At 34.3% G+C, this 72,089-nt stretch overlaps 4 protein-coding genes and 1 long non-coding RNA gene across 13 annotated transcripts in view; 3 read left to right on the top strand and 2 right to left on the bottom strand.

The window, feature by feature from the left end:
• Positions 1–7,798, bottom strand: part of LOC110105948 (UDP-glucuronic acid decarboxylase 1-like) — a 16,970-nt gene extending 9,172 nt beyond the window's left edge. Inside the window, 5 exon segments of the mRNA XM_020835646.2 lie at positions 1,455–1,529; positions 1,634–1,717; positions 6,128–6,207; positions 6,380–6,527; positions 7,010–7,798. Coding sequence (XP_020691305.1) covers positions 1,455–1,529; positions 1,634–1,717; positions 6,128–6,207; positions 6,380–6,527; positions 7,010–7,630 — 1,008 coding nt within the window. The 5' untranslated portion in view covers positions 7,631–7,798.
• Positions 7,799–16,502: 8,704 nt separating this feature from the next.
• Positions 16,503–54,579, top strand: LOC110105942 (nudix hydrolase 9). 6 transcript variants are annotated; one of them, XR_002304188.2, is made up of 10 exons: positions 16,503–16,666; positions 21,309–21,383; positions 21,748–21,804; positions 23,890–23,972; positions 25,030–25,088; positions 32,967–33,115; positions 42,700–42,843; positions 44,631–44,689; positions 52,197–52,278; positions 52,371–52,403. XR_002304188.2 is itself a non-coding variant. In XM_020835638.2 (10 exons), exons 1-9 carry the CDS (start codon positions 16,568–16,570, stop codon positions 52,467–52,469), a joined length of 924 nt encoding a protein of 307 aa, XP_020691297.1. In that variant the 5' UTR covers positions 16,503–16,567; the 3' UTR covers positions 52,470–52,505; positions 54,322–54,579. The 6 variants fall into 6 exon arrangements, 4 of the variants coding, with proteins under 4 accessions (XP_020691297.1, XP_020691298.1, XP_020691299.1 ...); XM_020835638.2 differs by lacking the exon at positions 44,631–44,689 and adding an exon at positions 54,322–54,579 and having other exon boundaries at positions 52,120–52,278; positions 52,371–52,505; XR_002304189.2 differs by lacking the exon at positions 44,631–44,689 and having other exon boundaries at positions 52,371–52,422.
• On the bottom strand, positions 34,236–38,819 carry LOC114580099. The gene is made up of 3 exons (XR_003701366.1): positions 38,616–38,819; positions 37,754–37,755; positions 34,236–34,254 (listed from the first exon to the last, which is right to left on the bottom strand). It is a non-coding gene; the product is annotated as an uncharacterized LOC114580099 (long non-coding RNA).
• A 5,064-nt stretch (positions 54,580–59,643) lies between the features above and the next one.
• Positions 59,644–68,199, top strand: LOC110105941 (ankyrin repeat-containing protein At5g02620). Of its 2 annotated transcripts, XM_020835635.2 has the most exons (5): positions 59,644–60,052; positions 60,569–61,003; positions 65,735–66,144; positions 66,985–67,240; positions 67,325–68,199. In XM_020835635.2, the coding sequence occupies exons 2-5, from the start codon at positions 60,670–60,672 to the stop codon at positions 67,840–67,842; spliced, it is 1,518 nt and encodes a 505-aa protein (XP_020691294.1). In that variant the 5' UTR covers positions 59,644–60,052; positions 60,569–60,669; the 3' UTR covers positions 67,843–68,199. The 2 variants fall into 2 exon arrangements, with proteins under 2 accessions (XP_020691294.1, XP_020691293.1); XM_020835634.2 differs by having other exon boundaries at positions 66,985–68,199.
• Positions 68,200–71,407: 3,208 nt separating this feature from the next.
• LOC110105950 (E3 UFM1-protein ligase 1 homolog) overlaps positions 71,408–72,089 on the top strand; it is a 55,556-nt gene continuing 54,874 nt past the window's right edge. The window contains exons 1-2 of one of the 3 annotated variants that reach the window (XM_020835651.2): positions 71,408–71,692; positions 71,773–72,084. In XM_020835651.2, coding sequence (XP_020691310.1) covers positions 71,519–71,692; positions 71,773–72,084 — 486 coding nt within the window. In that variant the 5' untranslated portion in view covers positions 71,408–71,518. The remainder of the gene's footprint in view (positions 71,693–71,772; positions 72,085–72,089) is intronic. The other 2 variants (XM_020835650.2, XM_028696505.1) reach the window with 2 other exon arrangements.

Genomic DNA, 72,089 nt, shown 5'->3' with positions numbered 1-72,089 from the left:
GAAGGACCAATATTTCTCAGAATTCCGGCAATAAACGGTTGTAATGGGAACCCGTATTCTCCAAAATTCAGACAATGAAGGCCAATGTAAGGACTAGTATTCCAATTAGTCAATGTTCAGAAAAAATTAATTTCTGACATTTTTGGGTCAAATGATAGTAATGAAGACTATTTGTTTGATTTTGGACAGCAATGAAGGCTCCAAAAAATAATATCCCTCCGATCTTTAGTTACAGCAATAAAGGCCGATTTTTTTTTCTTTTTTTTTTGAAATAACCTCTCGGTTTAGTAAACCGAACCAAACTGAACTGAGCTTTAAAGGACCGGACCGAGAGAAGCTAGGGCACGATGCCTTTCTTCCGCACGCGTGAGTCGGACATGCTTCAATTATTCGCAAGCTTCGTCTGCATCCGTCTATAGCTTCGTTGCTTCGTAGGAGGTGTAGGCACGCGTCGCTTCTTCGTCTCCTTCATGGTTGTTCGACTACGCTCCTTCGACGACTTTCCCTTCCTGTCGGATCGGAAGTTACGACATTTGGATCGGGTAAATAACCCCTTCCGATAGGCTAGGGTTCTTGAGTCTTCGGCAGCGCTACACTTCGACGTCGATCGGCAAGGTTCTGTCGGTAGGGGGCTCCGTCTGCAGCATCCATCCTTAGCAGTGCTTCGTCTGACGTTAGTCTACAGAGTTTCGTCCGAAGGGGCTCCTTCCGCAGCTTTGGCAAGGCTTCGATTTCTTCTTCTTTTTCTCCTCTGATGATCTACGATCGTTCTACAACGTCAATGAAGGCCGTTGGCTTTGATACCATGTTAGAATTCATAGAATTTGAGAAGGAAAAAAAATACCTTCTAATTATTATACAAAATTATCCTTATTTATAAATCTATACAATATGTCTTAATAAAGAAACAATAACTACATAATCATGCATAATTGCCTCAATATAATCCTTCCTAAATCAACCACCCAAATATAGAAGGAGATTGGCGTGATCCAGGTGAGCCTCCCACGGATTCCCATCCTAAATATGAGATCAAGTGCCAAGGGATGACTGAGATTTTGACACTATCAAAAACAAGATCAAAATTACAACAAGTCATTTATTACATGTGCATCCACTACTAGGATCAAACTATTCTTAGCTACATACTTAAGCTTGAAAATACTATCGTTATACTATAGAATTTCCAAGTTAATAGCTAATAAGGGGAGAAAGTGATCAGAGATCACAGCTTTTTGTCATAAAATTATGCACATAATCCACTGGATTGTGACTGAATAGCTTAAGTAATTCATGGCCTAACTCAGGAAATTAAATAGGCTTAAAACAAAAAGATTTACAGAAGGCTATCAAAGAACCAATGAGCAATTTATGCAATAGTTGAACAATGGATACACAAAAAAAAGTACAAATTCAACTCTCAAGATGATAAACGTATAACAGATATTCATTACCAAGTCAGAAACAAATTGGAAACTTCGAGTTTGCTTTCCATCCCCATAAACAGTCATTGGTTGTCGCCGTAAGGCCTGTGCATTATTCATGTTAAGAAAAGCACATTCTTATTTTCTAAACACTAATAGAATTTGTAAATTTCAGAGGACAAAGATGACACTCAAAAGAGGGAAAGCACCTGTGCAACAAAGTTGCTAACAACACGCCCATCATCTATACACATTCGAGGCCCATAAGTATTGAAAATGCGAGCAATACGAACCTGAATATGAATAATATTTATCAAATACTTGCAACTATAAATAACATAAAAAATACAAATTAAATCGAGAAATTCTCATCATATTAAAAAAACTATGTGAAGCCCCCCATTTTAGAGCTTTGCAGAATTATAGGTCAGAAAAATCAGCATGGATAGAAGATGAGCATCAAATAAAAAACAAAATTCCACCTAAACAAACTTCGACTATGCAAGAGAGTTTATGATTATAGGATATGCTTCCAATTCATCAATTCCTTACTCTATATCTAAAAGGGAAAGAAATAAAAAATTCAAACCAATACTACAAAAGAAACCATATATATATATATATATATATATATGTAACCTGTTCATTATTGATAGCATAAAATATAAACCAATTGATTTATATTTATTTCATAAGTTAAACTACATTCTAACAGCTGAATCAAGTTGTGATACAAGCTTTCTTAAAATCGCCCGCTCTAAACTATAACCTTCATGCAAAAGGTATTGTTAGACGCTGTCTGGTACCAAAACACTGACAAACTTTCCACCAAAGTCGTCCACAGTTGAAGTATTGAATATCTTATTCAGCAATGGATAGCATATTTATGACCGTGTCCATTCTCCCTAAAGAAATAACCATTGTGACTATACAGATAAATAATGAGCTGAAGCTTATAGCTGTGATTCTGCTATTTGATGCTTTAAATGCATTTGGATCTCATAGGTATAAGGTTTGTTTCAAATAGGTCCATGTTTAGTGAAATCTTCAGCCAAGAATTCAAGTCCTAGCCAAATCAAGACTTCACCTGTTGCTCACCTTACTTTTCAGTCATTGCATCATTTACATCTCTATTTCTACTATTTTATGCATTCCAGCTCAAATTGTACCCAAGTCCTCATAAAAAAGCACTGCATCAGTAATGAATACAAACCTCATATAGATGTAGTTAATGAACACTTGAACCTATGAAGTGTCGTAAATTGTTGAATAAATGAAAATATTAGAAGTGTCGAAATACATGGGAGGCTCCATTCACTTTCTTTATATGAAGCCGTATACTAGATTATTAAGAAAGCTGAGCTACTTTCTAATATTATATTCAAATAGCAATGCATTAAAGATTTTATCAAAAGTCTTCTATATATCAAAGGTAACAAATAATATAAACACATTATAAATCCATGGATTCATCAACAACAACACAGCAGTGGTACACAAAAATTTTATGTTTCAAACAAGTACGTTAAACTTTGTTGCTATCAAAGTGAACTAATTTGTCTATCACATAATAAAATATGGAATAAGTATACAATTGATGGAATCTGCATCAATAAATTGATTATAGTGAAATTAGAGAGATAGAAGCCATACAATATGCGGATCTCACTAATTGATTTGAGGATACCAAATTTATATGATGTAGTCTATTAAGTGCCATCTATAGATAAATGAATCTACAGCAACCATGGAGATGATCTAGATGATGATGAAAACTCCCTATGGACACTTGGAGTGTTTGATACTTGTAGGAGGACTTAAAAGTGTGAACAACAAGCTCAATAAAGAAGGCTCCACATCAAGTACTAAAGATTTTTTGTCCAAAGCATTGTGGATGATGAACACAAACCTAAACATTGATTTAAAAAGTCTTTTAAGATCATAGAGATCATAAAAAAAAAAATTCACATTTTAGCTCTTAGCTCACAATAATCAAAATAATTTTTAAAACATCTAAATATAACAAAAATCATTTGCATAACCCAAAATATATTTAAACTTTGATGGCACAAATTTCAAGCAAATTTTTTTCATCAAAATCCATATCACATATCTTACAAACTAATTATAAGCTTAAATATTTGATAATTACATAATCATTTTAAATACTTGAAATTACATCTCAAAATATCACCATCGTATCTGGAACGTCGTTTAGACCTGAAATCATATATTTGTCAAATGATTTTGATTATAGTTTCCAAAATCGCATTTTTGTTCATTTCCAAAATCATTTTCAGCAATGAGCAAAAATACTTTTCTTATGGTTATTTTAGGATTTACTATTCATATCGGATTATCAGTTATTTAGAATAATCACTTCATTGCACACATTATCCATTTCCCTTTGCCAATCCATAATTGCACGCACAGACATACCAGTTAGCCTATGCGCGCACATCTAAGCACCCACACATTGTTTACTCTATTTTCCTCCCACAGACATGAACTTGCTTATCGTGATACAGTGCTTGCCTCTACATGCCATGATTATTGCCTTGAAGATATTTATAGTAACAATGGATCATGTTATTGGTAAATGGACCCGTTAGCGAAATTTGATCATAATAGCTTTTTTAAATTTTGGTGAGTTTCCAGAAATGCAAAAAATAAAATATTTTTTAAACTTTTCCAATAGCTAGAAATTGTCCCAAAATGATTCCCAAGCATTTCTAATTTTCTATAAATAACCAAGAATTTCCATGGGAAAAATCTAATTTCTAAATGAAAAAACTTCTCCAAACCTTAAATCTCTTTTTTCTTCCTCTTTGTCAAGCTTTCATGTAAAAATATTTTTTTATGACCGTAAGAGGAGAGAAAGTTGAGATCAGCTCATTAACTTATAATATTCATTGAGGATAAATTATTTTGGAAAAATCTCTCTTAATTCTTATGTGTATTGTGTGCGTTATTTATTTTACATTTAGTTGTCATAACTTTCATTGTCTATTTATAATCAATTTTTTTGGAGATTGTGTTTAAGATAATAGAATACAAATGTGTTCAATTCATATCCATCATTTTTTAAAATTTTGAATGGAATATTTTCCTGTAAAAGAAAGGGGTTGTACTCGCCCAATGAAGGGGAGTATGTTGGGTTGCGCTTGCCAAGAAGGAAAGAATGTCAGTGCTGACATTCTCCATTGTTAAGAAGGAAGCTTGCGAGATAAGCTCCAATTAGTTCGAATCTTAGTCCAGGCCAAATATGGACGTAAGCTTTACAGTAGGTCCAACTATGTAAATATATTGTTTATTTTCTTGATCATTTATTTACTTACACGTATATGTTCACATTCATTATTTATAACTTGCAAGCTTAGGTTTCAAGTTCAAGTATTCAATCAAGTTTTCAACTTTCATTTGCTATGGGAAATAATCATGATTGTGTAGAGTTAATTAACTTATTTGGAGTGACAGAAGCCAAGAGATTTTTTAGTGGAGACACATATTGATGGTTTTAAAAAGATCTTAACTATTTTCATTTGGGTTTGGGATCAGCAATTAGAGCATTTAAATTTTTTCTCTGATTTTCAATATAAAAAGTTAAAAAATATGATGATGAAAATTTTACAATTGAGAGCATCTATTTTTGAGGCTTCGGTTTTAATAAATCTTTTTTCTTTTGATTTCTTCCATATTTTGTTAATAGTTTAAAAGAGCGATCAAGTCTAATTGAATTTTGATACAAAGTATTATTTATCACCAAGTGCATGAATTTCAGAGTGCTTTCGTAGCTTTTTTAATCGTCAATTTATAATTATTATTTCTATTAGAAGGCCATCGAAATAGTGTGATTTAATTTGTCTTGTGATTTCTATTTTCATCAAATGCAATGAATAATTGTTAAAAATTAAAAGCTTGTGACAAACTTTTTTTGAGTTTTTTGCACAATTTTTAATATCTACTCACAATTTTTTGTATGTAATATATATATATAATCTCTTAATGGGTCCATTATTATTATGGCAGATCAAAATACTTTAGCAGTCATTTGAGAGGATGATACCAATGCTGAGAAAAAAATCAAATGCACATGAAGCCATTGCCTATGTGAAGTGCATGCTCAACAAATCGTGCGGTGGCAAAGCGAGAAGTCTTGCATGGACGTAATAGAAATATAGCAATGCATTTTTCATTTAGGATTATCACAAATACAACTAATAATTTCATTTCCCATACAAGTTTATTAAGAGGCTCAACTCTCAACACCAACCCACCAAAATAAGTGGAACATCTAAATTTAATGAGGCGTTTGAATAATAGCTTTCATTTAGCATCTAATACTTTGTTAGATAAGCTTCCCTCGTTTGAATAGATTCATGGACTTTTAATGAAGGAAGAATGAAAGACTTTGTTTATGGACTACAGACCTATGTTAGAGTTTATATTAGTAATTTTGGAGCAAGAAGAAAGAACAACTCAAAACAGTAAAACAAGTTAATATTTATTTACGTAAGAAAGAAGAAAAATATAATGCAAAATGAAGACATGTAGTAATGCAGAACTTCAACTGAGATGTCATCAAACAAAACTTTGCATATTTTGAAGATCCACTTTTTGGTTAGGAGATGAAACAGAACACTACATAAGTTAAAACATCTATACTTTATAGTAACACATGCATAATATAAAATGGAAATCACCTCAACTTCTGCACCTCGATGGTAATCCATGGTTAAAGTTTCAGCTGTTCTTTTCCCTTCATCATAGCAACTTCTAACACCTAAGCAAGACTCGAATTTAACATATTAATTAGGTAAGGCAACTATAATCATGGATAAGGAAATATTCACTTTAATTATGCTTTTCCTACCAAAAAAAAAATTTAAAGGACAACATGGAACTGAATTATCTTTTACAGTTTACTTAAGATGAAGAAATGTTATGTAGCTTACCAATAGGGTTGACATGTCCCCAATAAGTCTCCTTCTGAGGGTGCTCAAGTGGATCTCCATAAACCTCGCTAGTACTCGTTAAGAGGAACCTAGCTCCAATCCTCTTTGCTAAGCCAAGCATGTTCAGTGTTCCCATGACATTTGTCTTGTAAACATAGTTAAGAATGCAAACCATATTTCAACAAACAAACTATCATCTATGACAAAGAAGATACCTAAAAAACAAGGGCACATCTTCAATGAACAGAGTTCAATTAAATTGTCAAAGTTAAATTGCCTTACTTCATGCTTATGAACAAAGCGAAATATCAGAAAAACGATATAATATATTGAATCAACTTAGAGAGTGGAGCCTGAAACAAAGAATGCTAGAGATCAAAGAACGTAATTTTAAGGCGTCTAAGGTTTAGCTTTCCAATCCAAGAAAGAAATATTCAAATTATCTTCCAAGAGAATCTGATTGATTACAAAGCTGAAGTCTAGCTCTACTAAAATCCCCAGGATTCAAACCAAAAAAGACGTCACCCATCTCCCAACCTGAATACCACAATCACTGACAAATTCCGCAAAATATCAATACTGAACAGAAACGTCTGATACGATATATATATATATATATAAAAAGGATATAATAGTCTTAATAGGATTGTACTTGTAGTGCACCGGCGAAGCCGGACACGCCAGGTGATAGATCTGATCCACCTCCAGCAATATCGGCTCTATAACATCGTGTCGTATCAGCTCAAACCTCGGATTCCCAAACAGATGCACCAGATTCTCCTTCCTTCCAGTAAAGAAATTATCGATAACAATCACGCTATCCCCCCTCGCAATTAATTTATCCACGAGGTGACTCCCAACAAATCCCGCCCCGCCTGTGACCACAATCCGCTTCGGCGGTTTCCTGAGGCCAACTGGAACCCTCCTCCCTCCGCCAGGATTGGTTCGACCGATGACGGTGGAGGTGGAAATCGCTGTCGAATCCCCGGCAACAGCGGAGCGGCGAAAGAAAGGAAGGGTTGCGGCAGGGGTGGGAGGATGGTAGTAGGGGTGGAGGAGGAAAAAGGAGGAGGCGATGACGGCCCCAACGAGGACGAAGAGGAGACGCTGCTCGCGGAGAAGATAGGAGGCTGCGGAACGGGGAAGGGAGGAGCGAGTGCTGTGCTGCTTTGCGTTTTTTACGGGGTAGGTGGGGCTGTGGGTTGGGATCTGGTGCTGGTTGGCGCTTGACTGCTTGTGGATTTGCTTCATGACGTAAAGGGAGAGCAGAGAATAATCTCTCGTTGTTCAGTGAGAGAGAGACGGACAAGGGAAGAAGATGGGTGAAGATGTAGTTTTGATCGAGAGAAGTGACGTTGTTCTAGCAAGCAGGGAGTAAAAGCCGCCAACTCGGAGGGTCCAGGATCCATTGCTCCCATGTTATTTTTTGAGGGTTTACATGCATATCGCTCATCTTCATTTAACATCTCATATCTAAATTCTTCTATTTATTTGCATGTCTAAATTAAAACTATTTTAACTTTTAAGATAATTTATCTATATAACACTTAAAATTATATCATTTATACATAATGCCACTCCCTTGATCCTGTCTTAGGGGTGTCAATTCGGGTCAACGGATCGGGTTCGGGTCGAACCCGGAACTGATTCGGCACTGTTTAGGTCAACCCTAACCCAACCTGTTTTTAAAAACGGGCCGGGTTACCGGACCCGAACCCGACCCGATTTGGGCCCGGGTCAACCCGAACCGACACGAATAACCCGAAGTTGACCTAAAATTGCTAGTTTTATGGTCAAAATTCAGGTCAATCTTTGATTTTCGGGTCAATCTCGGGTTTTCCAAGTCAAATAGGAGTTTTCGTGTCAATTTCGGGTCATTTTAAGGTTGTTGGGTCAAGCCGAACCTGACCCAATTTTTAAAACAGGTTGATTTGTTGAACCCGAACCCGACCCGTTTCAGGTCCGGTTTGACCCTAACCCGGATTTTTCCTGGTCAAGTTCGGGTCATGTCAAAAATTGACGCCCTTATCATGTCTTATGCACACGCGGGAAAAGGATAGGATGTCACAGGGAAGAACATATATGGAGGGGAAGCCCAACCAAAATCCAATTAGGAGAAGACCAATAACGGGATCGACTACGGGCTTTTGAATATTGTCACTCGATTATAGTCCTTCAACTACATTGTCCAACTACGACCATCGTGATCCCTTGACTGTATTCCTTCAACTACTATCGTGAGACTACTATTCCGCCATCAATAGACTATGATCTCCCAACTACCCTCTTCTGATTAATAATACCTAATTAAGATCATTCAACTGCCATTGACCGACAACAACCATATGACCATTTTCACTCAATTATGATCTTTTGACCACTAATGTTCGACTGCAATCTCTCAACCACATTTATTTCATTAACATCCTTAGACCACAGTCACCTAACTATCATCATCCAACCTTCATTACCTAATATAACCTCTCAACCACCAATGTCCAACTATAATCCTCAAATCATTGTCCAACTATTATAATCATCTGATCATAATTGTCCAACTATGATCTCTCAACCATCATCATCTGAATACGGTTTTCCAACCACTAATGCTCAAATATAATTATCTATCCACTTTCACTGACTATGATCCTCTAACCAACATTACCAAACTACAATCCTCTAAACACCATCTCCCAACTATGATCCTCCATCTGCTGTTGGCAGAATATAATACTTCAAACATCAGGGTTCGATTATGATTTTCCAACAACCATCTTTTAAGTATGGTTCTTAGACAATTGTTGCCCAATTACACTCATTCATCGTCATCCAATTATAATTTTGTGACCAACTTTATCCAACTACAATCCTCCGACCACCATAGCTCCGCTATGTCCATCTGACCATTATCACTTAGCTACGGCCTTTCGACCTCACCTAAACCACTATCACCCCATTATAATCTTCTTATCATTATTGTCTGACTACTCTGACACTTGTTAAGTTCATTGTCTACCATCATCAATACCATCGATGCATGACATCTTCTATAAGGTAGTTGCACACTATCTACAACAAACTAGAACTATTGAAATTAAGACAAAGATTTATGTTAGACTTATTGGCCTTTAATCTCTTATCATCAAAGATGAATGGTTGAACATGTAATACATGATATATTGAAGATAATCACAAGCTGCAAGGCTCTTTCTATTTTCATCTTGAAATTTGTTTTAAATGAATAGCTAAGATATTAAATACTCTCTCTCTCTCTCTCTCTCTCTCTCTCTCTCTCTCTCTCTTTGTTTCTATATAGATTAACATCACCAAGTTATAATAACCCTGAATTTTATAAAATGATAATTACTTTGAAAGTATGAAAATTCTGCTTGAAGCACTGCAGCACTGTGCTTGTGAGCATAATGGTGCTAAGAAGCTTTGGGAAAGCACCACTGCAATAATGAGCTCTATGTTCTACAGTAACTCTGGGAGCATCATTCAACACAACGGCGGTGAATCTTGGGCATCGCAGCTCCAAGCACTAAAAAATATTTTGTTTACTATTTTTAATTAATATTCTTACCACCCCATCCCATATTTAGCATGTTAGGAAAGAAAATAAATGAGAAGAAGAAGGGAAGGGGGAGAGAAAGAGGAGAGAGAAAAGAGAGGAAGTTCTTCGGGCATTTTCTGTCTACTCATTCATGTTACAAAAGTTGTTCTACTTATAGTAAGTGATTATCCTCTTACTCTTATAATCTTATTTTTTCTTGTTTTTTATATGGCTTCTATTTCTCTTGAATCTATCAAAAAATGTATTATCTCTTAATTTATTTTACTTTTATCTCATAACTTTTAGTATATGATAGTATAATTGTGATGAACATTTTGGCTATAATATTATTAATTTTTACCATGTAAACTGATAATTATGATTTTTTAAAGTTAATGCATAAGGTACATATTTTCCTACATTTTATATATTAGTGCACTTCTTACATGATATTTACTTGTACAGAGGAAAATGATAAGACTAATATAAAAAGATGTGGTATTTACATGTAAGTAAGGAAGGCTAACTTTCAACGTTATAATTAATATGAGTTAACACTCAAAACGGTGATACCCTATACACGAGGGTGAGCTAATATGCTTTCTTTTAAATAAAGAAGTTTAGGTGTAATATTAAATGTTAGCCTATAATTGATTGATCAAATTACATCGATGGGTAGAGAGTCATGATTTTTAATGATTTATTGAAAGAAACTTGTGAGTTGAATTAAGATTCATGAATAATGATGATAATATAAAAATTTGATGGCCGACTAGTCGATAATTGGAGTTAAATTAAAGATTGGTGATAAAAAGTCAACATTTGGGGTTAAAAGATGTTTAAAACACCATATTAAAGCTGATTTTCTCCCTTATTATTTATAATTATATTAATGTTTGCATTTGTATGACATCATATGATTTGATTGAAGATATTGATAGATAAAACTGATGTTGAACCGAAAGAACCAATATTAAGATATATATAATATGACATAATGATATTGATAAACATATTGATATATTATACTGATAGATATATTGTTACAATATATTAATATAACATTAATAGAGAGCTATGCGTATCATAATGATCTATAGAAGCATAAGATAGAACGAGTGACATGAATATTATAATTGATAGATAATTGAGGCTAGCTTATTGTATAATGCATGTTATTGATATATAGTTTTTTTTATCAATTTTCTATAAATTGATATACTCCTTTTACTTATTGAAGTATTTTGGTTTTATTTTTCATATTAGTTTTTATCATTGCTTGATATTAATTTTATATATTGCTTATTATTCATACTGATAGCCTATTAATTGATATTAACTAGAACGGTGCATACATATTAATTATTTTACATTACATTAAATATAATGATAGTCTTTTGTTACTTGTTGGGCTATATGTTCATTATATAATTATGATTTTATGTTTGGATAAGAAGTCTACAAGGTGAGGCTAGTCAATGAGTGATAGTTTAGATTTTTGTTTTATTGAGGTTATATTAAAGATTGATGATAAAAAGTCAACAATTGGGGTTAAAAGATGTTTAAAACACCATATTAAAGATGAATTTTCTCCCTTATTTTTTGTAATTATATTAATGTTTGCATTTGCATGACATCATATGATTTGGTTGAAGATATTGATAGATAGAACTGATGTTGAATCGAAAGAACCAATATTAAGATATATATAATATGACATAAAGATATTTATAGACATATTGATATAGTATATTGATAGACATATTGATACAATATATTAATATAACATTAATAGACAATTATGCATATCATAATGATTGATGGAAGCATAAGATAGAACCATTGATATGAATATTATAATTGATAGATAATTGAGGCTAGCTTATTTTATAACACATGTTATTGATTGATAATTTTTTTTATCATATTTTTATAAATTGATATACTCCTTTTACTTATTGAAGTACTCTAATTTTATTGGTCATATTAGTTTTTATCATTGATTGATATTAATTCCATAGATTGCTTATTATTCATACTAATAGCCTATTGATTGGTATTAACTAGAATTGGTGCATACATATTAATTTTTTTACCATATATACATTAAATATAGTGATATATAGCCTTTGGTTACTTACTGGGCTATATGTTCATTATATAATTATGATTTTATGTTAGGATAAGAAGTCTACAAAATGAGGCTAGTCAATGATTGATAGTTTAGATTTTTGTTTTTTGCTATTTAGTTTTGTATGTTATTTTGTAGTATATTGTTGGATATTGTATATATTATTTTGGAAACTTGTCAGATATGTAAATATTAATAAAAAATAATGTAATTATATATTTTTTGCTTATATTGAATTATGTGAGCTCTAGTTGATGCTTAAAAGATAAAAAATGCGCCTTCTAATTTAGATTATGGGTCGTTACATGAGTAACACTAACAAACAACTATAAACAAGTCTTCTAATGACCTATTCCAAGTAGGTTAATATCATCGAGTAATGCTCAAGTAAATAACCTCATATAGGTAAAAATGTTTGATAATTTTCACTAAGTATATTTTGCACATGTTAATATCATCAAGTAATTTATAATTTAAAATTGAAGGCAATTACTGGTGTAACCATTTCAACCACGACAATCCACTTATTTTTTTGCTTTCTTGTTTTTTTATATAAAAAGTTTAGTGTATATTGTAACCCTCTTTTATTTGTATGCATGATTAGTCTACATAAAAAGCTAAGATATTAAACACATAGTAACAATCCAAACTTTTGAAAATAAATGAAAATGATCACATGCTCATATTCATTCATAATGCTTGATTAACAATATGCTTATATTAAAATAGAATTATCTTTATTCTTTGTAAATCACATAAAATATAATAACTTTCATTTTGCCTAGTGAAATCACATACGTCGGTAGTCCTTTTACGACGCGAACCAAACCGGCGGACGAAATGCCGCCGGAAAGTGCGCCGGAAACTCAGAATTCCGTCGGATTTCACATGTTACTGGCGGATATAATCCGCCGGTAATAGCGGGTTTTCCTGTAGTGACAATATGCTTATATTAAAATAAAAAAATCTTTATTTTTTGCGAATCACATAAAATATAATAACTTTCATTTTGCCTAGTGAAATCACATAATAAATCAGCCAAAATGATCAATATAATTAGTACTATAATATATAAAAGTTATATGGTCAAAGTTTACTAAATCTGAGAAAAAATGTAACAAATTCAATTTAGAAGAAATAGAACAATCGAAATCAAAATATTTGAAAACGGAGATAGAATAGTGGTCACCTACCATGATGTGAGCGATTTTCGTAAAAGCCACAAATTGGATCGGCAACTAAAATGTAACATTTCTCTTTCCTCTCTCTCTCTCTCTCTCTCTCTCTCTCTCTCTCTCTCTATCTCTCTCCCTTTCTTCCTTCTACGACAAGTCACAATGTTGGTGGCAATGAGGGGTGAGTGAGTGGAGAGAAATGAGAGAAAAATATGTATATAAATAAATTTTATTGCGTAGCACCATAATGATGGAGTGTTACATGTTGAATCCAAAATTACTATAGACACAAAACACTACAGGAAAGTCATCAACTTGCGTCACATTTATTTTCTCTGAAATTGTGATGGTTTTGGGACGGAATAGTCTGTCATATTTTTTGTGGCGTATTTGCGGTGAGTTTTCTACCGCAAATTTGTTGCAAATTCGTCACAAATTTGCCGCAAATCCAACGTAAAAAACCCTATCTAAACTGGTTACCTAGCTATTTCTTTCATTTGCTCGACATTTTATTTTGACCATGCCTACGAGGTCCTTCAACAAAGTTTGCTTGGAATTGTCTCCATCGATGATGTTCCTTTCTCTGAAGTTTCACTTCCTTGTCATTCATTGTCTTCACAGCTGTCGTGTCCCCTCTTATCACATTCGACGATGTTCCTTTGTGTCACATCTAAAGTTCATTCTTCTTCACCATTCTACACTTCCTTCGATGTTCCTTCCATGAAGTTCCTCCTTCGACAACCAACTTGCCTGGCTCCTTCCGATCAAAGCTTATTCATTGAGAAGGTATCCATTTTCTTGCATAAAATTTTAGAGTATATTATTCATTGTGATGATGTAATAGATGGAGATATTATTAGTAGAATTCGTGTTGGATGGTTGAAATGGAGGAATGCATTGGGATTATTGTGTGATAGATAAACTCCTCTCAAACTTAAGGAAAATTTCTAAAAATATTGTTGGTGAGACCTTCAATGATTTATGGTATAGATTGTTGACAATTAAAATATAAGCATAATATTAAGTTAAGTGCTATAGAGATGAGGATTAGAGAGAGTCGCCTTAGATGGTTTGGTATTGTAAAACATATTCATGTAGCTGACCCCACATAGTGGGATAAAGGCTTGATGTTGATGTTGTTGTTGCACATATTAGAATACTTAGGTGGATGAGTGGCTTTACTCTTAGAGTATAATATTCATGGTAATGGTGTTATGGATGGATATATTATTAGTAGAATTTAACTTAGATGATTGAAGTGGAGGGATGCATCGGGCTTGTTGTGTGATAGAAAAATCCCTCTCAAACTTAAGAGAAACTTCCATAAGATGGTAGTGAGAGCTGCAATGCTTTATGGTGCAGAATGTTGGCCATTAAAAGAGAAGCATAATATTAAGTTAAGTGTTGCAGAGATGAGGATTCTCAGGTGGATGAATGTCTTTACTCTTAGAGTTTACTATTCTCGGTGATGGTGCAATGAATAGAGATATTATTAGCAGAATTCATGTTGAATGATTGAAGTGGAGGAATGCATCAGACTTATTGTATGATAGAAAAGTCCCTCCAAACTTAAGGAAAAATCCTACAAAATTGTGGTGAGACTTGCAATGCTTTATTATGGTGTAGAATATTAGCCATTAGAAGAGAAAAAAACTCAAAAAGTTTACAATAGAACTAAAAAAAATGCAATGCTTTCTTTTTAATCAAACCAAACAACCCCTTATTCCCCCTTTTTTCTATAAATTTATGTGTCATAGCTCCTATGATTGCTCTCTACCATGTAACACTATTTTATCTTACACTTGCTCATCACATTTATATCAACCATAACCTTATTTGAACAATATTTGAACCTTATTTAAATGATGTTAAATCTACTTAAGCAGTATTTAATCCATATTCAACATATTTGTTCATGTTAGAAGCATCTTGAAATAATGATATATCGTGTCTGAATGATGATTAACACATAATCAAAGCTTTAGGGTTTAGTTTTTTAGTAGGTAGTCCAAATATAAAAAATGAATTGATTATTGTTTGAAGTATGGTTCAAAATATGAGTTAATGATGATTGGTCATAGTCAAATAATGTTTGAAACATGATCAAAACTTCAAAGTTCAATATTTATAATAGAAACTCTAAATATAAATGTCATTTGAAATATGGTTCAAAACACGATTTATATATGATTGATCATGTTCAAATAATGATCAAACCAGAATCTAACCTTCATGGTTTATAGCAGGTAATCAAAATATGAATACAAACCAATCATTGTTTGAAGCTTAGTTTAAAATTTCAAAGATTATGGATCATGTTTGAACAAATATCAAAGTTTCAAGATTTAAGGTATATATCAACTCCTATATAAATATGAAACGATCATTGTTTAAATCATGATTTGAAGCATGGTTCAAAAGTGATTAATCATGATTTTGAAGCACCTTGAAATAATGATCGATCATGTTCAAATAGTGATCTAAACATAATTGAAGCTTAAAGATTTATAGTTTATAGTAAGTAATCTAAATATTAATATGAATTGACCATTATTTGAATTATGGTTCTAAGATGATGTGTTATAAATTTTGTATGATATAAATGTCACCTAACTTCACTTAATTAGCTTTATGCATATTTATTCAAAAGCATGGACATTTTGATGCGAAAGAAATTTGTAGACATGAAAAAAATTAAAGAATGGATATATTATCTAATTAGTATTATTATGGGATATATACAATAATGTTTTTAATATCATTTAAATTTAAAATTTTATATAAATAAATATACAAATTAAAGAAGGCCAAGCGTGCCCGTGAACTATTCTTTTTGGGGCTGTTTGGTATGTGGATTTAGGTCGGATTTGGACGAAATCAAGCCAAACGGCCTAAAATGCAAATCCAAATCTCACGGCAAATGAAATCCGCGGTTGACGGAAAAAGACCACTTTTTGCGATAAATCCCGGATTTCGCAAATCTACCCATTCGGCGGATTTAACTTCTTATTCGCGCGAGAGGAGGAAGTACGAATATTTCCAGCTATTTTTCTTTTTAACTGCGTTAAATCCTGACTTGCATAGCCAAACAGTCACAGAGAATTTAACTGGATTTATCATGAATGTTATCAAACAGTTTTTAGGATTTAATCCAAATTTAAAAGATTTATAAAATCTTACTAAAATGAAATTCTAGGATCTACCAAACAGCCCTTTATAATGCCCGTTGTTATCTTATATTAGGTAATAATGCCCGTTGTTGTCTTATATTAGGTAATGGAAGGTCCTTTATTTCATCGTATCAAATCCCGCTACGCTCTGGCAAGAAGATGACAACAGCCGGAATGAGCGAAAGCACTATGGTGATGGATCCGGGGGCCGCCTTCACTCTTCTGCTATCATGCCCTGACGGCCTTCCAAGATCAAGAGTTAGTTCTTTTTTATACTTCCATTTCATAAGCAACCAATCCTTCTTCTTCGTGATTTTGATCGAAGGAATCACAGAACATGGATAAGCCTCCTATCGTTAGTTAGTTTTTTCCTTGGATTCTACTTTGAGGAATCCCTACAGTATTGTAAACACTCTGTGAGTGCTCTCTAGAAGATGAGAAAAAGAGGAAACAACTAGGGTTTTTTTCCCTGTAATTTTTTGTTTGTTTATTTAAAAAATTTAATCCCTGGGCACAGGATGCTTTCGGTCTGTTGCGATTCTAATGGGTCATCATAATCTTTTATAGAACTATAACCATCATTGTTAGAACATTATTCTAACTATTTTGGATTGGCTTTAAACTCTCTTTTATTCATTATTACAACTCCAATATTTGGAGGACCCCCCTTCTTCAAAATTTTAAGTATTAACTTACATACTTTGCTTACTTTTGTACTTTTTGCTCATTATCTTCATGCAAGGCACTTAAGTCTATTTTTTCACTACTTATATCTTCATTATATGTTACTCCTATTGTCATACCCTGGCTCCGGAAGGTGGTATACCCCGGCAATATTTGATGCGATGAAGGGGTAAAAGATCATGTTTTATACTCACAGAAGAAAGAGTGCTTAAACCAATAATATAAAATATAGCTGAGGAAGCAATGGAAATGAACTCAAATATTTATTTCATTAATAAGGATTTAATAATTGTACATTAAAGCAATATGACTACTACATGCAACATAACTTTGAAAGAAATAACAACATGAAAGAAACCTATCAAACCCACAAAATAAATATGTAAAAATCTACTAGAAAATAATAAAATACCAAAATAATCTATTGCTGATAAATTTGCTCCTGAAGGGAGCTCATTAAGTATATCGGCAGGACTTGCTATAAAAAGAAACAACTGGTGAGTTTGATAAATAATACTCAGCAAGTAACTCCTATCTATCAAAACATAAACGACAAAGAAATTGAGCATGCAGTATAAACAACCAAAAGGTGAAAGTATCAACCTATATTCACTATATCAAAGTAGCAATGACATATGTCATGTTTCTTAAAATATATTTTAGTATGCTAGTGCTATAAGCGTGTATATTAAACTACAATAAATGTCAAATTCTTTTAATGCTTATAAATACAATTACACTAGATATCATTGTACCTCAAAATGACTTATCAGTCATTTCTGTTATTTAACTCAAATCTATGTATATATATATAGATACATATCTATAAATATCTATAGTCGGTTGGTCAAGTACCCCTCACCGGCAAGGTAAATACCAACCCAAATAAATCCAATAATTTTTTATAGAGTGATCACTATGTGGGCTTGTCGACCCGACTAGCCAATATCTAATAGAGTTCTACCAACTTACATACCATTGCACACTTGTTTATAATTTCCAAATTTTCAAGAACGTTTTTCAACATACATTATATTTTTGATATGATGATTATCATTTCATAATATAATATGATTTATAAATTTGATATTTATTGCATTCAATGAGGATTACATAATTTAATGTACGGGAGGTTATGCAACAATACGTCAATAATGACCTATCTATCAAACTTGTTTGTTCATTATGAGCATATGCATAAAATAGAATAATTTGTAATAATAGGACTAGCATTTAAGCAATTATCAAAGCACCAAAATTCAAATAGCACGGATTACTTTCCTAATAAAGAAAGGCACGCTTTTATCCCAAACTAAATAATAGTTACTTACTACGATTGACACAATCCTAATTTGATTATGGTTTGCTCAACAACGCCAAATGACGATCCTATAAGAAACAAAAACCAATATAAATGATAAGACTAAAACAAAAATATCCACTACTAGAATATAGTTAAATATTATAAGAGAATGCATGATTATATAATTTGATAGATATGAAGATAAAAGGGGAGTCTGGAGAAGAGTGGAGAAGATGAAAGAGCTTACTATTGAAGGAGAAAAAAATTGAAGAATATGCTTTTTGTTATTGCCAAAGAACCAAATGGCAGCTATGAGGGAGAATAGAGGGAGGTTTGGTGGCTATGGAAAGGGGGGGGGGGGGGGAATATGATGCCCTAGGTTTCAATTTGCCTTAAATGTCGAGAGAGAGGCTCGCGGACAGGAGAATCACGAGAGGTGGGAGAATTGCGTGATTTTCGCAATTGGAGAGAGAGATGGAGCTAGCTGGAGGCCATTTCGTTTGCACACGGATGAAGGACGGGCGTTTGATTAGTGCGAGCGGCTTCGGTTCTCACTATAGGGAGGAAGAGGTCGGGCGGACTGTTCGTCGCAATAAATACCTTGACCGATTCGGTCCAGGATATAACAACTATCCTCTCTTCGGTGGAATCATTTATCATATTACAATTCTTATTTTACCACACATTTTGCTCTTCTTTATTTATTTTTTTTGGTCCGACTCAACTTGGTTGTCAATGCTTTCTCTCTCCACCCTAGTCCCAAATCCCCTTAGTATAGCTAGTTTAAATATAGTTTTGTAAAATTTATCTATTCTCTATGATATTCTATTTTCACATAGTTTTTTTTGTGTATATCTCCATTTTGATCATATTGCTTTAATGTTGAAGTTCCTTCATCACCTATATATGGACTAAGCCGTGATAATGAAACTTATAGGATCTTGATTTTATATAATTTCCCAGCGCAATCAATTCAATATTCAATATGCTAAAAATGTATATTCTCTCCTCAATCTTTGTTTAAATTATCACAAGTTATTTGTTTACTTAAATTACCATATTCTGATTAGTTTTAGATAGATCACAGCAGGTTTAAAGTATTAGAAGCATATTATTTTCAGATAATTTACACCAAAATATCTCATCTGGAATATATTTTATAACCATTTCTATAATCGATATGAAAATATATAAAGTAGTGCATATCCTTGATATAACCCCTAATAGGGTGAAAATTCATTGGTCACTCTCTACGATCACTTCTAATGTTACTCCATGCTCAATTATATACATCTTTAATAACTTTAATATACTTTTAGCCAAAAATTATTTCCTATATGATCACAAAAATAATTATCATGGCATGTGGTCATGCATTTTCTTGATCAACAAAAATAATATAGCGATCTTTTTATTTTATCTATTAATTTTCATAGCATAAAAGTTCATAGTAGATCTTGATATAATAATCCATTGATTCTTCTATGCTGACTTGATTTTTCTCATTCTTTGTTTCACCATTCTCTCCCATTCAATCTTGGTCATATCCATATAAACCTTATTCTCTACTATAGCTAGGTCATAATTATAAGATCAGAGGAGAAAGAAAATCTATACTTTGATTGTGATTTGCAATGAAAGACGTATTGGTTAGTGATATGGTGGGTAGTGCCATGAATATGTTTGCAGTTTGCAATTTATACATTTATTAGAGCCAATCTAAAATCTTAGTAGTCATAGGAAGTACAAAGATAAAGCTTGGTGTTTTGTGTTTCTAATGGATATATCCCACATCATGTTAGGTAGACCATGATTCTATGACATGAGTGTGGCACACTGAGAGAAAGTTCTTATGCATTTGAGCACAAAAAGAAAACAATTAAACTTCTCCTCATGCAACCATTAGAAAAACCTACAACAAGCACACCTCACAAGACGAATTCTGAAATCAAAACACGCCCAATCACAACAAGAATGTCAAAATCCAACTAATAGTGATTGTCAGTCCTAAACTCCAGTCATTTGTAATGATCCTATTATATAGCTTTTATAGAAATGATTTGTTAACTATGCCGCTAAGCTGCTCTAATATCTCCAATTGTTCCTCAATAATCAATAGCTATTTTGCATGGACCTAAAGATTTACCTATACAGAAGTCAAAGTTACGTCACGGCTATTTCAGGTTTGAAATATCTTAAATGGTAGTCCCCTTTTCCAACTTAATTGAGTCAGCTGTAGGTATTTAAGATGAATAGTTTATAATTGTACATTAATTCAAGATACGCAGCTATTCAATGCAATGTGGATTATGTTTCAACATAATACGTAGTGAGCCCGCTTTTTGATTTATTTTCTTCCACTTTTTGATGTTGGATTTGATTTTTTTCAAAGTACTTTTCGTTGTATTTAGGATTGAATTTCATCAACCTTTTTTGTTCCTTCTCTTCCTTTTGTTTTCTTCTTTATTATTTTATGCTTGCTTCACGAGATGCATGAAGGTCCCTTTTCCCATCCGTTCAACTTTTAGGTTTTCTGGCTCAGATAGGATCTTAAGGTGGCCTTGTCTTTCTTTGTTGGATGAAGTTTTATGTTGACACATTAATTAAAGAAGTGGAGAAATTCAACGCTATTTGGATTATTTATGAATTTAATATATGATGATCCTTTCTTGCTGATTCGTTTCATCTACTTATTGATGGATGCCTTGGATTTGATTTTGCTCAAATTACTTTTCATTGTCTTTAGGATTGAATGCCATCAAACTTTCTGTTACAATTTTTTTTTCTTTTGTTTTCTGTTTTATGATTTCATGCTTGCTTCATTAGATGCATGTAGGTCCCTTTTCCCAGTCTTTCAACATTTTGGTTCATGTATGATCTCAAAATGCCTTTGACTTTCTTTGTTGAATGAAGGTATATGTTGACTTCGGCATATCATATGACAGGATTCCTCATCCAGATACTAAATTGGAAGAATCTATAAATGAGGTATGGCTTTTTTTCGCTCAACTACTAAAATAATTGGTTCATTCATCACTTTAATTTATAGACCATAGTGATCTCATCAGAGTTGTGCTGTAGCATTTTTTTTCAACAAAAGATGAGTATCTATGCTTTATAGAAAGTAAAAGACAATCCATATCTAATATTATCATTCGTGACATAGCATAGTTTTGTTAACATGCAGTTAACACATTCTTTGTAGAAAACTAGTTCATCAACTGTTCTTTTTCTTGACACTTAGTGGAGACAGTGAAACATTTTCAAGCATGTCACATATTGATAAATTAAATGCTGCTTTGAACCTTTGCTGTTTAGTTTTACTTACTGCTTTTGATTTCATATTTTATAGATATGGACCCTTCAAACAGAAAAGAACCAATCACTCTATAATGGAAAGAAATTCAGAGTATGCATAATTCAACATTCCTTTGCTCTAGTTTCTTCATCTTAATGTCATATTGATGCTTGTGTTAACGCTCGACAGTTCGTAGAAAAAAAATTATCTAAAATGGATAAGGAGCCATATTGTCCTGCCTTTAGTCTCTGAACAAGTCATGGGTAAAGGTTCTCATACAAATCAAAATTTGAAAGAATGAGATTTTTTTTTTAATTCTTTTTACTTTATGACCTTAAACACAATTTTTTTTCTCCATGATGGTGAAAAGTTTTCAAATTACCCATGGAAATATTAGAGCAATTTAACATTTTGTTGCTGATGATGGGATTGCATCATTTCAATCATTGCCTGCAATGATATAGATGGTTTGTTGCCTATGCACACACGTAGTACTTTGAGGATTGATGTTTACATAGAACTTCTTTGACGGAGCCTTGATATCGTGGTTGCTTTTTTTTCTCCTTAAGAGGAATGTAGTATATTTAGGCATGGTACCACTTTTTCTAAAGACTATGTTTTAGATCAAACATTGAATTGTGGAAAACATTTATGTATTGAATTTTGAATAACCAGTTGCTAAAACAGTCAATAAATTACTGTAGAAGTTAAAGTTGCATTTTAGGATAACTCCAAGCTAAATTCTCTCAACTGCCTGTTAATATAACTTCAATCTAAATTGACTTGATAGCCCTATTAATTTGTTTAATCAAAATGTTGTTTCACTGGTTGGTTGTCAATGTCATCGTTATCTCTATTTAAACTATTGGCATGAGTTCTTAACTCTAGTTTATATAATTTTTTTTGCAGAATTTCTAGCCATGTCATCTTTAGTCTACCAATTTTATTTTTTAATTATTTCAAATTAATTTGATCTATTTTGTTATGTTGGTGCATTTACTATTCTCTATTATGCCCAAATAACATCTCTAATTTTCGGCATCTTATTCAATAGGCAGTTAGCACCACTCCTACCATTGTCTGATATAATTATTTCTTAGCTTATTCTTGCTAGTTCTATCACACATCTCTTTAGACATTGTCATTTATGCTACCCTTGATTTGCCTACCAATGGCTTATGTTTCACGCAATATTTTGAACCCTATAGAGCTGATCTAATTGCATATAGTTGATAAAATTGTCCGTTAATTCTCCATGATATTCTCTTATAGTATGATGCTCCTAAGCCAGTTGTCCATTTTAAACTTTTGAATATATTTTGTCGTCTATATTCTCATTCTCTCATATAATGGATCTGAGATGTTTGAATTGATTACACCTTGTTTTTAATTGATCTTTTAGTGATATGGATTGATAATTATCAATATCATACATACTAAATTACAAATTATAGATGCAGCCTTTGCTCTGCGTACTCTGAATTCTTTTGTCTTATTAAAAATTTCTCCAATTGTGGATAATGAATGTCAATACATAAGACATGTTCGCATGATATATAGCTTTTCACGAAGTTGGACTGAATTAAGAATAAAGAAGTTGGGTGTATACATGCTCTTAGAAGCCTGATTGAGTATATTCAAAATAATTTCGTGGTAATTGTTTTTAATCAACTAATTAACAGCACTACAATATGAAATAAATATCATGTGAAACTGTAACTGCAAGTTGAAATAACTCAAAGCTACATTGTCCAGTAACGAGGTGAATTGCTAATCCAAATAATTTTTTTGAGCTAAAATAATAGTGATTCTTGTTTGGTGTAACCCAGGTTTTTATTAGAAGCATTAGGAGGATCGAAACACTTGTGTATCAGCTTATTTTTATTATTAAGCAACACTGCTGAACCTATTTAAAAAACAGAACATTCATTTGTTCAAAAAGATGGATACTGTTTTGATGGGGGCCATCTATTGTATTTCTTACAGGTTTAGGATGCAAGAAATTTATTGAAGCTTTTTCTATTTTATCCTCATTCAAAAGAGGAGCTGACCCAATCGTTTATTACAAGCCTGCTTTAGTTTCAACTTTCAACTGCAAGTGCAGTTCTTTTAGGGTGCGATATTGATGCGCTCATGGTTTCCTTTTCTTTTTAGATTCTGTGATGCTTCTGACATCTCACTTGTTCTGATTTATAGTATGGGGGACACACACTTCATCATGCAGATGGTGCTGACAATAAATCCTCTGTATGCCTTCACTTGGGTCTAACGGATTACAGGTTCTTGGCTTATGCTTTCTTTATCCTCATTAACTGTTTTACCTTCTTAGGACAGTCATTTTTTTTAGCATTTATTATTCGCCTACTAGCGTGTAGAAAGCATCCGAGGAAAGCTTTTTGTAGAGTATTCCATTGTGTATCTTGTTTCCTTGTAAAGTTCATTTTTACTGATATCGAAATGAACGGTCATTACATTATTCTTTTTTAATAAATGATGGTTTTGGAAAGGTGGGGAACCACCTACTGAAAATTTTAAACAGTGAACAATGAAACTATGAAAGTGTATAAAAAGAAAAGAGTTCCAGTAATTTAATGATCCATTGGTTTTGTGTCAAGTATTCTGAGTAAGTCTCGTCATTTAATTTTTTTTCTGCTATGCAACGGCGTCAGTGGAAATGGCCTTCATTATATGCGGGTATGCCAAGTTCCTACAATTCAATGTTAATGTTTTTTATTCTAGCTTCATATTGTCCTGGCCAGGCAGTATAAGATATATAATGGAAAATTCATGGGTTCGATGTAGCAAACATGGAAAAAAGGCCAAATTGGTCAGATTATTTGTCTGGGCGATTTTAGTCCCAGCTATTTAATGCCTCCAATTTAATCCATTTCTTTCAAATATGATCTAAAACAATCTTTCTGTTGGATTAATTTTACTGATTTGAGGAGTCAAGAGATTATTTTGGATCATATTTGAGGAGTAAATGGATCATTAGATAGGTTATACCAGAACGACACCTCAGAAACAGTCCAGGGGCCCATTTTGACTTTTTTTTTCCTCAACAAATATGGAATGTTACAAAAATTCACTGATTTTTCATACTAGGTTTCTCAGTTCAAGGCTAGTGTATCATATCATTTATCCCTTGTTAATTCTGATTCTTAAATATCTCAGAAATGTCAGGTGAATTGGATGCTAACATTTTTTTATTGATTAGGATAAGTTTACATTCTTCTGTGTTTGTCAATCTACTTTGCATTTACAAAAATCATTAGAAATAATGCTCTAGTGTTGTTCTACATGAAAATGCTTTTCTAAACTTTATTTATCAATCAGGACATTTGTTGGCACAAACTTGAGCCCTCTCTGGGAGAATTTCCTTGTTCCCTCAAAAGGTAATATTTCCTTGTTAAAATGTGCATAGCTCTTCCGTTTATCAAACACAGTTAGGTCATATTGCCACATATTGGCGAGGTATCTTCACTCAAGCCAAATATTTAAATTAATTTTTGTTATTGCTTAGTGTTTAGTTGACATTATACTAAATCAAACACTTAGCAAATAGTAAGAGCTTCAGCATGTCAAAGATTACAGCCTGTTAATGGATGTCTAGTGAGGTATCAAAAGTGATGAATACGATAAATTTTGTTATCTTGATCATATAAAAAGAAATAATTGGTCTAGAAGAAGAATAGGAAGGTGAATGGAAGAATAAATGAATGAATGCTTCAAAGGGCGGGAGCAAATGGTAGTCAGGTTAGCACCTTTCATGATGGCATTTATGGCATGGCTAAGGGGGTCCTCGTCTAAGTGGGATCTTAGATTATGTTTTGGATTTTTATTTAGGGTAAGAAATCAGTTTAGGTTAGAATTTGGTTTAGGCAATTCAGCTCGGCTGTTGAGGGGTCAAGCATATGTGTTAAGCGTTCGGAAGAAGTCGATTGATCGAAAAGTAAAGATGAAGAGAACAATAAGAAAGTGATGCATGTTCATAATACTCTTCAATGTTGATCTCTTCATCAAGAACTTCTATTCATTAAGTTCAATTCTAATAACAATCAATGCTTAGCAGGGCAACATAAGTGATGAATTTAGCTGATTTAAATGCTTAATTTATTGAGAAGAGATGAATCTTGTGTAAAAGATGAATTGTGGTGGTAAAAGATGATTGAGATGAAATATGAATGAATACTTCTAGAGGGGATGGCAAGGGGTAAATAAAGAGAAAAAAACCTTATGGTTATGAGAAAGAGAGATGAATTAATCCATTGATGAAATGGAAGAACAATATAATCACCAGCAATATTTAGAATAGTTTTTCATAGTTAATTTTAAAAGACCGATAGCTTTGGAAAGATCTCTGAAAGATTGGAAATTGGACTAAAGTATTGGCATTTGGATGCTGATATTTTTATTTTTATTTTGCTTGGTCTTATGGTTTGGCTGTTTTGAGTTTGTTTGGGGAAACATGAGGTTTAATAAATAGATTTGATTGGATAAATTATATCTTTTATTAATTAAGGGGACTGGGTTGTCTGCATGGCTGAGGAGAGCTCAGATAGGGTGCAAAAGACATAGGAACATAGATTCACGACAGGAGGCCTGGAGGGATCCTCTTTTAGAAAAGGAGGAGAAAGAGCTAGTTAGAGTAGAGTCTGCATTCAGGTTTAAACTTAAATGTTGAATGGAGTTGAGATATTTTTATGAAGGGGATTTAAATTTAAATTTAACAGAAAATCAAAGAGGATTTGTGGAGGTGGTTTCAATTTGAATTTGTCGATGATGTCTCGTGGAGTTAGTTGAGTGGGATGAGGGGGCTGGGGGCTGTGAGGTGTATTTGAGATGAGGGGATTGAAAAGGGAAGATGGATGATGTCTTTAACGATGGCATTTCATTGGAGAGGGACTCTCAAATAAGCGGATTAAGAGGAGTTTTTTATTATGTTTTGCATTTATTTGGGTTTAGTTTGGGACATGAAATCAAATTTGGATGGAATTTGATTTCGGTAATTTAGTTTTTTGGTAGTGCAGTTGTGAATCTGTTAGATGTTGACTGATTGAAGAAATAAAGGCGAATTGAAAAAGATGATTTCATGTTCAGAACACATTTTAATGTAAATTTCTTCATTGAGAACTTCTTGTATTCGGGAACTTCAGTTCTGAAACCAATTTATGTTTAGTGGGGTAGCGGAATTAAAGCTTGATTGTTAAGAAGGAAGAATTCAGTGCAGAAGGTCATCAAGAAAGTTAAGAAGACATTTGGAATTAAAGATGAATGGATGCTTGATGGGGATGGTGACAATACCAAAGAAAGAGAAAGATATCATCATGGCGAGAAAGAGTAATGAATTTGTTCTACGAGAACATGTCGATAAAAGTTGTCTTTATTCTACCACTACCTTTTTCAATGACAATCTTAGTTAGACCTATTATTTATATTTGTAGCTATAGTTGGACAATCCAACTCCAAGAGCAATAAAACAATCTAACTCCAAAGCATTAAGATGATATCGAACATGTCCAAATGGCAATCAACCCTCTTTCCCGTACAAATATCAAAATGATGAATAAGGATGATGATCCATGACTAAACTAATATAACTATAGGCTATAGTTGGACAATAAATAATGAGAACTAAACTAATATAACTAAAGGCTCAAGATTTATGATTGGAAGCAGGCTTCTCGTATTGCAACATAAGTTCTTCATCGATAATGTATGCAACTGCCATCTATCAAAAGACAGTCCAATGGTCAGATTATTAAGTTTCAATATCCGTACTGTAACATTGGTTTTGGAAATTCTATAAATTTTCATAGAAATATTCAGATAAATGAAGATATATAATTTGTTTTCTTATTGTGGCTAATATTTTGGTGCCTTATATTTCACATTTGACACATTTATATAAGGAGATACCATATTATATATATATATATATATATAAGGAGATACCAAGTGCCCGAAAATTAGTAGCTCCAATCAAAGAGATTAGAGTTTGCAACTTATTATAAATGTGTATGGCCATTATTATCTATCATGAGCGGGCTGTTTCCTATTTGACTTTTGAAAAGACATTGCTTGGATGAATTCTGACGTGGCAACCATATAGTCCTCATTTTTATCAAGTTGTAGTGATTGGTTGATAAAAATAGGAGATAATTTATGGTGTTTCATTTTGTCATTTGTGCTAAATTTATACAAATTTAGGGGACCTCTCGTAGAATATATACACTATTTAGGGGCTGAAAAATAAATATATAAGTAATCACAATTAGAACTAACTACAACTTAGGGGTTAAAAATATAATTTGTTCTCTTATTTGACTAATATTTTGGTTTCCTATCTCTCACATTAATCGCATTTATATTAGGAGTTGAAAATTAATTGCTCCAATCAAAGAGATTAGAATTCTCAACTTATTAAAGCACATATTTTACCCTTATCTATTATGAGTGGGCTGTTTCCTATTGGACTTTTGCAAAACCATTGCTTGGATGAGTTGTGGTGGTCCTATGGTCCTCATTTTTATTATGCTGTAGTGGTTAGTGCTGGATTAGCTGAAAAGAATTGCATAGAGTTTATTGTGTTTCATTTCATAATTTGTGTTTTATTTATACAAGTCTAAGGGAATCTCTAATATGATATGTAAACATTTAGGGGCTGAAAATTAGCTTTATAATTGTGCATGAATTGACTCCTTACACCAATAATTTAGGCAATATCACTTCTAGCATGTGATAAATAAATCTTTCATTAAGTCTGGATTTTCTCCACATTTACCTGGCATGCTACTAAAACAATTTGTAAATAATCCCTCACTCTCTATATGAAAGAGACCCCTTTGACTGAGATTCAAAATAGTTTAAAAGCTTGAAAAATCCTGGAGCTCCACTCGAGCACCACCACTATCGAACCTTTGTTGTCCGATCGTTGCCGTCTGACCTTTCGCTGCCCAATCGTTGCCGTCTGATCTTTTATCGCCCAATTGTTGCCGTCAGACCTTTCGTCAGCCAATCGTTGTTATTGGCTGGCCACCACCATATCGCCACCGGTTGAATGCAGTCATTGGAGCTTTCATCGACCGACCATCTTTGTTCGGTCAACTGCTGTCGTCGGACCTTTCGCCACCCCACCCAACTGTAGCCATTAGACCTTTCGCAATTCGACCGCCGCTGTTGGTCCTTGCTCGTTGACCACCATGGCCAAACCTATTATGACTCGGCCTTAAACGCCCGAGTAGACTTTGTCACATTTTTTGTCAATTTCCAAGCTCATGTAATCTTGCCATATCCAAGCTAAGGGACGGGCAAAGCTTTGTAATTAACACTCACATAATGAAATCATTTCAATTGGCCAGGGACATGATTTTTCCTTTTTTTTTGGATTTTCCATATAAAAATTAGGTGTTATCTTTGTTCTTTCATTATTTTTTTGTGTTGGATTTTTGTGCAAACCTATGACACAAGACTCACACTTTATAAGTATGAATTATCTATCTTGCAACAATTCCAATTTTGAATTCACCTAATTTTGAAAAAAAGCATATGTTGGTTATGCAATTTGAATATAAACGATCGTATGATTCGATTTTCATCATACAATATGATTATTATTGAGATTTTAAATTTGAATTTTCTCATAATTAATTCGACTTAATCTTTCAAAATTATCAAATATGTCATCCACATTATACAACATGATTTTTCATAGATCAAGTTGTCATTATTAATCATTTTAAGCTACTTTTCAAAACATTCTTTATTTTAATTTTGCTCTCGTGTGTGTGCTTGATTTTTCTCATAAATATTTACCTGGTAAATACATAAAGACACATGGCTAAAAAATATAAAAGTACAAGTTCCTTCATTCTTCAACGGTCTTCTTTTTCCTTGATGACTTTAGTTTCTTCATAGATGTCTCCTACTCGAGCTTAGACTGACTGTACCATCTTCATATTGTGATTTCCATCAAAATTATATATTCAGACTTATATCGGCCTTCATTGACTATATACCTAAAATATTAGTATAAATAGAAAACCTACACAAAACTTATTTGCCAAAAAAATAACTACAACCAATAATGTTTTTAATTATCAAAACTTTAATATGCTTATAGGCTTATAGGATTTAACACATATGAATATTATCTACATTTTCATATATTCCTAATATAATTTAGACAACTCTATGTATAAATACCCCTTAATGCATAATTAACCAATCAAGTTACAATCTAAAATACTTTCTTTATTAGGAAGTAGCATGGTCAAATTATGATATCCTTATTTCCTAGACGATGTATATTCTTGATCATGCTTGGTTGTTGGCCCACAAAAACTTCAATTGACCCAATAAACTAAATGGGGATCATCATTAGCAGCAGGCCTCTAATGAAGGTATGGAACAACATCTTGTGGAAAAGCTCATCTACTTCTCATACCCGTTTTGATATTGAGTTTTTTGTTAATGTTGTAAGCCTGTAAATGAACAATCCTACTTAAGAGCACATGAAGGTTGTGAGCAGCATTCTAAGGTATTTTAGGATGACACCTAAAAGGCCCTGTTACATAAAAAGTAATCTAATAAGGAAATCAACATTTTTAATAGCTGTTGATTGAACTGGGGTATTAGACCGAAGATCCACTTCTATGTATGGGAAAATATGGCTATATGGAGGAATAAGAAATAATATGTGATGTCAAGAAGTAGTGATAAAGTTGAATATTGAATAGTAACGCTTGATATTTACTAAGGAATGTGGTTAAGTAGTGAAAAAATTAAAAATGAATTAGTCCATCCAAGTTATATTCCAGCAAAGTCTTAAACTATAGATGTCCTCACCAAAGCTTTACACGTAATGGATTTTGATTATCTAATCAACAAGTTAGGTGTGATCAATTTATGCAACCTAGCTTCATGGGAGTGTTCAAATAATCCTAAATTTATGGCCTACACGTCTTCATCTGCTTCAATCCATTAATCTGCCGGCAACATCTATTCACCCACAATAAGTTATGGACAATAATTTTCCATTTACAACAATCTATAAGCTTGCAAACAACAACATTCTTGTTGGGTCCTGAAATATTCACGACAGTAGATAAATATAAAGTTTAACGTCTTATCTTTGTATGAAGATCCAACACACAATCAAGTAAGAGAGAGCGTGTAGTATTCATAAGAGACACCAAGATTTTTCGTGGAAACCTCTGAAAAGGGGAAAAACCACTGGGCCTGACCCAATTTGAATGAATCCACTATTATTTGCAGTCGATTACAAATGAGGCCCTTCCTTCGGGGAGGCCGGCTTGATGTAATAAATGTATATCATATAAAATGCATTACATGATGGGACTTGAAAGAATAACTTTTGATATGTTTGTTTGGTCGGTAGAACCATAGTCGGTGGGCGACGAAGGTCGGAAAGACCATAGTCTAGTGACGGTAATTAGAGGGACCGTAGTCGGCGGTCAACAGTGGTTAGAAAAGACTGTTGTCTGGCGATGGAGTTCGGAAGGACCGCAATCTGTCTATGGAGATAGGAAAGGCTGTAGTTGGCGGACGACAGTGGTAAAAAAGACCATTAACTGGTGACAGATGTCGGAAGGACCATAGTCGACGGGCGATAGGAGCCAGAAAGATCATTTTCTGATGACGGAGGTTGGAAGGACTGTAATCGACAGGCGACAGTGGTCAGAAAAATTTTCTGGTAAAGGAGGTCAGATGGACCGTAGTCAGCTGGCGATGGAGGTCGGAAGTTCAGCGATGGGCGGAAGTCCAGCGTCAGGTAGAAGTTCAATGATGGATGGAAGTTCGACGTCAGATAGAAGTCCGACGGAAGTCTGGTGATGGGCAGAAGTCCGTTGTCTAGCATAAATCTGGTGACAGACAGAAGTCCGACGTCTGGTAGAAGTCCAACGACAGGCAAAAGTCTGGCGATGGGCGAAAGTCCGGTGTCGGGTAGAAGTTCGACGATGGACAGAAGTCTGACGACCGGCGGAAGTCCGGCGTCGGGTAGAAGTCCGACGAAAGTACGGTGACGGGCAGAAGTCCGGCATCTAGTAGAAGTATGACGAAAGTCCAACGATGGGCATAAGTTTGTTGTCGGGTAGAAGTCTGACGAAAGTCCAATGACGGGCATAAGTCCAATGACGAGCGGAAGTCTGGCGTCGGGTAGAAGTCCGACGAAAGTCTGGCGAATGGCAGAAGTTCAACGACAGGCGAAAGTCCGGCGTCGGGTAGAAGTCCGGCGTTGGGCAGAAGTTCGATGTCGGTTGTGTCCGGGAGGTGGTTGAGGAGGAGCTTGGTTGCAAGAGAAATATCTGATTTCTCTTCCTCTCCTCTCTTATTTCCCTCCTTACTTCGGAGCCTTTTCATGAGGAATGAGGGGTCTATTTATAGTTTTCTGTGGGTGGCATGACCAATAAATAGGAGGGAGATCAAGGGTAATTTGAGAGTGGTTTGAATGGACGACCAATGTTGATCCCCTTGATCGTGAGCCATTTAGTGAGCATTTGAATGTCTTAAGGATATTAGAATTTAAAGATCTTGGGCTCGTTTGATTCTTCTCATCGATCCGCTCAATTCGACTATAAGCATGTCACGTTTGGAAACCGTTTGGTAATTCAACTTATGGTTTGAACCTTCCAAATGTGCTTCAGGTCTTTGATTTGGACTCATTTAGGCTCGAATTGAGTCGAATTTGGTGTTGTTGGGTTTGTATTTCTAAGATGTTCAGTTCGACTATAAGTTTGCTGAAATCGGAGTTCAGATGGTCCCGAATTTAATTTTTGAAGCTTCCAATTTGATTTTGCTCCGAGATTCATGCCCGATCAAGATAATTTTTTGATGATATATCAATTCTATTTCTATTATGTACTGAATTCCAGATTCTAGAATTAGAAATTAGTTTTCATATTTATTTATTTTTCTAGATAGTCGTTTCTCCATATATTTATGTATATCTTTTTATCTTTTTATTTACACTGGTTAAGTGATTAAAATTTAGTTATAAAATCTATTATTTTTATTCTTCTCTATTCTCATTCTAATTTTCAAGAGTTTTTATGAAGAAATATTCTAGAAATGTTTTACTGTAATGTGTACTTCATTTATATTTTTTGTGATAGAAATTGATGCATAAGTTAAGCAAGCAGTTTTTCATGGCTTACAGCTTCTTTAGGTTATGAATTATTACTTAGTTTATGCGAATTCTTATAAGGTTAATGAATCATAGAATTACTGTTTACCTTCATAACCATCTGCAGATGATTCCATTTGTTGTCAACACTCAGCTAGCCCCCTGGGTAATGGAGCTATTGTTAAAACAGCTGATAAAAGGGTACTTGTCTTGCAAAGAAGCCTCAACGTGGGTGAGTTTCCAGGATACTTTGTTTTCCCAGGAGGCCATTCAGAGGTATCTATCTGTTCTTACAATATAGTTTCTTGTCAACATTAAAGCTTATAGCTGTTTCTAGTTTAGCTTTATGTTTATCTTAGCAATGGTTCTTAAAGGAAATATAGGCACTCACCTAGGTGATTAAGCAAGGTGTTGCTTAGGCGAGTGCTTTGCCTTTAGGTGTCTCACAGCGAGGCAACACGTTGCCTTGAAAATGAATGCTAACTTTTTAAAGTGTAGAAGATGTATACTGACATGGGTGATGCGGAAAGATCTTAATGTGTTGGAGAAATAAGGATGTAGATTAAGTAATAATTTAGATCAATTGTAGTTGCAAGATCATCAAGTTCTGGATTAGTAAATTTTGAGGAATAAGAGGATAAGTTTGTGAAAACGAAGAGATGGAGGGTCATTAACCTAGTGATAGAAAAGATGGCATAAATGATGTCGAAGATGGAAAAGATGATAATGAAGATTAAATTAACCTTGATGATACTTGCTATAAAATTTTAAGTATTTCAAATCTTTAAGTTATTTAAACATTTCTTTTGGGTACAATATTTAAGATTCTATTTAGCAAGATCCTGAAAATTGGAATGCAACAAACTTGAAAACTAGCTCATTAACCTAGTGATAGAAAAGAAGGCATAAATGATGTCAAAGATGAAAAAGATGATGATGTCAAAGATGAAAAAGATGATAGTGAAGATTAAATTAACCTTGATGATACTAGCTATAAAATTTTAAGTATTTCAAATCTTTAATTTATTCAAACATTTCTTTTGGGTACAATATTTAAGATTCTATTTAGCAAGATCCTGGAAATTGGAATGCAACAAACTTAAAAACTAGGTCATTAACCTAGTGATAGAAACGAGGGCATAAATGATGTCAAAGATGGTAGTGAAAATTAAATTAACCTTGATATGCTATAAAATTTTAAGTATTTTAAATCTTTAAGTTATTTAAACATTTCTTTTGGCTACAATATTTAAGATTCTATTTAGCAAGTCCTAGAAATTGGAACATAAGAAACATAAAAATTAGGGAAAACTTGTTTTTAATATGGAACTTGGCTTTAGTTCCACTGTTGTCTCTACAATTTTAATTTTTCGTTAAGTCCCTATAATTTCAAATTATTCTGTTAGACCGGTCCACTGGACCAGTCCAGCCGGTCCATATGGGACCGGCTTACGGACAACAAAGGCGAACAAGTTCCACCTCCTGCATATGATGATCAAACCGCCCAGTTCAAAAGAGCAGATTATGAAGGTTCTAGGAGAATTTTAAGAGGGAAATTTGAATATAGTGAATGTTTAGAGATTTCCTTTTGGATTTTATGCATTAATATATTTGTTTTCCTAGGTTAGAGCATCTTGAATTTGGCTGAAATTTGAGATCTCTCTTAGGTTTTGGGCTCTAACGACTTCTAGAGATTTGGGAGAGCCGGATGTTCCTCTCCAATTGAAGATCCACTTGTATCTTGTATTTTCTTTCATAAAACTTTCAATAAAAAAGTATTCTTGTGTGTTATATTCCTAGTTTTCTTGTTGGTTTTTTGAAAGGGTTGAAATCATATTTGAGCCAAGGCTTTTCCTAAGTTTCTACAATCACTTCCTATCAAATTGGTATCAGAGGTTTTAGACTGTTTTTGGGCTTTTTTTGAGAATTCCTGCAGCAGTTTTTTCTATTTCAGGCCGTGAATTTTGCTGTTTTTGTGGTGGAAATCCAAATTTTCTAGCCTAACAAAGGTCCGGGTACTTATGGAGGGAAGAAAGGTAGAAGTATTAGAAGGGAGATCATACAAATTAAATTTGAAATTTCAAATCTCCAAACTCAAGTTTTAGATTTAAAAAAGGATATTTCAATCATCCATGATAAGATCGATTCAAAATTTTCCATCATGGAGGAGAAGTTGAAGAAAGTGCTCCAGGGCCAAACCAAAATATTGCCGTCGGAGATGAGGGAAGGCACTGACAGCTAGGGAAGTGGGAAAAATCCTAACCCAATCAGATAAACATAAGATCAAGAGGTGGAGATTTTGGAGGGAACATAAAAAATGCCTCCCCGAGGGCCTATTCCTAAGGAGGAGTCGGGTAGAGGCTATGGGAGAGGCAGGAGAAGGTAGGGAAAGAACAAAGGGGTGTTGATTTGGAGAGGAGAGGGGTGGGATCTAAAAGGGAAAGGGATAATTATGACCAAAGAGAGGCTGTATTTGAAAGGGGAGGGGTTTGTTACGATCCAAGGGGTGCTGAATTTGAAAGGAGAATGTGAGAATTTGATGTAAGATGTGGATATGAACATAGAAGGGAAGATTGGGACACTTGGGGGGAACCATTCCCTTGTGGAATGGGAAATTATGAAGTAAACAGAGGGAACGAAGGCGATCTGAGGGTGAGGAAGCTAAAGATGCCTATTTTTGAGGGAGAGAATGCCATGGGTGGATCTACACAGGGTTGAGAGGTACGCTCATATACCTGTCACTAGAGTTTGACGGCGGGGGGAGGGAGGGAGGGAGAGGGAGAAAGTGTCAGGGATGCAAGCGGTTGGTGGGGAGATAGACGACAAAGTTCGGGCTTGGGAGGAGAGAAGGTCTTTAGACTTGGATAACTACCGTGTAGGGATAAACGAGGCGCTGATGCAAAGAATCTCGAGGGAGTTAAGGGAACTTGCTTATTTGGAGATGTTTTCAAAAAAACCAACATGGAGAGAACTTCTATAGAAGTCTTTCGCTTTGATTCAAAAGGGATACAATGTGGAGTAATGAGCAATTCGAGTCCCTCTCGCCAGTCAACTGGATTGGCTTCCAGAGACGCAGTATCTGAGAGGGCGGAGACTTTTTATGTAAGGGGGCTATAAACCAGAGATTCATTTGCGTGCGGTTAGAGTGATGGAGGCCTCGTGATCTGGGAGAGGCTATTGGAGCTAGCTCAGTTTGCCGGAGATGCAAAGGCCCTGAGGGACGAACAGAAGCGCAAAGTAACCTATTCGGCGAGGCACTTGTATAGGATAATGTTTAGACCGGTCAATGACGCGGTCAAGCCGGTCCACGATGGTAAACTCGCTGTAGGGATACGAGCGGCTGAGCAGATTCGAGGGATTAAGGACTTGCTTATTGGAATGTTTTTCAACCAGCATGGGAGAGAAACTTCTATGAAGAAGTTCTTCCGCTTTTGATTCAAAAGGGGACAATGGTGGAGTACCATGAGCAATTTGAGTAACTGCCAGTCAACCTGATTGGCACTTCCAGAGAACTGTACTGGAGGGTGAACTTTAATGAAGGGGCAAAACCAGAGATTCATGCAGCGGTTTCAGAGTGATGATGGCTCGTGATCTGGGAGAGGCTATGGACTAGCTAGTTGCGGAGGATCAAGGCACCTGGAGGGAGGAACGAGAGGAGTAGCTCGGAGCCCGTATAAGGATATGTAGAACCGGCTCAATGGACCGGATCCAGCCGGTCCAGCCGCGGGACCGGAGCCGCAGCGCTACCATGAGGGAGCCGGAAGTTCCCCCTCCCGCACCGCACGCCCGGGGATCAACAGGCGCGAATAGGAAGGTTTTTGAATGGATTTTAGGAGGGAAATTGATTGTAGGGACGTTTAGGGAATTCCTTTTGATTTGTATGCATTAAATAGTTGATTTTTCCTAAAGTTGAGTATCTGAATTTGGCTGAAATTGAGATCTTCTTAGATTTAGGTTTTTCTTTGGGCTCTAGCCGGCGTCTAGAGATTTGGGAGAGATGCGATCCTCTCGAATTGAGAGATCAATTTATCTTTGCTATTTTATTCATCGACGAGTGGAATACAAGCTTTTCTTTGAGTTTTCTCTCAGATTTCCTTGTGGAATTTGCTGTTTTTCTGCTGTAAACAGCAGATTTAATGCTGTTTTCTGCTGCGGACAGCATAGTTTGCTGTTGAATGTTCGCCGATTTTGGTTAGGTTACTTCGAACGCAGTATTTCCTATCAAATTGGTATCAAGCGTCGTTTTTGGGACATTAGGCGGCTGAAATCCTGATTTTTTCAGCGAGCTTTTTGGCTTCCGAAAGTGATTTTTCTTGAAGATCCATTGGGGAAGAAATGGCGGAAAAGAAGGTTGACGTCTTGGAATGCGAAGTCAGCCAATTGAAAAGCCGATTTGGAGGAAAGATTCTTCAACCTCACAAAATCAAATCACCTCCAACAATGAAAGGTTGGAGGGGAAGTTCACCGCAATGGAGGAAATGCTGAAGAAACTACTTGAGATGAAAATCATCCGCGACATCGGAAGTAAGAGAACCACCGACGCCATGGCATGAGAGGGAAATCCGAACCCCTTGTGGGGGAGGAGAAATTCGGAGGTGGAGATCCTAGAGGAAGAGAATGAACATGCCTCCTCTAGAGCCTCTTTCGAGGGAAGAGATGATAATTGGGATATATGACAGAAGGGGGGCTGATTTGTGGATGGAGGAGAAAGGGATCTCATCGCCGAGGTGCTGAATTCGAAAGAATTCAGTGTCGAGGGGGGGATTTTGAAGAAGAAAGGGAGGAACTTCAAATCGTAGAGTGCCTGAATTTGAAGGTATTCAGCGTCGAGGTGATGATGTTGAAAGGAGAAGGGAGAGTATTGAAGAGGGTTAGATATATTCGTCGAAGGGACGATCAGGACAATTGGGGAACGCCTCTCTGAGGGAATGGGGGCCATGAGGATACCGGGGAGATCCCAAGGTGAGGAAATTGAAGATGCCCATTTTCGAGGGGAAGACGGCCATGGCTGGATCTACAAGGTGGAGCGTTACTTTGCTGTCAATGGTTGATCAAGAGGATGAGAAGCTGACGGCGGCAGATTGTGTCTAGAGAGAAAGAAGACTTGTCATGGTATACAGTGGCGTGACAGGAGGGAGCTATCAGGAACCTGGAGGTAATCAAAAACTGTTCAAATCAGAGACGATTTCCAAACCGATCGGGGAGGGAGATTTCTATGAGCAATTCTTTGCTCTGGTGCAGGAGGGATCAGTAGCAGACTACGTGAGCAGTTCGAGCACCTGGCTAGTAGGGTGGAGCGATTATCAGATAGCGTATTGGAGGGGAACTTCATGAAGGGGTTGAAGGCAGAGATCCGAGCGGCAGTTAAAGTTCTGATGCCTAGTGATTTGGAGGAGGCAATGAAGTTGGCACAGCTGGTAGAAAATCAGAATAATATGGAGAAGGGAGCTAGGAGCAGTAGCTCAGGAGGCTCTTACAAGACTACGACCACTCTTTTAGCACCAAAGGGGCCTGCATCAGTCAACAATAATGAGATCACCAGGGAGAAGTCAGTAGGAGGGAGTGGGGATAACTTCAAGAAGCTCACTGAGACAGAATTACAGGAGAAGAGGGCAAAAGGGCTTTGTTTCAGATGTGACGAGAGGTATACGCCGGGGCACAGGTGTAAGGATCGAACCCTTCGAGTTCTTACTGTTTGTGATGAAGAAGGAATGGAGGGTGTCGTCTTTCCACCTTGCGGACAAGGTGGATCTTTGGGAGGGGAGTATTGTTAGACCGGTCCACGCGGGACCGGCCCAGCTACACGAGGCGGAAGTTCCGCCTCCCGCACGCCCGCCGGGATCAAACAGGGCCGAATAGGAAGGTTTTTGAATGGATTTTAGGAGGGAAATTGATTGTAGGGACTGTTTAGGGAATTCCTTTTGATTTGTATGCATTAAATAGTTGATTTTTCTAAGGTTTGAGTATCTTGAATTTGGCTGAAATTTGAGATCTCTTAGATTTAGGTTTTCTTTGGGCTCTAGCGGCGTCTAGAGATTTGGGAGAGATCGATCCTCCTCTCGAATTGAGGATCAATTGTATCTTTGCTATTTTATTCATCGACGAGTGGAATACAAGCTTTTCTTTGAGTTTTTTCTCAGATTTCTTGTGGAATTTGCTGTTTTTCTGTTGTAAACAGCATATTTATGCTGTTTTCTGCTGCGGACATCAGTTTTGCTGTTGAATGTTCGCCGATTTTGGTTAGGTTACTTGCGAACGCAAGTATTTCCTATCAGATAACCACCAACTTATTGGCATCTACGGAGCCAACACCATATACTCTTAGTGGGACTTCGAAGGAAAAGAATGCAGGAGGAATACCTGGGGACAACTTCAAGAAGTTCATAGAAACGAAATTACATGAGAAGAGGGCGAAGGGGCTCTGTTTCAAATGTAAAGAGAGGTATATGCCAGGGCAGAGATGTAAGAATCAAACTCTTCATATTCTTACCGTTTATGATGACGAGGGAATGGAGGAGGGTGTTGTCTTTCCACCTTGCGAATAAGGTGGGGTTTTGGGAGGTGAATATTGTTAGACCGGTCCACTGGACCAGTCCATCCAGTCCATACGGGACCGGCTTATAGACAACAGAGGCGGAGAAGTTCCGCCTCCTACATATGCTGATCAAATCGCCCAGTTCAAAAGAGTAGATTAGGAAATTTTTAAGAGAAGTTTAGGAGGGAAATTTGAATGTTGGGACTGTTTAGAGATTTCCTTTTGGATTGTATGCATTAAATAGTTAGTTTTCCTAGGGTTAGGGCATCTTGAATTTGGCCGAAATTTGAGACCTCTCTTAGGTTTTGGGCTCTAGTGGCGTCTAGAGATTTGAGAGAGCCGGATCTTCCTCTCCAATTGAAGATCCACTTGTATCTTGTATTTTCTTTTATAAAATTTTCAATAAAAAAGTATTTTTGTGTGTTCTATTCCTAGTTTTCTTATTGTTGGTTTTCTGAAATTGCTGAAATCATATTTCAACCGAGGCTTTTGCTAAATTTCTACTACACTTCCTATCATATTCCAGTCACATCCAAAACATAGATGATTTTAACTGAGGAAGCTAAATTCCATCCATATGAAATGGCAAAATGCTCATCACCTAACTTACGCTAGCCAAAAATCCATCATGACAAGTAAACATTCTGCTCTCATTTGGGCATAGTTTGGCTTCCATTATTTTATTTGAGTTTTGGATGCAATCATAACGATTTTAATTTCAAGGACTTAATAGGGACCACTCAAAATTACTGGAGCCAAATTGGAACCAACGACAAACTCTAAGGACAATAGTTTGATTTACCTAACAAATCCATATTATGATTATCATTTTATCTCATTCAAAAATCTTCTTCAAAATAGAAATAGGTTTATCTATTCTACATCCAGTGTGTCTTCACTTAGGCGAGCACCTATGGTGGCACCTGATGCCTTTGACATTGGGCAAACATGTCACATTGAGGTCACCCAGCATTTTTTATGACATGGGTCTCAACAGTAATCAAACTACTTTCTTTGATGCCAATGAAATTCCAGGAAGATTTATTTGAACTCAAATCATATCAAATCAGTTCTTATTTCTCTTTATGTGATCATCTTACTTTTATCTCTCCATTTCTTTTATGTGCCTACTTTTCCCGTCTCAACATATATATTTTTTTTGCATAATTTTTACACTTTATTCTTCTAATAAATTAATTTTTGTTTTCATTTTTAGAATTTCCATTCATTTCCATATTTTAGTATTCTCATATCATTTATTTATATAGCCTTTATTATTTAGCTTTATCATTCATAGAAATAGCTTCTTTTTTGTTGTTTCTATTTAACTATATATTTTCTTTGGAAAGTACTCCAGACATGTTTTCAATTGCCTAAATTTAACTCTTTTAGAAATGTCATGCCTAACCCCCCTCATGGTCGAGCATAAGACAAGATAGAGGCGGGTATGAATTAGCCAATTAAATCTACTATCAACACCCATTCTAGAATTCTACCAACTTCATTAAAGCGAGTGATAAACGTAATAATCTAAATGATCTAAACTATTTATTCAACACAACCCTAAACTCCTAGGGATCCAATAAAATTAAACTTTTATTGAGTGGAAGCATTTCAAAATTTTCTATTCATTCATTTAAAGAGCTAATAAATTTTTAAAGTTTATACACATAAAATAAACTTTCATCATATACATTATCTTAATATTCTTCACATCTTACATCAAACTTATAAATTTAAATTAAAAACCTGATCCTCATTCAAGATCAATCTTGTCCTCTCTACCTATAGCAACAACTAGAATAATAATCTAATGAGTTATAAAACTCATCAAGATAAACAACTCTGATACAAAATCTAAATGTGAAAGAGTTGTGCTCTTTTCTTATGGTTGTGCACTTATAAATGGCTTGTGGTTCGACCACTTGAGTAGGAATTGTTATCATGGTTGTCAATGAGATTGTCACTAAGTGGAGAATTTGTTGGAGGAACATCAATCATGGTTCAACTTGGTTGGCTAGAGGTTGTCATTGAGATTGTAGAATAGGTGTTTGTTGATGCTCAATTGTTGTTGGAGACGTGCGCTTATGATTTGGATCAAAATTTTGTTGTTGGCTAACCGTTTTTAGAGGACTAGAGAGGCTGAGAAGTGGCTTGGATCTCTTGTTTAAAGCTAAATATGAAAGGAAGAATTTGCTGATGATCCGAGTAGGATTTGTTGGAGAATTCTAGTTTAAAACAAGAGGGGGCTGAGAGGTTTATTGATAGTGGATTGATGGTTGTCGGAGCCTAGGGAGAGATGCTTATCGCTGACTATAGAGAGATGATGGTGCCTGGTAGAAAAAAGCGATGGAGCATCGAGTAGCGAGTGCTGTGCACGAGGGAGTTTAGAGTAGCATGGGTATTTGGTTGAGGGATTTGGAGAATAAAGCAAGAGGCAGAGAGATGGCACGAGTGAGAGAGATGGAGGGTATAGAGCTCGTGTGAGGGAGATGATGATGAGAAAGGGCAAAAATGTTGAAGTGAGGTGCTAGTTGGTGTCGTAGCATAGGCTGTTTGGGAATGGGAGAGAAGCGATTGACTTATGTTGAGATTTTTATCAATTTGCTTGACGTCCATCCCTTCTCCACGTGAAGCGTCCTATTTAACACTTGTTAGTGCATTCAATAGAAAATTGATTTAGAAATGGTGGAATTTTTTTAAACACAACCACATGCAATGTTGCGTGTTTTCTATTGTCCTCACATTTGATTATGCTTAATTTGTATTGTTTTGTAGCATCTGCGTTGGTCAATAAGCTCAAACGTGTATTGAATGTTGCCTAAGTATATGGATAAGTTGGGTTCAACTCAATCTTTTCCTAGATTAGGTTGAATCGGTCAATTTTCTATTATTGTTGCAAAATCCATTTATTCATCTTTGAATCGTGAAGCTATGAGCTGGATGAAGTAACAAACTATTTTGAAGTAACAAACTAAGTATATGGATAAGAGTTTTACTTTATTTTCTTAAGGATTTTCACACTGTAGGAGGGGTGTCGGGGAGGGAGGAAGGTTTGTGTTTCTTTTTAAAAATTATGGAATATTATCTATTATTATTTCATCAGTTGGTTCTTACTTATGTAATTCTTTAGCAAGCATGCGTTTGTTAACCCATAGTTGCTTTTCCATTTCTTATTATTTTTTTTTTCTTTTCTTTTTTTTATGTTTACGTTGGCTTTGTTTCTTTGTTGTTTCTGTTTATTCACGGCCTTCTTTCCTCCCATTTAAGAATAACTTTGTATGGTAATTATTTATTTGAATGTGTGGTTTCATTCACTTTGAAGCCTGAAGAAGTTGGTGTTTTATTCCATCAAATGAACAAAAACTCAACAGAACATGAAGCATTAAATGACAGGGTTTCTCAAGAGATGTTTGAAGGTATTGTTCGTGAAGTGGTTGAAGAAATTGGAGTCCCTGCAGAATCATTGGCAAGTTTGCTGCTATGCCTTGTTTTTCATTTTTGTTTACATTTGCGTGATTAAATGCCTAAATTTATTAAATACGTCTTTAATCTTTTTTTTTAAAATAGTAATATAGTTCACTGGGTTTAATGAATTTTTAAAGTCAATTGCATATATTGACCTTTGAAGAATGAACTAGAATAAGTAATGTGAAAGAATAGTAAATCAAGGTTACACGTTTAGTGGTTGTTGTATCGAGGGTGCCAAAAGATAACGTTGAAGCACCACTAGGATTGAGAATGATGCGCTACAATCTATCCTAAAATAGAAAGCGTAAACACGGTCCTAGAGGAGATATGAAGGTTTACGTGATTTAGCTTCAACTAAGCTTACGTTCATAGTAGAGGAAAGTGGAGGAGAGAGGATTCGATTCATTAAAAAAGAAGCATATTCAAGGTGTACAAATAAGAGCACACAATATTTCTCAAATTTCAAGTACTCCAATGCACATAAATGAAGCTAAAAAATAATCTCTTAATACAAATTCCTCAAAACAAAGCCTTCTTCATGCATACATAAAAAAATCTCTAATTCTCTAATCCATTAATGAAATCATAGTTACTGAGAGGTATCTCAATGAGTGAGATAGATCTAAAATTTTTACACTACTTATACAAACACCTTCATCTTATGGGGTCGACCCCTCTTTCACAAATTCCAAAGTGGAAGCTTCTAGGGGCCAACGCCCATGTGGTTCAAATCTCAAGGATAGGATTCCCCAATTGTGTATGCATCTCAAGGTACATTGAGTTTCTTGATTTTCAATAGAAGTCAAATGAATCCTTAGGGTCAGTCAGACAGATTAATGTCGTCGATGGCATTATCCGTCTCCTCCATAAATAGGACCCATGTAATGTGATATAAGTTCGATGCAATGCCCAAAATACAAAACATAATTGAATCAAGATAATCAATGTTTAAAATTGCGTAATCGGGTATTGAGGCATTTTTCGTTCGTGAGGCGAGGCGTAAGCCTCAAGGCGTTTTGAGGCGTAAGCCTCAAAATCAAAAGATTGCGTAAAATGATAAATTTTTTATATACTAATGAGTAAAAAATATAAAACTTAAAAAAGCACAATATATGAAGTGAAATCAAAATATCCCAATAATATGATAATATGAAATTCTTCATTTGAATAAGCATTATGATGATCTGCTCTCTCCCTTTCCTCCTCTTCTATAGAGTACAATGTCTCCCAATCAAAGCATGCACTCATGAAGAAAACTTCTACAAAGCATGCACTCATAAAGAAGCATACTAACACTAACAACTATTACTGAAGATGATGAATACAACAATATGTCGGGCAGCCGGGGGTCTAAGGGAGCGCTGCCCTCTGGCGGGGTTCGATCGGTACCGAGCATGTATCGAGCGGTACCGAGCATGTATCGAGTGGTACCGAGCTTTTTTTTTTTTTAATTTTAAGAGGCAAACGCCTCTAAAACATGAGGTGAGGCGCGCCTCAGTGAACTTGAGGCGTACGCCTCAATGGCAGCTCTCATTGCGTAGGCTTTGAGGCTTAAAAGGTTAAAATTGTGCTTAGGCGCGCTTCTTATTGCGCAATTTTAAACCACGAAGATAATAAGTCTTTACGTTCACTCGATGTTGTGGCAAAACTAGATTCTATTAATGTTTCCTCTTCATTAGGACTAGGACAATATGATACCTAAATTGAATACCTACAACAGACTTGTGTACTTGAAGGTTAGATTGTGAAACATAAATGTGCACTCACCATGAATTTTTGTATCAGGTTGTGGCACCTCTTGAATACTTGATGGCTTGAACTAACATTGGAATAGATTGTGAAAGGTAAACATCATCCATCTGATTATCTGAACCCTTTTTATCATCTCGTTCTTGATCTCATTTTGAAACTTCTCTTGTATCAATAAAGATAACTTTTCTCTACTTCCCCAAAATGCAATGCTCCAATGTAGGCGAATAAATAACTAATGTGTATTACCAATGTAGACATTTCATTAGTGGATCATACGATATTTTTGAACATTTGATAATCTTTATAAAACATCCAACATTTCAGTTTTCATACATTTCATCAAACGAAAGCAACTAATAACTTTAAATTTCAAGCGAATAAATAACTAATGTGTATTATCAACGTAGACATTTCATTAGTGGATCATAAGATATTTTTAAACATTTGATAATCTTTATAAAACATCCAACATTTCATCAAACGAAAGCAACTAATAACTTTAAATTTCAACATAAGCTACTTACAAAGCCGTTATAAAAATCCAAAGTAATACATCACTGAGAAGTTTACATACCTCAAGTTTAGACTTCAAATAAAGATAAATACTAACATAACATAACATAACATATGAAATACTTGACAAGTTAATCTACTATGATCTTCTTCTTGCCATTTCCTGTAACAACAGCCAGTAAAAAAATACCGGTGAACTATGAGGCTTCATAAGTTATGCAAAAAAAAAAAAAAAACTTCATAATTATAAAAAAAAAAAAAAAAAAAACTTGCATGATTATAAAATTTAGATCATTAAAAACATAAATAAAAGTTAAATTACTTGAGAAAATTTCATAAAAATCTCATTTAACATTAACCTTTATTTTCTCTTAACTTCATAATGAATATCAATTTTATTCATTAAAAAATTTGGCTACTCTTTCATAAACATATCAATGGAGCTTAGGTGAACCTGATATTATCGCCATTGAATTACATAGAGGTCCCCTTTGCCTCTTTATGGGTTCCTTTTGCCCCACCTGCTATGCAGGTCTCATTTCTTTGGGGTCCCTTTTGCCTCACTTACAATGTAGTCTCATATTTGAGAACTCTTTTGCCCAAACTACACTTGTAAGTTATACATTATATATAGCCAAACTTTAATTTAAATTGATATTCAATACATTATATTTTCATATTTCATACTTTTCACATGCTTCCATACGGATAATTCTGTTGCCATTTGTTTATAAAGTATATATGTATACAATATGTAATTGAATTGACATCATTCTAAAATATCATCAATTAGGAAAATATTTAGATGAACATGTTAAGCATTATTGTAAACTCACATGCTAAATTTATGTGAGTGGTTCTTCATACTTGAAAACTTGGATAAAAATAACCTTTCTATGCATTAAGCGAAATTAATACCATTTACTCTAATGTATTCCTAATTAACTTCCATGCTTATAAATGAAAGTCATCATATTTGTAATATAATTACATCACTTACATTCTTGCCGAGTCGTCGTCTCCAATTCCCTACTACGGACTCTTCTACGATTGTAAGTCACCCCAAAACTTTCTCTTTGCATGTATCTGAAGAATCCTGACCTTATAATTGTATGCACTTAGAACTTTTATCACTTTTAAGAAATATAAAAGACAACTAAAAATATACCAAAAGTGCTCACCTCTTATTTCCCTACAATTTCCCTTTTATTCTTCCTTCACTGTTCTTTGTTTCCTATCAAAGCCAAAATCCCTACACCAACTTCTTTCTTTCACAAATCAGCCGCAGTATGCTTGACTTTTTTTCACATCCACAAAAAAAAAAAAAAATCATTTTAGCATATGCATACTTTGCCACTTTCTTTCACAGTCACTAAATTCCTTCACTAAAATTGTTCTTACACACCATATTTTTGTAATTCAGAAAATTCTTTAACTGAATTCTATAAAACAGAGATTTCGGAAATACTCTATTCCCAATTGCTCCCTTCAGTACAGTGTTGAATCCACTACAGGATTCCCTTCCTGATTGACCACAGAAATATCCTCTCTGGCCGAATTTCTGCTATAGGAATTCTGCTGAAATCCCTAGTCTTTGCTACAGTTCCACCACTTGCAACATTATCCCGATAGTTGCTACACTATTTCCTTCTACACTATCGAATTCCCACAGCACTCAGAATTTCTGTGCAGAATTTTTGTTACAGTTTTTTTGTGTACTGTGCCATAATGTGCCCTCACCTTTCTCTTGTATAGATGCTTTGATGGCTTGTGGCAGATAAGGACAAGGAGGGCCCACAAAGTCAAATAACGGACTATTGATATTATCGGAACTTTCACTGCCAAATATTCCATTCCAATAGTCTTGTCTAATGCCCCTACAGTAATACATAGAGCTTATTTTAATAAAATTATAAAGGAACTATAATTGCTGTTGAATATTAGATTTAAAATTTAATTAAATATCATTCAGTTAAATCAAATATTATTTAGTTACTGTTAATATTAACTTAACCGAAATTTTTTCATTAACCTTATAATAAACTTTACAATATTTTTACTGTAGTTAAATTTTCACATACCTGAAAAATTTTGGATCTTACATAATGTGGCCCTTGTCTACAATAAATACGATGTTTTGATTCTTATAGTTTCCATGACAATTAAGAAACATTGAAAATCTTGAAGATCTCAGCATCCCCAAAAATTTGCACCCAACATCACTTAAGAGTACCCAAAGATATATGATTCACTCTTGGATCATGTATATATCTTACCCTAGTTAAAATCCTAGATGCATCATAATGTGTCATAAAGTAATGAGTGTCAATATTTATGGTTCTACACTATTATTTTTTACATGCACATGTCCATTTCATGCTTTATAGTTAGTGAACAATGACCAATAATGCAACTATGCATTGCGTTTGTAACAACTAAAAAATAATGACCAATCATGATACATATAAGAATATATCAAATCAAGTACCCATTGATTGTTGCGTATGTAACTTGCAGTCACATAAATAACATTATTAGAATCTATATTGGTTGTGTTTTCATGTGTTGCATTGTACTTATTATAGTTGTAACCTGATTGCTATTTTGTTTTAATCAATGTTATATAATTTCTCTTGATATTCCCTTATTTCTTGCAGTAATATTTGGTCTTGTTGCAAATTAGATTAAAAGAAGATCTATGTCTTATACCTTAGTCAACGATGCCCTATATCAATGATCATTCGATCAAATGTGGTTGTGTGGTTTTAGCAAACCCGAAGCTTATAAAATCATAGAAGTGTCTGCTGTATTATATGGTGCTCACCAATTCGGTCCTAAATGAAGATGAAGATTAAACGAATGGGATACTATTAGTCGTTAATGGTAGCTGACTACATGAATGTTGCACATTGTTGTCATCAGTGTCAGATGCATAGTATAGTGCTACATCAATCACCAAATATTCTACATCCAACCATTGCTTGGTGGCCATTGAAAGCTAGGGTATGGATATGATCGGCCCGTATTTGAAAAGCCCTCTTTCGATGAGGCTTCCTCTCAACAATAATCTCAAACCTGCCTATATTCATTTGCACATTCATGCTCAGAAATAATATCTTTTGACACAAATTAGTAGTGCTTTAAAAACTGGATCAAACCAGATGGTTCAATCATGAACTGTTCGGGTAACCAGTTTTTTCAAAATCAAGAACCGCTTTAGCTTTGGACCAGTCAAAATTTGAGTGAATCGTCAGTTCAACCGGGTTACTGGCGAACCGGTACTGATTTTCAAAAATCGGTCAATTCAATTGTTGAACCATTTAAATATTTAAATAAATTTATATAAAATATTAAACTTTATTTTTTTATAAGCATTAAATTTCTAAAATAAATATTTTCCAAAGAAGCACCAACAAACCATTATCACATGACCCCAGTACTCCATGTGAGTTCCTAATGTATGCTAACCTAAAAAGTTTTATAAATAATAATATGAGAAAGTTCCCAAGTAATTTGGGACTAATAATTAAGCTGAAGTTATCAAGTTTATAACACATGTATTATATGTTTTTAATTAAGTTTTTATAATGTGAATATTATTTATTTTTTTGTTAATATTTAATTTTTTTATCTATTTAATTTATTAAATTATACATTATAAAAATAACTATTTATATATTTATTAATAATAAATGATCTAACATGAATGATATATAAATCCAAATTTATAATGTGAATTTTGTATATAATTTATAGATGTGAATTATATCTGAACATATAATATAAATTAAATAATATATATTAAATTTATAAGCGTATAGGTAAATTAAATTTATATTAAATATGAATTAAATTTAAAATTGAAGATTTTTAAATTTAAAATTACAAAAGATATTATTTATTTATGAATTTCTAGCATTATTATAATAGAGGTTGATCTGAATGAAAATTGCTATGAATCTTTTAACAATCTTTTAGATTTATAGTTGTTAGTTGATTGATGTGGATGCGTAAGAAATTCCATATTTTATGTTTTGATAGAATTTATATAATAGATTAAATACTAAGGAGGGAGAAAGATATATGTATAAGTTAGCCAAACAAAGAGATAGGAGTAGTAAGGATTTAGTTCAAGTGAAGTGTATTAAGGATGAAGATTAAAAAATACTTTTCTTAGAAGCTGATATTCAACAAAGGTGAATGAGATATTTTGCTAAACTTTTTAATGAAGATTGTGTAAATAAGATTGACTATAGTGATCTTAGCACCCTAAATGAAAATAAAGATTTATGTTTTTATCGGCGTATTAGTAAAACTGAAGTTAGAGAGGTTTAAGAAAAATGAAGGGTGGAAAAGCTGTTGGACCTGATGATATTCCAATAGAGGTGTGGAAATGCTTAGGAGATGAAGGATTTATTGGCTTACTAAACTTTTTAATAACTATTTGAAGACTAAAAAGATGTCAGATGGGTGGAGAATGAATGTGTTAATTCATATTTTTAAGAATAAAGATGATGCACAAGATTGTACGAATTATAGAGGTATTAAGTTAATGTGTCATACTTTAAAACTATGGGAGCGAGTATGGAGCATAGGTTGCGGCGTGATACTAATGTTTCTCAAAATCAATTTGGATTCATCCGGTAGGTCGACTATGAAAGCCATACATTTATTAAGAGGTTTGATGGAGAATATAAGAGAAAATAAGAGGATCTACATATGATATTTATTGATTTAGAAAAGCATATGATAAAGTTCCAAGAGAAGTGCTATGGAGAGTTCTTGAAAAGAAAGGATCAATAATGCTTATATTCAAATCATTAAAGATATGAATGCTGAGCTATTACTTTTGTTCAAACACAAGGTGGTTGACCAAGTATTTCTCTATTTCGGTTGGGTTACATAAGGATCAGCTTTAAGCCCATATCTTTTTTGCTTTAGTCATGGATGTTCTCTCTAGACATTTGCAAGAGGATGTACCTGGTGTATGCTTTTTGTGATGATATTCTTCTTGTTGATAAGACTAGAGAGGGAGTTGAAGGTAAACTTGAATTTATGGAGGTCAACCTTAGAGCTAAAGGTTTTCGCTTAAGTAGATCTAAAACGGAATATATGGAGTGTAATTTTAGTAGTAATAGACCTAGTGAGGGGATTGTGACTTTGGGCGATCAAGTCATTAATAAGAGTACACGTTTTAGATATCTTGGATCTATTGTTCAGAGTGATGGTGAAATAGATGGGGATATTATCAGCATAATTCAAGTTGGATGGTTGAAGTGGAGGAATGCATCGGGCTTGTTATGTGATAAAAATGTACCCCTCAAACTTAAGGGAAAATTCTATGAGATGGTAGTGAGGCCTGCAATGCTTTATGGTGCCGAATGTTGGCCATTAAAAGTGAAGCATAATACTAAGTTAAGTGTGGTAGAGATGAGGATGCTCAGGTGGATGAGTGGCTTTACCCTTAGAGATAGGATACGAAATGAGCATATTCGTGAAAAGGTTGGAGTAGTTCCAGTAGAGATAAGATTAGAGAGAGTCGCCTTAGATGGTTTGGTCACATAAAAAGGCGGCCTTCTGATGACCCGGTTAGGAGAGTAGAGGTATTAGATTTGACTTGTGTTAAGAAAGGTAGGGGTAGACCTAAAAAGACTTGGTTAGAAAATATTAGGAATGACCTTTCTTTATTAGATTTAAACGAGAATTTGAATTTTAATTGGACACAATGGAGAAAAAAGATTCATGTAGCTGACCCCACGTAGTGGGATAAAAGCTTGTTGTTGTTGTTGTTGTTTATGTTTTGATAGAATTTGTTAGAGAGACTTTGTCATGAACAATGATTCCAATTTGAGTAATAAATTTTTGTGATTAACCCTCCAATAACTTAATTATGACCTCATCCACCAATCATAGTTTGATTTTTATTAGTGTTTTTCCATCTATCTTGACATTTTCATTTTCCCGTATTGGGCATTTTCGAATGCCCTATGGGCTATGAGTTTTTTAACCAAACCTTATTTAATAAAAAATCACACATTTTGGTTCTCCAAAGGCCAAAATTCTTTGACCCCTCAAACTTCTTGATTTTGAATTTCATGACTTTCAACCTTAGAATTATGCTTTGATACGAGCTTGTTGTAACGAGGGCATCAAAAGACGATGCAAAATGTTAGCAGGATCGAGAATGGTGCACCACAAGCTATCCTAAAGGAGAGTGAAAACACAATTCTTAAGAGAACACAAATATATATTTGTTTGACTTTAAAGTTTAAACACACCCACATCTGCAAAAAGAGAAGAGATGAACCGATTCTTTAATGAAAAAGCTACAATCATTTTGTATAAAATAAGAGCACTTGTTGTACTTCCTAATTCGCAAGTGCAACCAGATACACAAAGACGAATCTCCAAAATAGTCTTGAATAAGGTTTACCTCAACACTAAGCCTTCTTTTCACAAATGCATTGAAGAAATCTCCAATCCTTATATGAAACCCTAGCCGTTGGGAGGATATGCCGATGAAGAACAAAAACAATCCATACTTTTTGTGCACAAATTCTAGACAAACACCCCCATCTTATAGCTGTTGACCCCTCTTGAACAAATCATGAGAAAACTCCCTGGCACCAATCCTGAGATCAGGATTTATTGTTCCCCACAACTCCTGAGTGTCCCAAATCTTAAGGATGAGATACACATGTGTTCAAACATCCCAAGAGGTATCGGAATGTCTGATTTCTGATAACTACCACACGAATCCTTTGGGTTGATCACTTGGATTGATGTGTTGTTGTTTATCTGGTCTGGCCAATACAAACTTCCATAAATTGTTGCCATACATGTAATATAAACTCTATGCAATGTGCAAAATGTGTGCAAAATGCAAACACAATTAATTCATGCAGTTGAAAAATTTTGCATGAGAGAATAATTCATAGTGCCGTCGAAATTGGTGGGATGCCCACCATAAACAATGTTTACAGTTCTAACAGGTGTATGATTCTTTCAGAGTGATCCCATCTTTATTGGAATATCAAGGAGGAACCTGAATGTTAGGCCAACTGCATTTTTCTTTGTTAATTGTAGTCTTAAGTCGGATGAAATTCAGCAGCTGTATTCAAGAGCCCAAGATGGTTATGAATCTACCCAGCTTTTTGATGTCTCAATGGTTAGTTATGTTGAGTTTAAGTTTGTTTTCTACTATTTACATTCGATTTATTTTTTCATTCTTTCCATTGCTTACTGAGAACGCTTCTCTAGGAAGAGTTGCTAAAGATGTCAGAGAGAATGCCTGGTTGCCATCGGGGTGGATATGCATTGTATGAGCTGATGATGAAAGCCAACCATGGCGACTTATAAATATGACCATGGCGAATCTTGTTGATCCCCAATTTGGTAGGTTGTTTCATAACAAGATTGATCTCTCTTTTTTATTCATTCATGCTTGATGTTTTAATGGATGAACTACTTTCCTGTCATTACATACATAAGAATATTTCATTGAGAGCTATGCATCTTAAGATGTAGTTTTTGCCTGGTCTATAATTGTTGTTGAGAAAAAAAAAGTGTCTTATTTTATAGGACCCTCAATAATATATAAGAGCTTACACCCCTTGTCAAGTTAGAGTATATATATTAATAAGCTCTAATTTTTTACATAGTTTGGAAAATTAATTTAGATCCAAAACTTTGATAAATATATTTGTCAGTTGTTATTTGCTGGAAATATGAGTAATGATTTTCTTTCACAACATCATATCTTGGATGAAGTGACAGTCAACCTCAATATCTTTAGTTCTTTCATAGAATATGGAATAATTGGCAATGAGATAACACATTTTTATGATATTGAACCCTATATTGTGCAATTGGAAAACCAAATTCCCATAGGAGTGTAACCCTCATCATTTTATGTTACATAGTTTGTCATGGCTCTATATCTTTCTTTAGTGCTTGAACTCTCCAGAATTATTTGTTTCTTACTATTTAATGTGATTAATCTCACATAATTATACAGTAGTCAAATAGTTTTTTTTAATCAATAGATCTAACATAATAAACATCCGAAGGGCTACCACATTAGGCTGTCCATTCTTAGTGTGGTGGCCTTTTCTTAACATATCTGAGAATAAATGGAACTTTGTTCTTCTAGGAAAAAAATTTTGAGGTTAGAGAAATAAAATAGATCAAATTTTTGGCCAATCTACGATAATGAGAGGCATCCTGTAAAATTTTCTGTTTATCAGCGATATCATGAGTACCCATGGGAGTGTCAGTAGCTATGCAGCCCAAAATACCACTTTCCTCAAGGTCATTGTTACAAAGAAACTCCTTTGATGTAAGCAAATTTTATTTTTATATAGTATTCAGGACAACCTAAATATTTGGCTAGAAAACACTACTATAGATAATATTTTACTTTTGTAAGCCCTTTTTGATCGATCTCTATTAATAAGATATTTTCTATATAAATTGCAAAGAATATAGCTAGATCAAATGGGTTTGACAAAGGTGGAGAGTGATATGTTGTGTTGCTTTGAAGGCCAAGCTAAGTAAGAACTTTGCGAAATTCGTTGATCCTGGCGTTAAGGGCTTTTATTAATGAAAGCCCTTGAGCACATACAAAAACAGAAAAACTTCCATCTGAGCAAAGTACCTGGTGGTTTCTCCATAAAAGACTTTATTGAGATCACCATAGAGGAATATATATTACTTATTTTCATTTGTAACAATGAAAAAAAACCTTGATTAAGACCATCTCCAATGGAACGACAAATAATTGTTTGTAGTTCTTCCGTCGCTCCAACCGAGCGACAATTTTGCCGCTATTTTATCACGGGTGATTGGCGTCGCACTGTTCAACCGCTAAATTTTTTTATGTCAACGGGATTTACCCGCAAAATGGAGAAAGACGGTTACGAGATGACGAAGCCCGCGAAATGGAGTTCAATTGGAGCAGAATTACAGCATTTTGAAGTTTTGCTGTATTTTGCAGTGGAAAATGGGGTTTTCGGTTGGAGATGCCCTAAATATAACCCAGTGATTCCTCCATAAATATTCATAATATTCATTTTATTATATTATGAGATATTATAACTACATCTGATGTTTTGTATTCAAAGCTACTATGCTTGAAATTCATCAATTATGGTTGAAGTTATTTTGCAAGCTAACAGCCTAACACAGTGAATTCCATCAATTTTCTTGGCAGTTGCAGTCTCTTGTCAAGTGACTGAGCGAACCTTCATCAAACTTAGCTGCTGAAAATCCTGTATGACAGTAAAGGATGATTTTTGAAAGATGTTGTGGCACTTCTTTGTTCAGCACCTCAAGGAAGATGTGGAATAAATATTATTATTAATTGGAATGTTAGAGATTGTAAACATACAAGCTTATTTGATTCAAAGATGTGGTAATGATAATGGGATTTTTTTTCCTTGTAAAAGATTAAAAAGTTTGTCTTTGATTAGACATGTATGTGTTGATTGTTTCTGTTAATTGTTACTTTTTTATTGTATGATGTTGCGCTAACTATTATATAAGAGATCCAATGACTAAAACATAAGGGGTTAGGTTAGGTTAGGGGTGCAAATGAGTCGAGCCGAGCTCGAGTCAGGGGTGTTCGAATTGAGCGCAACTGTGAAATATCGAGCTTGAGCTTGTCCAACTATAAATGAGCTCGAGTTGGCTTGTGAGCCTCGGAGGGATTTTTTAAATATTTTTAATTATTAATTTTTTAAATATTTAAATATTAATTTTTTATTAAATATTTTAAACATTTATTATTATTTTTAAACATTAAATATTAATTAATTTTTATATTATTAAATATTTATTATTATTATTTTATATATTTAAGTTTAATAAATAAAATATAATTATTGAAATAATATTGTTAATTATTCGAGCTGGCTCTTGAGCTTATGAGACGAGCTTCATCAAGTTCGAACTCGAGCTCGTGTATTAAACAAGTTCGAGCTTAACTCGAGAGCTTGATAAGCTTGTCTCGTGAGCTTATGAACTAGAAGAGTTTAAGTCGGCTCACGAACTGGCTCGGCTTACTTACGCCCTAGGTTATGCATGCCTTTTTCTCTTTGATTGCAATAGATTATTCTTCAATCAAATTGAAGGACCTTATAAGTGATGTATTTAAAATCTGTCTTTATCTTAATGAATGTCTAATCTATTTTTAATATACTATGATTGTGAAATACTGTATTTATGTGACATTGTTGTGATTTATTCTAATTTTGATAATTTTCTTAACTTCTGATAGGTCTTCCATGATGTGGCCCTTTGACAGTTGTTTTTTCATATCAATGATTTTTTTTAATATCAATATTTGAAATTAAAATTTCATTCACATATAATAAAATAATAATACAATATTTAGTATTCATTTAAATAACAAAAGCTATTGGTTTTGCATTTTATAAATTAGTTTATTCATGAATCTCTCTCTCTTTTTTTTTTTTTTTTTTTCATTGGTGAAGCTCTTTAATCAAAGCCATAAATGCTTTGAGGTTTAGAGTCGCACCGTGTAAATTCCTTCCCCCATATTCTCAATCTATTTGGTTCAACATTAGATGAATATCCATTAGTTTAACTATATGAGATAATATCTCTATATGACCGAAACCTCCATCAACGAGGAAATGGAAGAAATACACAGGCATTAACAGTGAGCATGAAGCACAGGGATAATAGTTTTGGTTTCCTTCATTGAAGCCCAATACAACTACAGTGCATATCCCTGTACATATATAGTGAAACGGAGTCCAGAATATTCTTCCGTTAGACATCATTTTCTAGAGGTAATAATGCATGCTGTAGTCAGGCGGCTAAAGTAGTGGGCACATGTTGCCTTTGCATGCTAACAAGCCCCCTCAAACTGATTATTTTTGGGAAGGATAGTAAGTTTGGTACGTAATTGCTGGAACCGTGTGATTGGAAGTGGTTTAGTTAAGATATCAGCGGGTTGGTTCGTAGAATTGATGTGTTGAACAACAACTTCCTTGTTCTCGATGTGGTGACTGACAAAGTGATACTCAATCTCAATGTGCTGGATTCGAGTGGCTGTTGTTGAGTCCCGGTTAGATATCCTTCGAATTTGTTGGCGGAAAAGAGTTTCAGCATTTGCACTCTCCAAATGGCATAGCTCTCATCGTTGAGCTAGTTGGTGACGATTTGCTTGATGTTGGACTTGAGAAATTTGAGGGGAGAAGGTATGGTGAATTCTGCCATTGATGCCGAGAGGGAGGAGACAAGTTGCAAGGCCGATTGAGTGTTGGAAGCTTCGCGTTCGAACATGATGTGCTGAAGCCGTAGGGCGTTAATGCTCTTATACCATGAACGAAACTTGCATCAAGGAGGAAATGGAAGAAATACATAGGCATTAACATTGAGCATGAAGCACAGGGATATTAGTTTTGGTTTCCTTTATTGAATTTCAATACAACTACAATGCATATCCCTGTACATATATAGTGAAACGGAGTCCAAAACATTCTTCCGTTAGACATCATTTTCTAGAGGTAATAATGCCTACTGTTGTCAGGCGGCTAAAGTAGTGGGCACATGTTGCCTTAGCTTACTAACATGTCCTCCTCAAACTAACTATCTTTGGGAAGGATAGTAAGTTTGGTACATAATTGCTGGAACCGTGTGACTGGAAGCGGTTTAGTTAAGATATTAACAGGTTGGTCCGTAGAATTGATGTGTTGAACAACAACTTCCTTGTTCTTGATGTGGTAGCTGATAAAGTGATAGTCGATCTCAATGTGCTAGATTCGAGTGACTGTTGCTGAGTCTCAGTAAGGTATCCTTCAAATCTGTTGGCTGAAAAGAGTTTCAGTGTTTGCACTCTCCAAATGGCGTAGTTCTCATTGTTGAGTTGGGTGGTGACTATTTGCTTGATGTTGGGCATGAGAAATTTGAGGGGAGAAGGTACGGTGAATTCCGCCATTGATGCCGAGAGGGAGGAGACCGGTTGCGAGGCCGACTGAATGCTACAAGCTTCGCGTTCGGACATGATGAGCTAAAGCCGTAGGGCTTTAATGCTCTGATACTATGAACGAAACTTGCATCAAGGAGGAAATGGAAGAAATACACAAGCATTAATAGTGAGCATGAAGCACATGGATACTAGTTTTTGGTTTCCTTCATTGAAGTTCAATACAACTACAATGCATATTCTTGTACAATTAAGTGAAACGGAGTCCAAAATATTCTTCTGTTAGACATCATTTTCTAGACGGAGTCCAAACGGAGTTCAAAATATTCCTCCGTTAGACATCATTTTATAATAAATCTTGCTTTGTACATTTTGGTTTATATATGATCTTCCTTCACTTTATATATTCATTTATCATGTTTGGGCTACTTGTTTGTTGTCCACGTGTTGTTCTTATAAGATATTTCTTGCCTTTTCATATGTTAGAAAGTACAAAAAATTTAAATATGATAAGCATTATTTTTTGCCTATACAGACTTATTCAAGAAACTCAAAATTAATGTTTCATTTGGAACGATTTTCTTAATGCTTTTTAAACCCGTTTTTAGTAAAAAATTAAAATATTTGTACAAAAAAGTTGTTTTAAGAAGTAGTAAAAAAGCCGTCCCAAATGAAGTCTACTACTTCATTTGGATGGCTTTTAATTGCTTCTTAAAGCAGTAAGAAAGTCGTCCCGAACGGAACTTAAGTGCAACTAACATACCTTGATTGATTAAATATCACGTTATGTTTATTGACATGTATGTAAATCTTATGCTCATTCACGTTCATTGAGAACTTTATTCATCTTATTAGACTATATTTTATTATGGTATTCCTAGGATTATTTATTCACATAGATTAATGTGTTGCGCAATAACTTTTGTATTTTATTGAGTCATACATTTTTTTATTATATTCACTTAATTTTATTTACATTTATATTTTCTCCTAAGCTTTTTCCACATTAAAAAAAAAAAAAGAACATATTAGATTGATTTTTTTATAAAAAAGCTCATGGCTTATTAGTATTCTCATCTATGAAGTGATAATACTGTAATGATCTTATAAAGGAAGTAATTCGGAATGGCCAAATATATTTATGTGCAAAACTCTGACATGTTGGTCTTTATTTCTCTCAAAATCATTGTGTGAATGGTGAAAATTAATTATTTTATTGGGATTTAGACTTCGTTTGAGGCGGCTTTTTTTATTGCTTATTAAAGTAGCTTTCTAGTACAAATATTTTAATTTTTATACTAAAAAACTGCTTTAATAAGCAGTAAGAAAGCCGTCCCAAAGGAAGCCTTAAGATAGAAAAAGCTATGTATCATAAAGCATTTTTAGAAAATAATAAAAAAGTTGTCCCAAACGAAACATTGGACTCTACCAATTTCAAAACTTGACCTGACACCACACAAAAATAAAAATAGTTTCTGATGATTAGTGTCAACCGGATCCAAAATAAGCATGATTATTTGATTTGGATACCCTAAACTTAATAAAATAATAAAAATATATAATCTAATATGAGTTATTCATTTAAAAAAGGATTCAAATGATTACATCATTATTTTTGGGTTAATTTGAACTAGATTTGACTTGATTTATTTGTCACTCAAGCTAATCTAAAGCAAACCCAAATATTATACAGCTTGATCTAAACCTAAATTTTTTGTGTCCGATTCGAGTTATGTTATGATTCGATGGATATCTAATTATGGATTGAATTGTTATTACATATAGTATCAATCTTAATTGTAATTTATTTGAACATTGCTCAAATGTTTTTCGAATTAATTCTTGTTGGGTTATTTAAAATTTAGTTCTCATGAAATATTCAAATATATTTCTAAACAAAACGAAACAACGAACATATTTCTCCAATTTTGACCATGCAAATTAAAATTTCTCTAAAAGGAAGATCTTTAGTGATCAATCGCGTGTTAAATCAGTTTCCTTTGAATATCACCTCGAAATTATTCAATTGTATCTCTAGTTGAACCATATCTTATTATAAGCTAGCTTGATATAATCTTAATTTGAAATAAATAAACTACATTATTTTTTATTCGGAATCAAATTAATCTATTCAATTTATTTTTTTACCGACAGCTCATCTTGACCTTCTGAGAGTTTTGACTATCAACTAAGTGGTCTTATGTCTGTTCCTTGCTTATGTGGCATATATATGAGTTTATTTTAATTAACCTAAATGTTCCAAAAAAATTATTTTTTACCTCCTAAACTAAATATTTAACCCAACCTGCAAAAATTAGAATTAATACACTCCCCAAACCGTAAAAACTTTGGTGTCTCTTATGAACGCTACACCCTCTCACTTATCTGATTGTGTGCTGGATCTTCGTACAACGCTAAGACGTTAAACTATATATTTCTCTACCGCCGCGAATATTCCAGGACGCAACATATATATATATATATAATTTTTTTTGCCCAAACAACTATATATATTAATTGCAGAGATGCAGTTATCATTTTAATCCCTCCGTGAATAAACTGACCAGAGCTCATAATTTTCAGCACAAATAAGATTTTTTATTTTTATTTCTGTATCTCCCTCTTCACGCGGGAATGCGCACCGTCGACGTTCTAAAATTAGTAGAAATAGAAAGGAACCTCTTTTCCTCCTTTGGCTGGCTCTTATTTGCCTGTAAGCCGCATGCATTCCTGATTCCTCAACCTCTCCTTCTTCTCCTCAACGAATCTTCCCTTTGGTTATTCAACGGCAACTGGACATTCCCCTTCGTCCTCCTTTTCCACTTATTCCCTAAGTAAACTTCAAAGTTCCAGTTTTTGTGCAGCTGTTGCTGTAATTTGTTGTGGGTTTTATCATCATTATACGAAGAGAGGAAGGAGGCCATGAATGATTTGGGTCTCAGCTCGTGGTGTGTTAAATGTTTGTTCTTTTGCCCAAAAGAATGCAAATGTGAGTGCTTTTATTTTTTTTATGTTTTGGATGAGAAGATGGGAAACGTTGTTAGGAAAGCTGCTTTTTATTATTTTGTGATATTGCTTCTTCCTATTCTTCTTGGTAGGAAACTAATAGACTTAATTCATTTTTGTTCCTTGATTTTCTCATTTATTATTTAATTCTTCTGTTAAATTTGTATTAGTTTGCAGGCTTATCTAATTTTAAATTTAAAAATTTATCAAGCAACTATTTTTGATATGAAATATACTAGCATATTCTTCCTCACATAGATGCCATGAACCCATCACAACCCTCTCCAGCCCCCCTCTCTTGCCTCCTTTTATTGAACCACCTACTTAAGTGTTAATGTGTTATCAGTTTTTTTTTTTTTGGTGTCGATAGACGATAGCTTTTCTCCTTTATTTTATGTGATTTTATTATGTTTTTGAAGAAACGCTTTCCATATTCTTGTAATTGTTGAGAGTTTACGATTTGTGAACATTTTTTTGCATAATTTTTTTTCCCTTGTAGAGAATGTTTCGTGATTACTGGTTTTTGATTGAAGAGCATAGATATCAGATTCATATCTGTTTAATCGGGTGAGGAGGGGGAGGGAGGTGGAAGGGATCAAGATGGATTCACCAGTGGGGCATCAAAGTTTTCGAAGGAAAAAGATGACCAAGCAGTTGACAGGGAAGAGAGATGACACTCCTCTTCATTTAGCTGCGAGGGCAGGGAATCTTGCTTCTATTAAGAAGATGGTTTCAGGGAAAACAGAAGAAGAGCTGGCTGATTTGTTGCCTAAGCAGAATCATCCAGGAGAGACTGCTTTGTATGTTGCTGCTGAATATGGATATGTTGATCTGGTGGCTGAAATGATCGAGCATTATGATGCCACAAGCGCATCCATAAAGGCAAAGAATGGTTATGATGCTTTGCACATTGCAGCGAGGCAGGGGGATGTAGGTATGGAATCTATCCTCAGTTTTTTCAGTTTTACTATACTGCATTTTTCTTTGTATATGGAAATTAGATTTCAAAAATCGTCTTATGGCTTTATAATTTTGAGAATTCAATTATGGAAATTCTTTATTTTTTTAGGAATATTTATTTAATTTCAAAAATCATTATTCTGTCTTGGGCTTCTTTTGGGACGGCTTTCTTATCATTTCTTAAAGCAGCTTTATAGTACACAAAATAAAATTTTTCTACTATAAAGTTGTTTTAAGAAGCAGTAAGAAAGACGTCTCAAAAGAAACCTTAGTGCCATGTACGTATTTCAATTTATCTAAGATTATGCTATAAATGAGTAACAACTCCAAGAGAAATGCTATTAAAAAAAAAAAAAACACAAACTCCTCGCATCATCTCACTTGATTAGACAGACTAATAAAATACTATCTAAGCAAAAGTGCATAATACTCTCCACATCTTGATTGAGCCAACTAAAAGTGCAAACCCCAAAATATGTATTTTGGGAAGATTATCTCTACTCTAACTCAAATAAAATTTCTTAATTGCCTTACAACAGGAATGCGTTGGTTCAAATAACCTCATAAAATAAAATTAAGACTATGTTTGCTTTGAAGGATTTGAAAGTGAGGGAGTTGGAATGGAAATGGCATTTGCTAAAACTATCTATGAAAGTTTGGTAAGTCAAAACCAAAAAATATGGTGTTTAAATGATCATATGTATGATCATGTACATTTGTTTATCGTATGTACAATCAGTTCAAATTTCCATGAACTTTGTTCTAATCATACTATGATGTATCTATCATGACTTTGCCCAGAGGCTCGAATTAACGAGGCAGGAACAGCCGGTCGGACGGTTGATTAAATTCATTTACTAAAACTATCTTCAATAAACTGAAAGAGCCAGTAAAACTTCAAAACAAAAAATAATATAAATATCTTTCTCTCATAGAATCTCGCTTGTGATATACATTATCTTTTCTTCTACTCATTTTAAGTTAGTCATACAATACTTGTGAATGTTATTGAAAATAAAAGTGAGTTAAAAAGAACTCGGTGAGTAAATCATATTTCTATACTACAACAACACAAGTCATTAAAAATAATATGCATGCTTAATTTCAAAGTATAAAATAATTCTAATTAAATATTTAAACATGTTCATCAATATTATGCATATTTCATATTTTTATCATTTATCATAAATAATACAACAGTCACAGGAGATACCGTCTAAAATAGAACCAATGAAGGTACTCCTTTTCCATTATCTTTTTGTTTTTTCTTTTCCTTTTCCTTTTACGTGTATTGGTATATTGCATCCCTATTCAGTACCATAAGAGAATGTGCTCTATTAGTCAATCATGCACATGCAAGCATATATATCTTAGTCATTTCATTCATAATCATTCACTAACCTTATGTAAAATATAGCATGCTAATTATCATCTGATTTGAAATAATCAAACAATTCATATGCAAAAGATAAATCATTTGCAATGCAATTAGAATGAGCAATAAGATAACTATTTGCAATAACAATTAAAGGCACTTAGTAAAAGCAATATAATTATCATAATATAGGAATACTCACCTTAAACTTAGGTATCATGCTGCTTTACTTTTCCTCCTTACTTTTAAGTGGATAAACTTAACACCTATAAAAAGATCCCATCGTTAAAATTTAATTTATAATTTTCTCTTTATTTCTCTAACTTGTTATTTTAATTTCAATTTAAAATCTTAAATATTATTGATTATAATTGCACTCTCTCAAATTTGCTATTTAATGCACATAAATAGCTCTTGTATTTAATTTGTTAAATTACTGATAGAATTTGGTCTCCTTACATTATCATTTATATACGGATCATGATTTAATCATTAATTTATAAATTTTCCGTATTTAATATTTTCTCATTTTAACTAATTAAATATACTCTCTTTTAAAATTAATAATTTAATTAAATGAAATCTCCACTATTCTCTCCTATGCTCTCTCTCTCTCTAATTACTTATTAAATATATCCAATTAGTGCTCGTATTTTAATCTAGTAATAAAATTTATTCTCGTTATTTAAAATTGGGTAAAATCATAATTAAATTAATTTATAAACTTTTATATTTAATAACCTCTAGCTTTAGATGACAAAAAAAATTATCTTCTAAATAAAATTTCTTTATTTGATAAAATAGACCATCATTTCTCATACAATTTGTCATAATTCATTATTCTTCTCAATACGATTTATTATTTAATAAAAATCTCTTATAATCTTATACACATATTATTATTAATTGAAACATTAGTAACTTAAATCATATGATCATTTGATGCAGGACTATAATGCTTTTAAATGAATGCGATAAGAACTTGTACTATATTGCTAAGAACAAATAACAATTAAGACTATTAGTAATCAAAACGATCAAAGAAAACATAAGAGGGGTAACTATGCTTAGGCCAAATTATATGCTAAGCACTTGAATTATCAAAATAACTTAGAATCTCAACAACATGTGAATTAAGTAGTCATTCAACAAAAATTCCTAATCTAACATTGAGATAAGCAACATAGAAAGTAAACTCAAATCCTACGTTTACTAAGCGGAGGCAAAGGGCGAAGACGAGAACTTTGTGATTAAATCACCACCTACAAGGTTAGCGGATTAGAAAGATAATTGATGAGGGAAGAAGTTTACCCTTGCTATTGTCCCGAAACAATTTGCCACTGGACGTTGGCAAGTTGCTCGTCGATGGCATCCGAGAGTGTGAAGATAATACAGTCCACGTACTCTTCAATAGAGTTATCAACTTCTGGGTTGAAATCGAAGAAGGTGGAGTGGAGGATGTTGACATTCCCTTGTTTGTCGTAAGAAAATCTGTAGTCAATCTCCGGATCGGCCATTCATCGGTGTCAAAGGGTTGATGTGCAGACGAGGATCGTAGTGATTCCCTAGGTGACTTCTCTAGGGAGAAAGAAGTTTCTTTCTAGATTTTAATTGAAGGAGGGAAGGGGGGGGCGGACACTGAAGGAGGGATGGGGAATTAACTTTGGTTTAGATTTTGTGGAGGGAAAGTATTTCAAATAAATCCTTAATTAATCCCTTTGATTGATAGTAATAAAGAAGAGAGAGAGGGAGGGGTGGTGGCAAGAGAGAGGAGGTTTGGGATTTATTTCCAAAACTAAATATGAGATTTTGGAAGTAGTAAGGAGGTGGGAGCTCTTAGGAATTTTGGCCAAAGAGGGGTATGAAGGCTTGAATTATTTCCAAAAGTGGAGATGAGCTTTAGGAAATAAATCCGAGGGATTAAATGAGGGGGGCCAGCGGCATAGGGGCTAGGGAGAGATTTAAGGAAGCTTTTAATGCTTCCTTAAGTTAGGGAATCAAGTTTGGGAAGAGATATCTCATCCCAATTTAAATTAAAATCAAATAGGAATGGATTTGGAAATTTTCCTAGAATAGGAATGGTATTTTAGGTAAATTTTCAAATTCAAATAAATTTGAATTTGCAAAGTAATTGAATTACCTAAAATATTCAAACCCAATTAGGAAAGGGGTAATTGCAAGCAATGATAGAGAAAAAGCCAAGTGGAGGGCCGACGGCTTGTGGTTTGGCCGTGGATAATGTTGGTGGAGAGGGAGGTAGGGTCGGAAGGGTTGGAGGTGGGAGCTTTAGCCGATGGTGAGGGTGGGGCTAAGATGGCCGGCGGCTTGGGTGGTGAGAGGGGTGGTTGGCTGGTGGGGTAGGGTGGGGAAAAAAGGAGAAGATGAAATAATAAAATGAATCATGAGCCCAGACTCTTCCAAGGCTGGTGAGTGATGTGATTCCCTCTCCAAGTGTTTTCTCTCCCAAGCACTCTCAAGCTCTCACAAGGAACTTAAGCAATGGAAAATTTTTATCATTCATTCGTTAAGCATGAAAAAAGAGCATATAAAGCCTCATACAACGGACTAAAAAAAAAAAAAGACGACAATACCCTTTGGGCTTACACATGACCTCCCTTAAGTAAGGGGGTAAAAGTGAAAAATAACAAAAGCAAATAATAACATAAAATAATAAAAGACACACATAATACGACTCAAAAATACATCGACTCGATCGTGGCCGTAGATCGACGGCCATGTCTTTGATAGACTTTCCAAGCTCTGATGTCCCCATCATCATTATTCTTAAAATAAGCTTGTCATACTATGCGCCCACGGGGACAACAATTTGAATTGGATGATTGAATTTATGTTGAAACCTAGAGATTGGTGCCAATGAACATGTTCTTCATTAAGGTCGACACAACCCTTGGTGCGATAGAGTGATGGAGGAGTTAAAAGGATCATCATTTTGCTCAACCCCTCGTTGTGTCAAAATAATCAGAGAACGAGTTTTGACTTGCATGATCAAATGGTTGGAATTAATTAATGTGTTATTTCTTAGGGTAATATCAAAGGTAAATAACATTTCTTTTCTTTCCTGATTGATTTGTCCAAGCCAAACAAAGCTTATATCTAAGAGTATGTCAACTATGTTTTCATGTGATAGGATGTCATTATGTTACTTTGATGATAATAGGTTATACTGCAAGTTTTAGCAAAATAATCAAGCAACTTTGACAATCAACAGCAATAACTGAAATATTTCTCTCTGCTAAAAAGAATTTATTTTGTTTAAATCAGAATGCAATATTATTTAGTTTCAATCAAGTAAGTGGTAATTTTAACTAGATGTTGTGAAGGAGCTCCTCAATGCCATTCCAGAACTCTGCATGACTGTTGATTTATCAAACACAACGGCATTGCACACAGCCGCAGCTCAAGGACACATTGAGGTGGTAAATCTTCTCCTGGAAGTTGATAGCAGTTTGGCGCTGATTGCGAAGAGTAACGGCAAAACAGCTCTGCATTCGGCCGCAAGGGGTGGACAATTGGAAGTGGTGCAAGCTATCCTAAGCAAGGAGCCTGGAATATCTGTCAGGAATGATATGAAAGGGCAGAATGCACTTCATATGGCTGTGAAGGGAACAAGTCTGGAGATTGTTGAGGAGCTTCTCGAGTGTGAGCCAGCTCTGATCAACCTTGTGGATGCAAAGGGAAATACTGCACTTCATATAGCATCTCGGAAGGGTCGTTCTCAGGTTTATTTCTACTTTTATCATTTGATTTATTTTGTATCTTGTTGTCCTTGATTTCCTTGACTAATATTTCACATTTTGCACTGAAATCATTATTTAATATATGTTGGCTTACAACATGAACTGAACTAACTGTTAACACTAAGGCTTCATTTGGGATGGATTTCTTACTGCTTCTTAAAGCAGTTTTTAGTATAAAATTTTTATTTGTTATACTAGAAAGCTGCTTTAAGAAGCAGAAAGAAAGTCGTCCCAAACAAAGCCTAAGGCATCTGGAACTGCTCATTATCTAAAATGGCAATCTGGCATATACAAGCATTCTTATTTACATGGGATGGATATATGTTCATAACTAGATTCCCAATCTTTTACATTTTTGTTGACTCCCAAGATAAATAATTTACACAATGGAAAATCTTCTAGATGTGGATTTAAAGAACGTATTTAGTAGTGACAAATCATTTAGTCAAACTAGTTTAACAGATTATAATATTAAATTTATTGTGAAATTTCCCATAGAAGTATGCTTTTTCAATCTGAAATATAGTGTTCATGCATAAGCAATCTTTACTGAACATCTGTAATTTAGCGTTCAAGCCCAACAATCTCCCTTATTACTTGAATCATATCTTTCTCAATACAGTTTTTTCCTTTTGCCCTTGTAGCAAGAACCTGACCATATTATTCTGACAAAGCTCTATTAGTTCAACCTCTTTTTTTCTTAGCTCAAAAGCTCAAATTTTTTGGGTGAGGGCCAACCATTTGACGTCCTAGCTATTCAATATAAGCCTGCACTAATACTTGTAAACGCCTTAACAAAACCTTAACAAGCCCTTTGTGCAGGTTGTGAAGAGACTACTAGAAAGTCCTGGTATTGATACCAAAGTCATCAACAAGTCAGGAGAAAGCCCACTTGACACTGCTGAGAAGTTGGGAAACTTTGATGTTTCTGCTATACTACTCGAGCATGGAGTCCAGAGTGCAATGGCGATCAGACCTTCAAACCCTGTTCGAGAATTGAAGCAAACAGTAAGCGATATAAGGCATGAAGTTCATTCCCAGTTGGAACACACTCGACAAACCAGAAAGCGCGTTAAAGGTATTGCAAAAAGGCTCAACAAGCTTCATACTGTAGGACTCAACAATGCAATAAACTCTAACACAGTTGTTGCTGTCCTCATAGCCACAGTTGCCTTTGCAGCCATTTTTACTGTCCCTGGTCAATATGTTGGTTCAGAGAACGTTGCTCCTGGCCTAACCATTGGTGAAGCCAACATTGCCCGACAAACAGCCTTCATGATATTCTTTGTTTTTGACTCTTTGGCACTCTTCATATCACTTGCTGTTGTGGTGGTACAGACTTCTGTAGTTATAATCGAAAGCAAGGCAAAGAAACAAATGACTGCAGTCATTAACAAGTTGATGTGGTTGGCTTGTGTTCTTATAAGTATATCATACCTTGCGCTTTGTTTTGTTGTGGTGGGGAAGCATGACAGGTGGATGGCTCTATGTGTTACCATTATAGGTACTGTAATATTAGCTGCAACATTGGGTACCATGTCTTATTGGGTCATCACACATCGAATCGAAAGAAGGAAAATGAGGAGCGTCAAACGCTCTTCGCTTAGTAGATCGAGATCATGGTCAGCTGTTTCTGGGGTTTCAGATGTTGATGAGTTCAAGATGATGTATGCAATTTAGGCTTCGTTTGGGATGTCTTTCTTTCTGCTTTTTAAAACAACTTTTTAATAAAAAAAAATTAATTTTGTATTAGATAGCTGCTTTAAGAAGCAGAAAGAAAGCTATCACAAATGAAGCCTTAAGAACATTTCAAGAGTCAGGTGTGTCATTCTTGTATCTCCAACATGCTATCTTTCATCTAGCTTCATTTTGAAAAATGCTAGCTGTTATTCATTGAGAATGTTGGCTCCAGAAGTTCACATGAGATGTAGTCGCATATGACATGAGATGAGCTAACTTGTGATTTCCTCTGCAACTTTCTGTTGAACAATGTAGATACAAATGTTTCATAGGGTAAAGTGAACGGTCTTTATACCAGACTTGCACTAAAAAGAAGAGGAAACTTTTTCTTCAGTTTCCATTTATGTTTAGCTGTTTATTTTTTTTTTATTTTTGGGACATTTAGGACAAGGCAGACTCACACACACATCGCATACACAAAATTTGAACTCAAGACCTCTTAGTTGGTAGCCTAAGCTCCCAACCAACAAATCAAGATGAGTTGTATATGTTTAACTGTTTAAGTTTCTCCATTTTATCCCTCCTAAAACGCTTCAATGCTACAGCTTTAATCGATTGTTTTTTAATAATCTAAAATTCAATCGTTTTATTGATGGTATGTCAGTCTTTAATTGTTTAATTGACTAAAATATTATAGTTCAATACTCTTCATTCATTCCTTTGATATTTTGTGAAACAAATATATATTTTTATTTTTATTTATGATTTGTTTGAGATGGTTGCAATTTTTTAAAGGTTGTTATAAATCTTATGTGGGGAAAGTTTTTTTTTTTTGAAATTCTTATAAGCAGTGAAAAACCACTAGCCGAATAGAAATTGTTGTTATAGTCCATAAAGTAAAATAATAAAAAAGTTATCCAAAGCAGAATCTTAAATTCTCATATGAAGATTTTCTTACACCAGGGGATTATTTAGCCACAAAGCTACAAAAGTGAGCTTTGATGATTCTTTTTTGTTGCAATGTGTTAGAATGATCATGCGCATTAAAGCTCAAGCTTAAATGATGAAATCATAGGTGGCTCTTGCCCCCTTAAATTTAAGATAACTCTTATTATTATATATAACTTGAAAACTTTCTTCATAAAATATGTTATAAGTATGTGTAATATAAAAACTTTTTCCCCTCTTACCTCCTTCAAGATGGCGTCTTCTCAATCATATTAGGACATAGATTTACCTCTAATTTGTACAATTTTCATGCTCTTCATATTTTAAGAACAAATTTAAAGATGGTATGGGCAGCATCATCATCTGAAGATAGTTTGCTGAAATGGGAAGTCTGTTGATTCATTCACGACTATGGGGGCTGATAAAATAAATTGTTTTAATTCTTACTTGAGAAATATTTCTAACAGTAGTCTCACATTATTAATTTCATTTTATGATTATAAAGAATTTGATGTTGGCCTATTATTTCTTTTAAGTTGTATTCCTCTTATTTATAACACCAATCATAAATGAAATCATAGTTCAATTCAGTATATACTAAGATGCAAATTGGGTTTGTTTATTCAAAAAGAGAAAAATGTCAATCAAAACCAAGAGTTTCAATTGTTCATTAGTAGACATGTTCCCATTGGTGCCCCTTCCTCCAATGTTACTCTAATTCCTATTCTAAAGATCCATGAATTCCCCTTTTTGGATATATCTATATTCTAAGAAATTCATATGCTCCATGGATGGAGCAAAAAGTGGACTATTGGTCAGAGGAAGCCATCCTACTCTATTGAATGACATAATTGGGAGAAACTCATCGGCTAGAAATGCTTTATTTCATTTCATTCCCGCTTACTTCCATTCAAACTCAACCTAACTTAATCGAAATCGTAATACTATTACCAAAATACACAGATTTTACTCATCCATGTGAGAGTGGAGAAGATGAGACATAATAATGTTTAATGTCTTTTATCTGTTTATTATGTTTGTTAATGCAAGTCACTGGAGAGAAAACAAGTCTTAATTCTTTTTGTTGAATATGAATCGATCCCAATGAGTAGAGAGAAGAGTATGATTTTGAGATTATCTTTTATGTGATTTGGTTTATAAGTAACATTGTTAACCTCTTAGATAGAGAAGAGTGAGTCATATTGAACTAAGAGAGTTTATAGAACATAGAATCTAATAAAGATCTAAAAGTCATTTTAGTTAGAAGTATGACTAAAATTACATGATTGTTTCATGCTCACGCTCCACTAGTGACCCCCATATTTATAGGTGAGTATTAAAGTCATTTGTATAAAATAGGCTACATGATAAAACTATAAAAAAGGTGCATGCATAGTCTTAGTGTACTAGTCGCATATTGGATGAATCTTATTGGTAGTTGTCCACAAGGAGAAAACTTCATGTAACGCCTCGAAAACAAAATTTGAAAAAATTGCATCCTTTTATCTTCTAAACATTTACTAGAGTATACTAATTTCATTACACTAATATAGATAGTGATAAATATGTGTACATTAATATACATGCATCCAATATTTATACATTGATCCAAGCCCAACATAACATATACAATAGCCATGATATTCAATCAATAATAGCCCATCACTACAAACACATCATGACTAAATAAAGAAAGAAAGCAATAGATGCAGAAATAAAACCTAAGTTTGCCACCCATATCAACCTCACTTCACGAGTTTCTAATCCTTACATGACAATATGTAAAAATCACATAATGAGCAAAGAAGCCCAGTTAGGTGCCAAAATCTTCAACTAAAATCAATACACAAAATATAAATAATATGCATGTAAGAATTATCTGTCATCGATCTTATCTAACATTTATCTTATCTGTCATCTATCATCTATCATCAATCTTATCGGTCATCAATTTCCACTCATGAGTCTTCTCATTCATATTAATATCAATCTCATCCATCTTATATAACAGATTAATTCTTTCATTCTTCTTATTCTTGCATACATTTCATATAATGCATATTAAAATAATAGGCATTTTGTTCACATCATATGCAATTATTATAATATGTTGATTTATCCAACAAACTTATCAATATGATATGCATTATGCCAAAATGCTTGTTTTGTCAAATGAATAGTAACTATATACATGTCATGTATCTCATATCCATATTAAATACATTAGCATGTGATCATTTTGCATTCAATATAGGATGAAGAATCTAACAAAGACCTAAGAGACATTTTAGTTAGAGGTTTGGCTAAAATTACATGATTGTTTCATGCCCACGCTCTATTAGTAACCCCCATATTTATAAGTGAGTATTATATTCAATTGTATAAAATAGGTTACATCTATAAATTATTCAAATATTTAATTAATTAGTTTAATAAATTTATAGGTGAGTATTATACAACTATAAAAAATCACATAATAATCATTCATTATTATATTAATTAAAATTAATTCAAATAATTTTAATATTTATTATTTTTTTTTTAATATTTATTATAACCCCTACTTAATTCCGATAAAATCATTGAAGCACCCCGTTCTTCCTTCCTTCTGTCGGATTTTTTGAAAACCTTGAAGACAGCTATCGGCCAACCTCATTCTTCTTCCCCTTTGGTCCTCCTAACGCATTCGGGGAACACAGCAGGTTCATCGATCTGAAGCATCTCCGCTATGGATGCCGAACTATTGGAACTCCAGCGACAGTTTGAGTCCGCACAACAGGCAAAATCAAGCAACCGCCTCTCGGAACGAAACATCGTTGAGTTGATTCTCAAGCTACAGGAGCTCCGTTTCATTGATTTCGACCTACTCCACACTGTCTCTGGCAAAGAGTATATAACCACTGTAACCTCCGCCTCTCCACAGGGTTCCAATTTTTCCATTTCATTTCTTGATAAATGACCTATTTCGGCTTTCGTTTCCAGGAACAAGTACAGTTCGAGATGGTGGCGGAGATCAGGAAGTCGGGCCGCGTCTCCCTCATTGATCTCTCGGACGTCCTTGGGGTTGACCTATATCACATCGAGAAGCAGGGTCAGCAGATTGTGGCTAGTGATCCCGGGCTTATGCTGCTAAACGGGGAAATAATCTCGGAGTCGTATTGGGATGGAGTCGCTGAAGAGATAAACGAAAAACTGCAGGAGTGTAGTCAGATATTCCTTGCTGAGATTGCCGCACAATTGCATGTTGGCTCCGAGATTGTGATGTCCGTTTTGGAGCCCCGCCTTGGAACTATAGTACG

Source organism: Dendrobium catenatum, unplaced genomic scaffold (genome assembly GCF_001605985.2).
Source record: "Dendrobium catenatum unplaced genomic scaffold, ASM160598v2 fragScaff_scaffold_754, whole genome shotgun sequence".
NCBI classification, from domain to species: domain Eukaryota; kingdom Viridiplantae; phylum Streptophyta; class Magnoliopsida; order Asparagales; family Orchidaceae; genus Dendrobium; species Dendrobium catenatum.
Note: the sequence above shows the minus strand (reverse complement) of the source record. Positions and strands in the feature narration are given on the sequence as shown.

What these genes read in the sequence shown, in the direction of transcription:
- LOC110105942 (XM_020835638.2), top strand. Translation starts at nt 16,568, where the DNA reads ATGACAACAGCCGGAATGAGCGAAAGCACTATGGTGATGGATCCGGGG. An exon ending in ACGGCCTTCCAAGATCAAGA is followed by an intron (nt 16,667 to 21,308) that starts GTTAGTTCTTTT and finishes TGTTGAATGAAG; the next exon opens with GTATATGTTGACTTCGGCAT. An exon ending in TGGAAGAATCTATAAATGAG is followed by an intron (nt 21,384 to 21,747) that starts GTATGGCTTTTT and finishes CATATTTTATAG; the next exon opens with ATATGGACCCTTCAAACAGA.
- LOC110105941 (XM_020835634.2), top strand. Translation starts at nt 60,670, where the DNA reads ATGGATTCACCAGTGGGGCATCAAAGTTTTCGAAGGAAAAAGATGACC. An exon ending in AGCGAGGCAGGGGGATGTAG is followed by an intron (nt 61,004 to 65,734) that starts GTATGGAATCTA and finishes AATTTTAACTAG; the next exon opens with ATGTTGTGAAGGAGCTCCTC. An exon ending in CTCGGAAGGGTCGTTCTCAG is followed by an intron (nt 66,145 to 66,984) that starts GTTTATTTCTAC and finishes CCCTTTGTGCAG; the next exon opens with GTTGTGAAGAGACTACTAGA.